Below are 72,089 nucleotides of genomic sequence, written 5' to 3'. Positions count from 1 at the left end.
TGTTCTGGTAAGAGACATCGCCTTGACGGCAACATATGTCTCTCTAAAATCCTAATATACGCCTCAGAGTCAATGATACCTTCACATACATGCAACTCACCCATGCCGTGGGCACTGATGCACCCCCATACCATCATAGATGTTGGCTTTTGCACCTTTCACTGATAACAATCAGGATGGTCGTTTTCATCTTTGGCACGGAGAACTCGACGCTCATTTTTTCCAAAAACTAGCTGAAATGTGGACTCATCTGACCACAGCACACGGTTCCACAGTGTTTCGGTCCATCTGAGATGAGCTCGGGCCCAGAGAACTCACTGGTGTTTCTGCATAGAGTTGATGTATGGCTTCCTCCTTGCATAATACAGTTTCAAGTTGCATTTCTGGATGCAGCGATGGACTTTGTCAAGTGACAATGGTTTTCCGAAGTACTCCCGAGCCCAGGTGGCTGTAATTGTCACAGTAGCATGACGGTTTCTTAGGCAGTGCCGCCTGAGGGCTCGAAGATCACGCGCATTCAACAGTTGTTTCCGACCTTGCCCTTTACGCACTGAGATGTCTCTGAATTCTCTGAATCTTTTCACAATATTACGTACTGTAGATGTTGAAAGACATAAATTCTCTGCAATCTTGCTTTGGGAAATGTTCCTTTTGAACTGACTAACAATTCTCTCTCGAATTTTGGCACAAAGGGGTGAGCCATGACCCATCCTTGCTTGCAAAGACTGAGCCTTTGATGGACGCTACTTTCATACCCAGTCATGATACCTCACCTGCTACCAATTAGCCTGCTTCATGTGGAGTTACTTGAATATTCTGTGTACTTTTCAATCTTATTTTAACTCTGTCCCAACTTTTGTTGAGTGTGTTGCAGCCATCAAATTCTAAATTTGTGTATATTTACAAAATATAATTAAGTTGGTCAGTAAAACTATTGAAAATCTTTTCTTTGTACTTTTGTCAGTTAAATAAAGGTTCACGTGAATGAACATATCACAGATTTTTGTTTTTATTGCATTTTGGAAATGGGGTTTGTATTCACCCGGCTCAGTGACAAGGCTCTTCTGACACTCATAACTTAAACAAGCTCTGTACTGAGATACCTTCAGTATTTGAGAGTCAAGTGAGTGAAACTGTTGGTGACTAGCTGGAACATCCTAGCAATGAACTACACTGCTCTCAAGTGCAGATAAGATTACCTGAGAGAAGATCAGAGTACCAGACTTCCTGGAGCTAGAAGATAAGGCGCTTCATTTCTCAAAGTCCTTCAGTAAAAGCATTACAAATTTACTACCTGAGTTATCAAGCCAAATGTTGGAACCTGAACAAGGAAATAACCTTCATGACCTCAACTGAGTTATAAGGGGAAATTATATAAACAAGGCTGTTATTTCTTGGCATATGGAGGATTGAGAGGTGACAGGCAAGAGATATATAAGGTCATGAGGGTAATAGACAGGGTGAAAGCACTGGGTCTTTTACTCAGGGAGTAATGCTGTAAACAAGAGGACATAAGAACAGTGGCAGGAGATTTAAAAGGGACATCAGGGGCAGTTTCTTCATGCAAAGGGTAAAGTTTATTTGGAATGAGCTGCCAGAAATAGTGGTTGAGGCAGGCACGTTAGCAGTGTTTAAAAGTTACCTTGGTAAGTACATGGATGAAAGAGGTTTAGGGGCTATAGCCCAAACGCAGGCAGATGGGACTAGCTCGCTGGCAAACACGCTCAGCACGGATGATTTGGGTTGGAAGGCCCGTTTTGATGTTTTATAATTCTGTAACCACCAACATGCCTACCATATTCACTCTCAAATAACTGATACATTGGTCTTTTAAGTGAGAGATACAGCCTATAAACAGGCCATTCAGCCCATCGAGTCCATGCTGACCAACAGTGTACAGGTTTAGTAAGATGTGGACATGCCATGTTGCCGACACTTGCAGCTTCCCCCAGTTCATCCTCAGACTGTGTTGGTCATTGATGCAAACGACTAATTTCACTGTATGTACATGTGACAAATAAAGCCAATCTTTTTTTACATATCGGAGTCTCCGTTGACAGCTCTGTCAGTGAGCCAAATGCAGGGAGAGTGGATGTCTGAGCTCACAACAAGCAGTCAATCATACAGGCATCATTGGCAGTCTGCTGAGTAATCTCTTTAAATATAAGAAGCAGCTTGTGAAGGAAACTGTATCAAATGGTATTTTTACTGGAACTGAAGGCTAGTTGCACATAAATTTTAAAGAACTATAGAAACTATTTAACAGACCCCTAGTATAGTCAGATGCACTTGTAATCTACTTCATCATGGCCTTGCACCTTACTGTCTGCCTGCATTAGACTTTGGCTGTAATTATAACACTTTATTGTTCTATTATTTTTTCCCTTGTACTTTCTCAATGTGTTGAGGTAATAAAATAACCTGAATCTACAAAGCTGTGCCAAACACCAGGTACTCATTACAATAAAACTCCAATAATCCGCTGTTCAATTGCTTGAAAATCCTGATTGTTCAGCCTCCAACATCAGCTGCTGTTTCAGTACTCCCTTTAAACACCCCGTGCTCCCCTAAAATTTACTCAGACCTCCTTTCAAACTTGCTCGGCCATATTCCCTGGGCAGGGGCCCTGTTGTCCCCCTGAATCCTTTGTACATCCTGGATTCAATGGAAAATTTGTTATTATGCAACATCTTTTTATAAAATAATTGAAATATGTGTTGGGATGGTGAAAGGAGTAATATCCATTGGTCTGGAAAATCTGCTAGTCCAGTACTACCGAAGTATGCTGAACTATAGAAAAGGCTAATAACAGCACGCTGAGGCTAAGAGTCGGGAACGTTTCCGAATTCAACAGAGGAGCACTAATATCTGAATGACTGAGTCAGCTGGAGGCAGAAGAGAACCACCTTTCTTGTGGGTCGAGGACTTTATGTGTGTGGGTGGCAGGGAGGAACAGAGCTTATTTTGCAGCTGTTTTATTGTGTTCTGCATTATTCTGTCGAGAATTGTGGGCATGCTACATTGGCACCAGAATGTGTGGCAACACATACCAGCTGTCAGCAGTACTCCCTCGCAACGCAGGCTATGTACTTTACTGTGTGTTTCAAACTTGAATCTTGAATCATTGTTTTACAACACTTTAATCTTATGATAATCTCTTTGTGTTTTCCCCACATTCCCATAAAGTGCTCACCAATTCTACTGCTTACCTTCTCACTAGGGGCACCCCACAGTGGACAATTAACTGACCAACCCACGCACCTTTGGGATGTGGGAGAAAACCAGAGCACCTGGTGAAAGCTAGGTGGGCACAGGAAGAAAGTGCAAACTCTACACTAGAGATTAGGATTAAACATGAGCTATTGGACAGTTCAATCTCTGTCACTGAAAAAGTTACTGTTACAGAATACAAGAGCAGGGATGTGATGCTGAGGCTTTATAAGGCACTGGTGAGGCCTCAGTTTTGGGTTTCTCATCTTAGAAAATATGTGCTGGCATTGGAGGGGGTCCAGAGGAGGTTCACAAGGATGATTACAAGAATGAAAGGGGCATCATACAAGGAACGTTTGATGGCTCTGGGTCTGTACTCGCTGAAATTCAGGAGGATGAAGGGAGATTTCATTGAAACCTTTCGAATGTTGAAAGGCCTAGACAGTAGATGTGAAAAGGATGTTTCTCATGGTGGGATAGTTGAGGACAAAGGAGAACAGCCTCAGGATAGAGGGGTGTCCGTTCAAAACAGAGATGCAGATAAGTTTCTGTAGCAAGAGGGTGGTGAATTTGTGGAATTTATTACTACAGGCAACTGTGGAGTCAGGTCGTTGGGTGTATTTAAGGCAGAGATTGATAGGTTCTGATTGGACATGGCATCAAAGGTTACAGGGAGAAGGCCGGGAACTGGGGTTGAGGAGGAGACAGTAAAAAAAAAGGATCAGCCATGATTGAATGGTGGAGCAGACTCAATGGGCCAAATGGCCTAATTCTGATCCTATGTTTTATGGTCTTACTCCTTTGTCGTGCCACAGCATTTCTGATTTTGCATGTGCTGAAAAATCTTGTATAAACAAGAGCAAAATACAATTAGTTAATGTGATTTTTTTTAAATGCAGTTCTCACATTGGGATTCTGTATTTCCTGGCTCTGATTTGCTTTATTTCCTGTGCCTTAGGTCTTGGATCTGAGCCGCTTGTATTCAAATGATATCCACGCTATGGCCAGTACTTATGGCATCGAGGCTGCTCTCAGAGTCATAGAAAAAGAAATCAAAGATGTCTTTGCTGTTTACGGTAAGCTTTTTTTTTGTAACTTGGTTTGGACTTCCTGCTTTTTGCCAAAGCTGTGGCTCTGCAGTTACCAGAGGCCCTGTCTCACCTTGCCCAAATTAATTATGGTCTTATAGAATGGCGTTGAAAGGGAAATAGATCAGCCATGATGAAATGGCTGACAAGGCCCAATGGGCTGAATGGCCTAATTCTGCTCCTATGTCTTATGCCCTAAATTTTAGTTGTATGTGTGGATATTTTTCAGGATTCAGGCAGAACTGACATGGCCAGCAATTTTAGTAACCTATCCCTATGAAATAGCACCAGCAAATAGGTTTCAATTCCTCCTTCTGTCTGTAAGGAGTTTGTACATTCTTCCTGTGACCATATGGGTTCCGTCTGGGAGCTCCAGTTTCCTCCCACAGTCCAAATAGGCATGGGTTGGTACGTTGTGGGCACACTAGGTTGGAGCCAGAATAATGGCGACACTTGAATGCTGCCCGGCACATTCTTTGACTGTGTTGGTTGCTTGACACAAACAATGCATTTCACACTCTTTGTTTCAATGTATGTATAACAAATAAATTGAATCTTTTAATTGCCCTGGTTTGGTAGCTGGCTTCAGAGGAATCATTGCTCACATGGGAGTAATATAATTGCTGGATCACAGAAAGGTTTCCTCCATAAAGGCCATTACTGAACCAGATGGGTTTTTATTACAAATCAATAGACTTCAGTTCTTCATTACTGAGAATTTTTCTTTGCAAATTCTAGACTGTTAGCTGAATTTTTATTTCTCAAACACTATGTGCGATTTCATTAGTCTACTACTGTGCCATTACCAATAAGATAGTTTATCCACTGTGCAGACACCATAATTAATAAATGGCGTAAGGAATCCTTTTATGAGCCCAGATATGTACAGTCTCCATGCGTATACTCTTTATGTCAGGATGCCTGGATGGCAATGGGCAATTAAAATTATTCTCTGTCGCTGGAAAATTTCTTTTGCTGTTTCCAGTCTTCTCTAAGGAGATTATGGAAAGTAACATCAACTTTTCTGTAATCTGGGTTGAGACTCACTAAAGCTGTATCGAGCAGTTCCACGCTGGATGATACGTGCACAAGCTACAGTTGTCAGAGTTAATCACTGCCGCCTTTTGCTTCTGCTCAACTATCTGTTGAAGTGTAGCTTTTAATGTGGTTAATTATTGCACAATAATACTTTAAATTAAATAGATAAAGTTCAAAATACCTTTATTAAAAGGTATACAGACTTGAGATTTGTTTTCCCACAGTCATGAAATATAGAAGCATCATGGAACCCATTTAACAAAAACATCAAACACCAAACATACAAAAAAAAAGAACAAATCTTGTGAATGTGTGTAAAACAAAGAATGTAAAACTTCAAACCATAGACTCATGGAAACAGTCTAGGAGTGTCCAGTTCATTTCAATTTAATGCTGTGTCATCTGTTGAGTAAAGGACGCAGAGCCAGTCCACCCCAATCACAATCGCAAAAATGGCAAGGGAAGAAAAAGGAGAAACCAGAAACACATCATAACATGAGCTACAGAGTCCAGTCCACAAACTGCATCAATTGAACCTTGCCCAAGACACAAGGGTCAGGCACCACCCTCCAGCAGCTTCAACTGAGGGGGGAGAGAGAGTTACACTGGTCAAACACAGACATCTTCCTCCAGCCACAGCGAGCCCATGTTTGTTTGTTGCCGATCTCACCAGGAGACTGGTCAAATGTAAGCAGACAGCGCTCTCGTCCTCGTTGATTTCAGTCTTGCTTGGCACTTTAATGGGCGAGATCGCTGACAGATGGAGTGATTCATGGGCTCATGCCCCGTCCCTCTTGGCCTCCAAGCCGCACACACTGATCCAAACCTCATTGAACACCCTTGGAGTCAGCAAAGCATCAGATCTCTCAGTCGGCCCAAAGACACACCACCAAAATGTAAATCACAGGTTCCAATAGGAGCAGTATCATATTTGAAAGAAGTAGTGGTAAAAGAAGTAGATTCATGAACTCGCCAACACGAGAAAACCTGCAGATGCTGGAAATTCAAACAACACACACAAAATGTTGGTGGAACGCAGTAGGCCAGGGATCATCTATAGGAAGAAGTACAGTCGACATTTTGGGTCGAGACCCATCGTCAGGACTAACGGAAAAAAGAGATAGTAAGAGATTTGAAAGTGGGAGGGGGAGACCTGAAATGATAGGAGAAGACAGGAGGGGGAGGGATGAAGCTATGAGCTGGGAAGTTAATTGGCAAAAGGGATACAAGGCTGGAGAAGGGAGAGTATCATAGGACAGAAAGCCTTGGAAGAAAGGAAGGGGGAGGGGAGAACCAGAGGAAGATGGAGAACAGGCAAGGAGTTATTATGAGAGGGAAAAAGAGAGATTAAAATTAAAAATTAGGGATGGGGTAAGAAAGGGAGGAGGGGCATTAACGGAAGTTAGAGAAATCAATGTTCATGCCATCAGGTTGGAAGCTACCCAGATGGAATATAAGGTGTTCCTCCAACCTGAGTGTGGCTTCATCTCGACTGTTTAGTTGAACACCTACGCTCTGTCCGTCAGAGAAAGCAGAATCTCCCAGTGGCCACACATTTTAATTCCACGTCCCATTCCCATTCTGATGTGTCTATCCGTGGCCTCCTCTCCTGTCAAGATGAAGCCACACTCAGGTTGGAGGAACACCTTATATTCCATCTGGGTAGCCTCCAACCTCATGGCATGAACATTGATTTCTCTAACTTAGGGGAGAGAGAGAGGGAGAGAGAGAGAGAGAGAGAGAAAATTAAAATTGAAATTAAAAGTTAGGGATGGGGTAAGAAGGGGCATTAACAAAAGTTAGTCTCCCCCTCTCTCCCCCTCCCCCCTCCCCACTCTTCCCCCTCTCTCCCTCTCCCCCTCTCTCCCTCTCTCCCTCTCTCCCTCTCTCCCTCTCTCCCTCCCCCTCTCCCCCTCTCCCCCTCTCCCCCTCTCCCCCTCTCCCCCTCTCCCCCTCTGCCCCTCTCCCCCTCTCCCCCTCTCTCCCTCTCCCTCCCTCTCACAATAACTCCTGACCTGTTCTCCATCTTCCTCTGGTGCTTCCCTCCCCCTTTCTTCCAAGGCTTTCTGTCCTATGACACTCCCCCTTCTCCAGCCTTGTATCCCTTTTGCTAATCAACTTCCCAGCTCTTAGCTTCATCCCTCCTCCTCCTGTCTTCTCCTATCTTTTTGGATCTCCCCCTCCCACTTTTAATCTCTTACTATCTCTATTTTCCGTTAGTCCTGACGAAGGGTCTCGACCTGAAACGGCGACTGTAGATGCTCTCTGGCCTGCTGCATTCCACCAGCGTTTTGTGTGTGTTGTTAGATTCATGAACTGTCTGAAGGACATCGCCTTTGGTTGCATGGTTGGCTGGTGCCACCGTCCTGTTGCTATAAGTAGTAGCTACATTCACCGTTTTTCACACGTCATTCACTATGATGTTTATCAGAGTGATCATTGGTGAAAATGAACTTGGAAGACAATTGTATGATTGTTCTCTGACTGCTAAAATTAGATCATTTAACTCACTGCCATTGAAGAAGCTCACTGCTAATCCATAATATATGCATTTCTCAGTCCATTTCCTAACATTAATTTATTTCAGTCATCAAGTCAAATATTCATACAGATTCACACTTCGACACAAGCGGTATTTGCCAATCAAGATTCCTGTCTAAGCTAGTCCCGTTTGCCCATGTTTTTCCCATATCCCTCTAAATCTTTCCTATGCATGTACCTGACCAAGTACCTTTTCAAACGTTTGTCATATGCCTGCCCCAACCATTTCCTCTGGCAACTCATTCCATACAGAAACCTCTCGGGATAAAAAGCTTATCCCTTAACTTTCTGTTAAATCTCTCCCTCCTCACCTTAAACCTAGCTCTTGACTTCCCCAATCCTGGGAAAAGACTGAATGGACCCTATTGAAGTCCCTCATGAATTTCTAAACTTCTCTAAGGTGCTTCTAATTTTCCTACTGTCCAAAGTTCAAAGAAACTTTATTATCAAAGTACTTATATGTTACCATTTACTATCCTGAGATTTCATTTTCTTGAAGGCATTCATAGTAAATGGAAAGATACAAAGTTGAATCCACAAATGGAATCCATGACTCCATAATCCATACGCAACAGATAAAGACAAACATTGCCCTTCTGATTTCCTTTTGAGTAGACTCCAGCATGCCCTATACTCATCCAGGAACTTAATTGACATCAGCTGCCTATACCTAATCCATGCCTACTTTTTCCTGACCAGAACTTCAATATCCCTCGCCATCCTGGGTTCCCTACTCTTACCAGCTTTGCTCTTTGCCCTCTCTTGTTCACTCTTCCGTTGGGCAGAAGACATAAACACCTGAAAGCATATGTCCCCGGAGACAAGGACAGCTTTTATCCTGCCATATTAAGACTATTAAATGGTTCCCTGGCGCAATAAAATGGACTGCTCACCTCACACTCTACCTCTTTATGATCTGGTACCTTATTTTTTTACCTGCTCTGCACTTTCTTGAAACACAAGATATTCTGTAGATGCTGGAAATCCTGAATAATGCACACATAAAATGCAGGAGGAACTCAGCAGGTCAGACAGCATCTATGGAGAGGAATAAACAGCCGACATTTTGGGTGGAGACCCTTTATTAGGACATCTGAATGTTCTCTGTGGATGTTTCACTTTATTCTGCATTATTATTGTTTCATTTGTTCTATCTCAAAGCACTGTGTAATGATCTGATCTGTATAAATAATGTGCAAGACGAGCTTTTCACTATCTTGGTACACGTGACAATAATAGACCAACTCTAACTCCAATCCAGAATACTGTTCGATTTTGGTCATCCTGCTATCAGAAAGGTCTCATTAAGGTGAAAAGAATGTGGAGGAGATTTACTAGGACTTTGCTAGACTAAGGGACTGAGATTTAGAGAGAGGTTGGGTAGGCCAGGAGCATAGGAAAATGAGGTGAGATTTTTATAAAGGTGCATAGATAGGGTGAATGCACGTAGTCTTTTTCCTAGGAAGTTAAGAAGTATAGGGCATAGTTTTAAGATAAGAGGGGAGTGATTTAATAGGAGCAAATTTTCACCTAGAGGCTGGTGAGTGTATGCAATGAGCAACCAGAGGAAGGAGGTTGAGGCAGTTTATAGAAGCAACAATGAAGACAGTTGGACAGGTTTAGAATGAGATGGGTCAAACACAGACAAATGGGACTAGCATTTGGGTCAAAGTGTACATGATATATAACTTGGCCGACTCAATCGATGGTGATGCAACTAAGTCACTCTTGCCAATGGACACTGAAACACCCTCCCCCCACCCAGTGTATGTTCTTGTAGATTTCAGTGTATCTTTAAAGTGTTAAAACATAGCTTTGTTTGTCACACAGACATAGAAACATACAGTGAAAATGTTGTTTGTGACAGTGACCAGCATAGTTCAGTTGTGTTCTGGGGGCAGCCCGCAAGTGTCCCCCAACATATCAGCCCACAATTTAGTAACGCTAACCCGTACATTTTTGGAATGTGGGAGAAATCCAGAGCACCTGGAGGAAACCCACGTAGTCAAAGAGGGAATGTACAAACTTTACAGACTGTATGTACCAGGAATGTAAAGCGTTGACCATCATGACGTGTTTGTTCAACCTGAAGGAGCAGTGATTCATCAGCTACGTGAAAACACTAGTCAGTAGAGCAGGAGGAAGTTTCCATGCCTGTGTATGACCTGTTGTTTTAAGACTTTGTGGGGTCTAGCATTTCTGTTGAGGACTACATTTGTTACCCCCCCCCCCCCCCCCCCCGCAACATCCCGACACACAAGGACAGCCACTGATGAACCAATGACCCAGGAATTGTGACGGGGAGTCGCACGCTCTCTCTGTAGTATAATCAAGTGTGTCTGGACCTTATTGGTAAGTGCGAGAGGGTCCTTCCAATTTAAGCATCAGTCCCCAGAAATTTCCTGTACAGCATTGCTAGTCAACTTTTCAGATTTTACCAAATTCAATTAATTGAAGTTTATGTACTGGAAAGAGTCCATTTAGCCCTTTGTGTATCTGGAAGTCGAAGAAGAACCATTTCAGCAATTCCACTTCCCAGACTGTCAGCAGGGACAGCAGTACCCTTGTGGCTCTGGAACCTAATAAAATTGTGTATTTTTCAGTAAAATTGTGTATTATTCTGTCTTGTCCACTTTCCTGCCTAATTCCCTCAGGTATCCAAAAGCCTATCGAATTCAGTCTTGAGAAACAAAAATTGTTCAAAAACTTAACATTCACAAGCATAGATCCCCAAGACTCATAACTTCCTTAGTAAGGAAATTATGCTGTTTCCAAATCTAAATCATTTAAGGTCTTTGCAACTTGTGTTCTCTGTATTTGCAGTTTGTCTTCTCTTACACATTGGTTAACTGTAAGTCTTTGTGAGTAGTTTTTCATTGTTTTATTTGTTCTATTGTAAACACCTCCAAGAAAATGAATCTCAGGGTAGTATATGGTGACATATACTTATTTTGCCAATAAATCTACTTTGAAATGATGTATGCCTGGACTGAGATTATACCTTTTTTTGGTTCTTAACTGTGCACCCAGAAGCAGCTTCTCAGCAAATCCTATTCAGTAGCTTTGCTGGTTTTGGCACTGTAGCTGCATGTAAGCATACCTGCAGGTGACCGCCCTCCTCGCTCTTCCTCCGCTTGCAAATGCAGAGCTCCTGTGGTGCAGAGATCCAAACTAGGCTATTCACAGAAAATGTTGTTGAAGTGCAATTGAAACAATGACTTGAGTACATTGGAACTCGGGCCAATCTACTGGTCAAATCTAAGTAACTAAAAATAATTCTCTTGTACAATGGTGCAATTCCATACTGCAGTAACATGCTACTGCCATTCCTCAGTGATTTTTTAATATCAAAAGAACCTTAATATCACTGATTGTGTTCTGTTCCCTGGAATGGAATCACATTTCTTGTCTTGATCTTGCACAGGTATCCAAGTGGATCCTCGACACCTTTCCCTTGTGGCGGACTACATGTGTTTTGACGGATCATACAAGCCATTTAACCGCATTGGCATTCAGTCAAGCTCCTCGCCCCTTCAGCAGATGACTTTTGAAACCAGCTACAAGTTCTTGAAACAAGCAACTATGCTAGGTAAGATGGTTGTGAAGCTGAGGCCACGATCTTGAAAGGCTCCATGGACATAAGACGCCATGTAACCTGTTGCTGCTGTTTCTTATGCGCTTGTGTCGTGTTTCGTTGTGAGGTGGTATTTTTTAATTAAGAAAGTGGTTTAAAATAGTTGTACAATGCATTTTGACAATTGTGGCTTTTTCATTTCTGTCTGAGAAATCTGAATGACTCTGTCAAAGTTAAACAAGACTGTTTAAATACTTAAAAGGCAATTCATCCTTCAGTTGATCAAAGGAGAAAGGAACTGGGCAGTTATAGGTGTTAGTTGAAAGTTTTCAATATTGTGAAGAGATGGGGGAAGAGAAGCTTTGCAGGAAATAAGCAAGAAATGGCATGACCACAGTCCACATTTTTAGCTCTTGCAAAGCATTAGTATGTAAGATCTTGTGTCAGTAAAACAGCTGCAGTTACAGCTGCAAGTCAGGCGGCTGAAACCATTTGGAACCATAGCGTGCAATCACATCATCTCGGTCATTGTCCGCATAGACTCAGTACTTAGAATCAGAATCAGGTTTATTAGCACTGATGCATGTGGTGAATTTTATTTTTGTTTTGCAAGGCATAACAAGTTACTAGATGTCACAATAGGAAATATAAAAAAAGTAAGTTGTGCAAAAAGGTGAGGTGGTATTCATGGACCGTTCAGAATTCTGATGACAGAAGCAAAAGGAACTACTCCTAAAGCATTGAGTGTATGTCTTTAGGCTCCTGTGCCACCTCCCTGACGGTAGCAGTGAGAAGAGGGCATGACCTGATGGTGAGGGTCCCGATGGGACTTTTCTGCTACCTTTTAGCTATCTGCCAATATTAAATGGTATTTATCAAACAGTTAGGATTTTAACAAGATCTAATTTATTGATACCTGTTTTGTTTAGAGGCTTTTTAATACTGGATAGAAATTCTCCTGGTACCCCGGTGTATGATTATCATATTTCCAAGTTCTCTCCATCTCATGTTCTCAATGTTTATTGCTTATTTCATTTCCCTTTTGTATGTGCATATTTTGGTGTCTTTTGCTCGTTGGTTGTCCGTCCTGTGGGATATGGTCTTTCATTGATTTATCCTACCAAAGGGTTTTGGCCGGAAACATTGACTGTACTCTTTTCCATAGGTGCTGCCTGGCCTGCTGAGTTCCTCCTGTATTCTGTGTGTTGCTTGGGTTTCTAGCAACTGCAGATTTTCTCTTGTTTTTCATTGATTTTTATTATGTTTCTTGGATTTATTGAATATGCCCACAAGAAAACGAATCTCAGAGTGTATGTGGTGACATACATATACTTTGAAAATAAATTTGCTTTGAACTGTGGAATTGGAACTATTCTCTGGTTTATTATTCCAATTCATTGAATCATTAGTGTTGTAAATTAATCACTGTTCTTTAGACTAATTTTATGAAGTGTGGCCTTGTTGGGAGAGTTTTTTATTTCCCTAAACATTTTATTGAAGGTGAGAGATCTGTATATGACTTGCAACTGAGCACAGCAGCTTGGGTATGGATAATACTAAGCATTTTCCTTATCGTGGGGATTAGAAATGTGGCTCAGTTCCATCAAAGGGTTTAGTGACACAAATCGTTTTTATGACTAGTTTGTTTCCTTTTTAAGATGTGGGCCTTGTTGTCAAGACTGCCATGTTATTGTTAATCATAAAAGCCTTTAGTTGTATAAGCACAAGAGATTATGCAGATAGAAATCCAGAGTAACACATACAAAATGATGTAGGAACTCAGCAGGTTAGACAGCATCTATGGAGAGGAATAAAGAGTCTATGTTTCGGCTTAAAACACTTCATGAGTCAATATGAAGGGTCTTGGCCCAAAACATTGATCTTAATTCCTCTCTATAGATGTTGCCTGAGCTGCTTACTTCTTCCGAGCATTTAGTGTGCTTTAATTGTATACTGATGCCTGCCAAAGTGAGCTATCTGCATCTGGACAAGCTGGTTGTACCTCGAGAAGTAACACTAAGTACAGTGGCATGCAGAAGTTTGGGCACCCATCGTCAAAATTTCTGTTACTGTCAGTAGCTAAGCGAGTAGAAGATGAACTGATCTCCAAAAGTCACAAAGTTAAAGATGAAACCTTCTTTTAAGCAGTTTAAGCAAGATTAGTGTATTATTTTTGTTTTGTACAATTTTAGAGTGAAAAAAAGAAAGGAGCACCATGCAAAAGTTAGGGCACCCCAAGAGATTTGAGCTCTTAGATAACTTTTACCAAAGTCTCAGACCTTAATTAGCTTGTTAGGGCTATGGCTTGTTCACAGTCATTGTTAGGAAAGGCCAGGTGATGCAAATTTCAAAGCTTTATAAATACCCTGACTCCTCAAACCTTGTCCCAACAATCAGCAGCCAGGGGCTCCTCTAAGCAGCTGCATAGCACTCTGAAAATTAAAATAAATGATGCCCACAAAGCAGGAGAAGGCTACAAGAAGATAGCAGTGTTTTCAGGTTTCCTCAGTTTGTAATGTAATTAAGAAATGGCAGTTAACAGGAAAGGTGGAGGTCAAGTTGAGGTCTGGAAGACCAAGAAAATTTTCCAAGAGAACTGCTCATAGGATTGCTAGAAAGGCATATCAAAACCCCCGTTTAACTGCAAAAGACCTTCAGGAATTTTTAGCAGACTCTGGAGTGGTGGTGCACTGTTCTACTGTGCAGTGACACCTGTATAAATATGACCTTCAAGGAAGAGTCATCAGAAGAAAACCTTTCCTGCATCCTCACCACATAATTCAGTGTCAGAAGTTTGCAAAGGAACATCTAAACAAGCCTGATGCATTTTGGAAACATGTCCTGTGGACTGATGAAGTTAAAATAGAACTTTCTCGCCGCAGTGAGCAAAAGTATGTTTAGAGAAAAAAGGGTGCAGAATTTCATGAAAAGAACACCTCTCCAACTGTTAATTATGGGGGTGAATTGATCATGCTTTGGGCTTGTGTTGCAGCCAGTGGCACAAGGAACATTTCACTGGTAGAGGGTAGAATGAATTTAATTAAATACCAGCAAATTCTGGAAGCAAACATCAAACATCTGAGGGGAAAAAAGCTGAAGATACAAAGAGGATGGCTTCTACAATAGGATAAGGATCCTAAACACACCTCAAAATCTACAATGGACTACTTCAAGAGGCGCAAGCTGAAGATTTTGCCATGGCTCTCACATTCCCTTGACCTAAACATCATCGAAAATCTGTGGATAAACCTCAAAAGAGCAGTGCATGCAAGACGGCCCAGGAATCTCACAGAACTAGAAGCCTTTTGCAAGGGTGAAAATCCCCCAAACAAGAATTGAAAGACTCTTAGCTGGCTACAGAAAGTGTTTACAAGCTGTGATACTTGCCAAAGGGGGTGTTACTAAGTACTGAACATGCAGGGTGCCCAAACTTTTGCTTTGGGCCCGTTTCCTTTTTTGTTATTTTGAAATTGTAAAAGATGGAAATTAAAAGTAATCTTGCTTAAAATATTAAAGAAATGTGTCGTCTTTAACTTTATGCCTTTTGGAAATCAGGTCATCTTTTACTTGTTTAGCTATTCACAGTAACAGAAATTTTGACCGGGGTGCCCAAACTTTTGCATGCCACTGTAAGCTGCTGACTTGTCAGAATTCGCCATCCTTATCTATTAAACTCCGTGCATTGAGGTTTAATATATAAGGTTGCTGAATTCTGAGAATAAGCAGAGAAAATCTGCAGATGTTGGAAATCCAAGCGACACACACAAAATGCTGGAGGAATTCAGAAGGCCAGGCAGCATCAATGGAAAAGAGTACGTTCAATGTTTCGGGCCAAAACCCTTCAACAAGACACATTTACTGGTTTTATATTATTTACTTCATTTACTGTTACTTCTTGAAGTACAACCAGCTTGTCCAGATGCAGATAGGTGACATTCTTAGGGATCATCTAGTGAGGCGTATGGGTAGAAACAAGAAGGGGAAAGTCACTCTAGTGGCGCTGTACTATAAATACCCCACTAAACAATTGGGAATTTGGGAAGCAGGTGTGTTAGGAAGCTACTCATAGTTGTAATAATAATAGGGTTTAATTAATGGGAGACTTAATGTCCCCAGTGTCGACTGAGTCACTCAAAGGGTGGAATTTGTGAAATGTGTCCAGGAAGATTTACTGAGTCAATATATAGAGGACCATTTCAAAAGGATGCAATGCTGGACCTTGTCTTGGTGAACAAAGTAGGGCAAGTAACTGAAATGGCGGCCAGGAAGTACTTGAGTTCTACTGACCATATTTCTGCTAGTTTTAAGATGGCAATGCAAAGAGTAGGATAAGTACCCAGGTTTGTGTCCTAAGATTAGCAGGGCTAATTTTGAGGGAGTTAGACAGGATCTAGCAGAGGTTGATTGTGTGAACCTGTTTGAAGGCAAAGGAACAAATAGCAGTGAGAGCCTTTTAAGAGTATGATAGCAAGTGTCCAAGAGCAGCATGTTCCTTAAGGTGAAGGGTAAGCCTCACAGGTTTAGGGAACCCTGACTGATGAGAGACATTGAGTCTGTGATGAAGAAAAAGAAGGAATAAGTTTAGGAGTTTGGGATCGAGTGAACCTCTCGATGAAATTAAAGATTAGCTTTATTTGTTACGTGTACATCGAAATATTACAGTGAAATGGATTGTTTGCGTCAAATCAAATCTGCAAGGATTGTGCTGGGTATCCCACAAATGCCACCGGAGTTCTGGAACTAACATGGCAAACCCACAACTCATTAACCTTAACCATACATCTTTGGGATGTGGGAGGAAACTGGAGCACTTTGAGAAAACTCACACAGTCACAGGGAAAATATACAAAGTCCTTAAAGACAACAGCAGGAGTTGAACACTATTCTTACAGCTGGCACTGTAATAGATTTACACTATGTGTTAAGCTACCGCGCCACTCTAAGATTATGACTATATTTAATAGGCAATCAGGAAGGCAAAGAGGTAGGGGTAAGGAAAATCCAAAGAGGTTCTATAATTAAATTAAGTGCAAAAGCATGGCTAGGAAAGGATTAGATCCCTTTAGAGAACATCAAGATTGCCTATGTCTTGAGCTATGGGTAATGGTTGGATTTTTAATGAATATTTCTCCTTGGTGTTTAATGGCTCTGCAAGAGATGAGGGAAATGTGGAGATGTTTTGGATGACATTTGTATTATCATGGGAGGAGATATTAGAGCACTTTAAGTTGGATAAATCCCTTGTGCCTGACCTTTCGAGTGCATCATCAGACTTGGGAAAGTGTAAAGGTCCATACAAAGATATTTGCTTCATTGTTAGACACTGGTGAAGTTCCCAAAGACTGGAAGATGGTTAATTTTATTCCGTTGTGCAAGAGAGGTACCAAGGACAAGCCAGGGAACTACAGGCTACTCCAATAGCACCTCCCTACCCTGCTGCCTCTGCTACAAGTAGGTTGTGAGCAATGGGTGCATAGCACACTATCATCTCCAATTTCCCTTCCAAGTTGCACACTATCCTGCCTTGGAAATATAACATCATAAGTCCTTCATTGCTGAACCTAAACCCTGGAACTCCCTACTCAACAGCACCAGGAAATTTCCTTCATTGGGTGGTTGCAGTGGTTCAAGGAACTTATTCATCACCGTCTTCTCGGGGGCAATTCGGGATTGACAATAAATGCTGGACCAGATCCAAGAAATTAATAGTTGGAAAAGAGTGACCGTGATCTGCTCAAGCTTCAGGATAAGATATTGACTTGTATTAATCTGAAACCAGGGTTTGAAATCCAAATAAAGCAAATGATGAAGGTTGGCTACAAGCAAAAATCAGAGAAAACTACAGATGTTGAAAATCTAAACTTAAGACAAAACATGCTGGAAGTCCACTGCATGTCAGACTGCATCTATAGGACGAGAAACAGTTAACTTTTCAGATAATCAGAACTCGTGAAGAGTTTTGAATCAGAAGCTTTGTTTCTTTTCCCACAGACCTGTGGAGTACTTTCTGCAGCTTCTGTTTTTATTCGAGATATTCACAATAGATTGGGAAATGACGTTACAAGATTCAGCCTTAAACAATTAGAGGCTCACACTTGGAGTTAATGAATAGTTTACAGCAAATGTAGAAAAAAACTGGGAAAAAGGTCCACCGATTGCTAATAAGGGGAGTCCAAGATAAAATTAGATCAAAGAAAATACTAATAATAGTTCACCAATGCTAGAGAGTGGTGAACCTGTGGAATTCATTGCCACAGACCTCTGCGGAGGCCAAATCATTGGGTATACTTAAAGTGGAGGTTGATAGGCTCTTGATTAGTAAGGATGTCAAAGGTTATAGGGAGAAGGACAGGAGAATGGAGTTGAGAGGGATAATAATCAGCATGGTGGAATGGTGTACAGACTAGATGGGCCAAATGGCCAAATTCTGCTCATATGGCCTGTGTGCCTGAGTCCACTGGAGACTAGAAGCCGAGGAAGATAGCTCTTCTTGGGGATGGAGGATTGTGTATCTGCATGAGTGGGAAGAAGGAATGGGACTTATTTTGTTGTTTGTTGTCTTCTGTGTTGTTCTGCCAAGCATAATTGGCTCAGTGACACTTGTAGGCAGCCCACAGCCCACCCTCGGGCATGTTTGTTGTTAACACAATTGACACATTTCATGGTATGTTTCAATGTACATGTGATGAATAAATCTGAATCTTCAATCAAGACATTGATAAGTAAAGAGACTAATAATCATGTCAGAGATATAAAGACAATAGATAGATAGATACTTTATTCATCCCCAAGGGGAAATTCAACTTGCCCCTGGTGGTTGAATTGTAGAGCCGAATGGCGTTGGGGAGTAATGATCTCTTCATCCTGTCTGAGGAGCATTGCATTGACAGCAACCTGCCGCTGAAGCTGCTTCTCTGTCTCTGGATGGTGCTGTGCAGAGGATGTTCAGGGTTTTCCATGATTGACCGTAGCCTACTCAGCGCCCTCCGCTCTGCCACCGATGTCATACTCACCGGTTCTATGCCCACAACAGAGGATACAAAAGCAGATTCCCTGTGGCAAATGAGGAACAAACTTCCTTTCAGCAAATGGTGCTAAACTGTTCGCCTCGTTCTTCTGCTCTATTGGCAGAATGGTAGGTGAAATTTAATGCTGAGGAGTGAAAAGTAAGATGGTGTTGGTGAAATGAAAGTCTTAAAGTGGTTTGTGGGCTGACATCTCTGAAAGTGGCAAAACACATTAACCATCAAATGGATCCTAGAAGCCACAGGAGCGAGGAAATTGTGATCCGAGCACAGTGTTACCAATCTGCTGCGGGAACCCTGAGCAGTTCCCATTTTGCCCACCCTTAACTCTGACCTTCTTTTGACACTTGCTAAGGTTGTGGAACTGTCAACGAGGAAGGTAAGTTGGATACTGATGAGGTGGCTGGCCATATTATAAGAAAAAAGTAGGTTTCAGACAAAAGAGAGAATTAAAGGAATTTAGAAGAGGTTTATCGGTCTGTATCCATATAAGTATAGGATCAGAATTAGGCCATTCGGCCCAACAAGTCTGCTCTGCAATTGTGACTGATTTTCTCTCTCATCCCCATTTTCCTGCCTTTTGAAAGTTTAGTGCAATGCCTCAGGATTTAGAGAATAGGTGTGCTCAGCACTTCTACTATTGGTTAGCTAATTGTGTTTTTTCCCTGTCTCTCTTTCCTTTAGGCTCTCATGATGAACTGAAGTCTCCATCAGCCTGCCTGGTGGTAGGGAAAGTGGTCCGTGGTGGGACGGGGCTTTTTGATTTGAAGCAGCCTCTTAAGTGACCCCTCATCCGATGAGAGACCTTTTTTCTTGGAAGTGGAAACAAGAAACTTTGTGAATATGTTGATGGTCAGACACAGCATCAAAGGAGACAGATGCTCAAAAGCAGTTGTTTACTGCTTTAAGCAATTTGCTAATGATAGAGGGGAGAGAGAAAATAACCAGCAGCTCCACAGGCAGGAAGTGGGAATGGAGTGCAACAAAGGAGAACTGTCAATGATCAAAGGTGGTAACGGAAAAACAGAGGAGCCTGAAAGGAGATTCAGCTGCTTTTGTTTCATTCCTGCCTGAGGAAGTGGTAACTCTTGTGCCTGGGGTAGCCGCTTGAATGAAGTTCTACTTAGCATCAAGAAAGGCAATAAAAATGAGCTTTGGATTGAAATTATTTCTGCAGTGGACGTGTTATTGCAGAGCCGTCTGCATGTCTATACCACAGGAGGCACACTTATTTGGTAGCCTCTGTTGAATATGTTGGAGAAATTGAACAATCGAGCAGCATGGTGGTGTAGTGGTTATTGTAATGCTATTACGGTGCCAATGACCTGGGTTCGATTCCACCACTCTTTAAGGAGTTTGCATGTTCTCCCGTGACCACGTTTTTCCTCCAGATGCCCCCGTATCCTCCCACAGTCCAAAGACATATGGGTTAGTAGATTAACTGGTCACGTGAGTGTAATTGGGTGGTGTGGGCTCATTGTGCCAGAGGGGCCTCTTACCATACTGTATTTCTGAATAAAAAAATATATTTCTCTTTTAGCAGGATTTTGACAGCACTATACTCAAATCATTGCCGCTGGCTAAATTCTGTCCACTGAGTAGCACCATTCTAGGTCTCCATAACACCACCCAAGTCTTAACATAAGTATGCATAATAATCCATATGTGATAGTGAAAATGAACACAGTGTTTGTGTTAGATGGTGAAAACCATTTCATTATCAGACCAGGCTGAAACTTGGATAGAAACTCCAATCATGTAGGATCAAATTTCCGCCAGAGAAATGTTAAAACGTCTGTGTGAAATTGACATTTTAGTTTCTTACATAGGAAATAGGAAAATATCTAAGTTGCAATAGGACTATGCACTCAGTGGCCACTTTATTAGGTACAGGAGTGGAACTCACTGTGGTCTTCTGCTGCTGTAGCCCATCCACTTTAAGGTTTGACGTGATCTGTGTTCAGAGATGCTCTTCTGAACCCCACTGTTGTAGTACCATGTGATTATTTGAGTTATTGTCGCCTGACAGGTTGAACCAGTCTGGCAATCCTCCTCTGACCTCTCTTATTAACAAGGCATTTTCACCCATAGAACTGCCACTCACTACATGTTCTTTTGTTTGCTTTTCACACCATTTTCTATATACTCTACAGGTTGTTGGGCATGAAAATTCCAGAAAATCAGCAGTTTCAGAGATAGTCAAAGAACCCCATCTGGCAGCAACAATCATTCCATGGTCAAAGTCACTTAGATAACATTTCTTCACTGTTCGATGTTTGGGCTAAACAACAGCTGAACCTCTTGACCATGCCGGCATGCTTTTAAGCATTGAGCTGCTGCTACCTGATTGGCTGATTAGTTATTTGCATTAATGAGCAGATGTACCTAATAGAGTGGCCACTGAGTGTAAATGAGTTGGAGTTTATTGAATAATTGGTATAGTACAAGTGTCTTTTGTATTCCATTTTGGGGATAAAAATGAGCGATTTAGCTTGTCTGACTTTCATGTAGACCATCTCTGAAATGTAAGTCCATATTTGCTACTTTTGATCCATACCCCTCATATGCCAGCCTTATAAAATCCCAACCTTGCCCTCTCCCATGCAGCTATTGGATTTACAACAGCTTCCCCTTACCTGCACTTTTCATAAATTGATTGCGAAAATGAGGCAAGTGCACGCACGTCAATATGCGGAGAACCCTATGCATGGGAAGCTCTCTCTTTTTGTGCAGGCTTTTGATTGTGCATCTTTATATCTCAGCAGGTCCAGTTCGTAAGTCAGCCATGGCATTCCTGTGGGTAACGTCATTCAGTAAAAATGTTTAATCATGCTACTCCATCACTGTTCTTGCTTGCATATTTGTGACAGTTCCCACCATTCAGAAGCACAGGTTCTCCTTCCAGCTGAAGAAGTGAATCATCTATACTTGAGTCTAGTCTGCAGCATCCATGGCTCGCATTGTGGTACATCGAGACTGCTTTGCGTTAAAGAAATCACTGCAGTTTGGGTGACTCCTTTGCTGAACACCACTGTTAATCTGCAAGTCTATTTAGTTACCTGTTATTTTAATTCTTCAGCCGCTGTTACTGTGACCATTTTATCTTTGGTTTCTTACATTGTTTAAACAAAGTTCTCTTAAGAAATAGCACCTCTTCTTTTGATTTGACACTTTACAGCCTTCCAGACAATACTGAATGTAATAATTTAAGATAAATGACCATTCTAGTCTTGTATCTTTTTCTAGTCTTTACATTCCTCTGGTATTTCCAATATAATTTGTCACCTCTTTACTGTTTTCCTAGACATGGTTTTTGTGATTAACTTGCCTTTACCAATTTCTTTCAGCCAGCTGCACGCCCATTTGTGTCATTCAGCCTCTCCTGCCTTTCACCCTTTATTGACTCTCCTTTTCCTTCCCTCTCCTTGCCTTTCTCTACTGCTTAATACCATGTATTTACCTTAATTTTGTCAAAGTTGATGATCTTATCATAAGAGTTGAAAAATAAGCTGTTTCTCTCTCTAGAGACGCTGCCTAACCTGCTGATTATTTCCAAACAACAAGACACACAAAATGTTGGTAGAACACAGCAGGCTAGGCAGCATCTAAAGGGAGAAGCGATGTCGACGTTTCGGGCCAAGACCCTTTGTCAGGACTAATCGAAAGGAAAAAAAACATTATTTCCAATACGTGTTTCAAATGTCTGTAAATAAAATTGCTCATGGTTTTGAAATTTGCAATTGTCTTGGCATCTGCAGCCTCTGGGGAGAAGTTTCAGTTTAAAATTGCCTAATCTTATCTGCAGATTCTGCCACGTTTGAGATTTCAACTTCCCCAATCCTGAACCAGATGATGTCTGGTTCATAGACATGGATAGATTCATAGACTCATAGATTCTGTCTACTCCATCAACAAACACCTTCTGTAACCTTGGATATCTCCTTTTCACAACCTAACCTTGTAAAATCTAAGAATTACAAGACCAGTCAATGTGACTTGCCCTTAATTTACCTCTTAACATATGCTAAATGGCCATGGCATTTTCCCAAACTAGTGTAGTTCATAGGTTGGCGCCTAAAATGATGTGGTTCTCCATGGGATGTCCCACTTGAACTCTATGCACCTAAAACATGATTTTCTCTCTTGGTATCCCTTGAGATTAAGGCAAGCACCTCCATTTTTTTTTCTAGTTTACCTTTTCTACCTGTACCTTGTTATCTTAATCAAATAGTTCCTTTTGAGGACGTTAAAGTCTGCAGATACCAAAATTTGAAGCAATACACATTGTTTGAGAAAATCAGCAGCTGGGATAACATCATAAACCTGCTGAGTACCTCTGACATTTCATGTGTTGTGTAAGTACTTGTTTGTTGAATCGCAAGTGAAAGACATTACCTTTCCCCATAGTGAACTCTCAAATTGTGAAGCTTTGCCCACTGTAGAGGATGGTAGAAAATTAATGATACATACAAAGACTATTTTGACCCATCATGTCCCTGGTAATTGAAAAATGCCACCCCAGCACAATATTAATTTCCAGGGCCTGATTTGAGCTCTGCAAGTTGTAGCTTTTCAAGTACACATCTAAGTCCTGTTTAAAACTAATGAGGGTATCTGCCAGCTTTTTGAAGAAAAAGTCTCACACTTAAAATGAGAAGATTTCTCGCCATCTTCCCTCTACCCTTTAAAACTAAGCCCACTTACTTGTGATCGCTTTTATTTCAATTATGATTCTATCTTGGGCCTCGTATTTTGTATGTCTGGATTAAGTCTCCCCTCAGACTCCTCTGTTGCTGAACTTTAACATACCAAATCTTTCCTTGCAGTAAATGGGTTTTCCAGTCTTGGCAACATTCTTAACTTTCTCTCAGTTCTGATGAAAGATTCTGGGCCTTACACGTTTAACAGTTTCTCCTACCACAGAAGCTGCCCAACCTGCAGAACATTCCCAGTATTTTCTATCTTATTTCAGATTTAGGTGTTTGTAATTTTTTTTAAATTTCCTTATAAATTTCATTGTAGTAAAGGACTAGAATCAGTCATACAGCATGGAAACGGACCCTTTGGCCACTCTCATCCAGGCTGACCAAGTTTCCCAGCTAAACTAGTCCCATTTGCTCATGCTTGGTCTCTTTCCTTCTAAACTTTTCCTATTGATGTACCTGCCCAGGTGACATTTAGGTGTCAGTTACAGTATCTGCCTCAACCACTGCCTCTAGCAGCCCATTCCATATATGCATCACCCTCTCTGTGTGAAGTTGTTTCCCCTCTGGTCCCTTTTAAATCTTTCTTCTATCACCCTAGTTTTTGATTGTCTTTCACGGAGGTGGGGGGGGACGACTGCATTTAGTCTACCTCTTCACTCAGAGGGTGGTGAGAGTGAGTGTTGAATTAGCTGCCGGAACAAGTGGTCCATGCGAGCTTGATTTCAACATTTAAGGGAAGTTTGGTTAGGTATATTAATAGTAGGGATCTGAAGGCTATGGTCCCAGTACAGGTATTGAGAGTAGGCAGTTTACTACTTGGCATGGGCTAGATGGGCCAAAGGGCCTGTTTCTGTGCTGTACTTCTTTATGACACTATGTCCCTCATTATTTTACTGACTGACCCCCCCCCCCACCCAGTTTCCTATGCTCTAATGGTGGTCACAGTCTACTGAACCCCTTTCCCAGCCTGGCTGATACTATGAAAATGAGAGAAGAATGGTTTTAATCTTATTTCTTTTCTGGTATTTCCTTATGTACCTCCCCTCCTGCTGTAGGCATCTGAGAGATTATGTAAACTGTCAGTGTGTAATGGTAAGGAGTGCCACTAATTCTTTGTCACATTGTTTTAGCTTGGCTGCTGCCAATTTGGAGGTGGGGAAGGGGTTGGGACTCGATGAATATCTGGGATTTTCAGCCCTCGTTCAACACTGTTGGTTCTGATCACCCGCCAGTCCACCAACTCCATTTGAATCGCTTTGTCAAGCTCGTGCTTCCATAATTACTGGCTTCTTCTTGATTTCTGTAATAGAAAACTGTTTATGAAAGTGCACATTGCAGCCAATGGAGATCTATCAACAATGAACAAAGAAATAATCACAGAGAATACTGGAATTTAGATCTGTCCTCTGCTGCTGGGTTGTTTTATTTCAGATCAAATGTAAGACTTGTGTTCAGCTGCATGTCTGTAGCAGAAGAAGTTACAATTACTTCTTTTGCCCCATCTGGACGGTTCAGCTCTGTGGTCTGTTTTATGTCAAACCATATTAGAGATTTACATCCAGTACTCATTTCTGGTTTGGAACAATTGTTATGGAGGTGTTCCATATGGTGTTGATCATCTGTCTAAAGTGTTAATTACAAGTTGCCAAGTTGGGCAAAGAGACGACAGCTGTTGGGCTCATTGCCAGCAACAGTGAGATGGCCGACAGAGAAGAAGTGGAAAAGCTCAAGGCCTGCTGCCAATCAAAAATAATCTCTTACTCACTGTCAACAGGACAAAGGAGATGGTTATTGATTTCAGGAGAACTTGCACCACTCTCACCCCCCTTTACATCGGCGGCACAGCAGTGGAAATTGCGAGCAGATTCAAACTGCTGGAAGTGCACATCTCACATAAGCGCTCATGGTCCCAGAGCACATCCGCCACTGTCAAGAAAGCTCGCCTCTACTATGAAGGGGCTGAAGAGAACGGAACGATGCACATCAATACTCACGACCTTCTACCGATGTGCAGTTGAGAGCATCCTTACGTGCTGCACCACTGTGTGGGTACAGAAGCAGTCCTGCGATGGACAGAATGGCTTGACAACGGGCGGTGAAAACTGCCCAATGCATCAGCGGCACTAGCCTCCCACCTTCAAGGTCATATACTACATACAGAAAAGTGCCAGCAATATCTTGAAGGATCACACCCAGCCTGGGTATGTACTGCTTGTCCCATTTCCATCAGGGTAGAAGCTACGCAGCATCTGTGCCAGAACTTCAGCAGAGCCGAACTCCTTTCACTAGCAAACTAAACACTGTCACGAGGAGGAAAAAATTCAACTCGGACAGAAAAAAGATCAGAAACAAACAGTTGAACATTAAATCATTAATCAAATGTGTCTCCTTTAAACCCCGTGGAACTGATTCATCCCCCACTTGAAATCTTCCGGGGAAGTGGGCTGAGTGCTTTTTATAGGCACAGTATACCCTTTGTTTTACAACATTAAATAACAGTAGATTTAATTTGGCTTTTTTGTCACTGATCAACAGGAAAAGGTTCTTTCGTGTCAAAGTGAAAACAGATCTCTACAAAGTGATCAAAATTAATTACAAATATAAAACATAAAATAACTGATTGCATAAATATTCACTGTGACTGAGTCATTATTTAGTAGATGCACCTTTGACAGCAATAGATCTCTCTGGGCTTTGTACATCTGGACAATGCAATTATTTCCCCTTTCTTCTTTACAAAACTGTTCAAGCTGTATAAGATTGCATGGGGATTGTGAGTGAACAGTCCAGACACAAATTCTCAATTGGATTGAGGTCAGGACTCTGACTTAGCACACCAGTACATTAACTTTGTTGTTTTTAAGCCATTCCTGTGCAGCTTTGGCTTTATGCTTGGGGTCATTGTCCTGCTGGAAAGCAAATTTTTCTCCCAAGACACAGTTTTCTGTTTTTCCTCCAGGATCTCCCTGCATTTTGCTGCATTCATTTTTCCCTCTACCTTCACAAGTCTTCCAGGCCCTGCTGCAGTGAAGCATCCCCACAGCATGATGCAGCCACCTCCATGCTTCACATTAGGGATGGTGGGCTTTTTATGATGTGCGGTATTTGGCTTATGCCAAACATGGCATTTAGTCTGATGGCCAAAAAGCTCAATTTTGATTTCACCAGACTATTGAACCTTCTTCCAGTTGAGTTAAGACTCTCCCACATGCCTTCTGGCAAACTCCAGCCGAGATTTCCTGAGAGTTTTTTTCAACAGTGGCTTTCTCTTGAATTAAATTGACTTTTTTACTTACATCCTTCACATATATGAGGAATAAAAATCTTTTCATTGCATCTCCATCTGAATGTGCAATTTATAGTAGTTTATAATAAATATTATGTACCACAGGATAGTCAATATAACATAGAAATACAGTTGCATCAGCATGAATTAAGCAGTCTGATGGCCTGGTGGAAGAAGCCATCTGTTGGTCCTGGCTTTTATGCTGTGGTACCATTTCCCAGATGGTAGCAGCTGGAACAGTTTGTGGTTGGGGTGACTCAGGTCCCCAATGATCCTTCAGGCCCTTTTTACACAGCTGTCTTTGTAAATGTCCTGAACAGTGGGAAGTTCACATCTACAGATGCACTGGGCTGTCCGCACCACTCTCTGCAGGGTCCTGCGATTGAGGGAAGTACAGTTCCCATACCAGGCAGTGATGCTGCCAGGCAGGATCCTCTCAATTGTGCCCCTGTAAAAAGTTCTTAGAATTTGGGGGGCCATACCAAACTTCTTCAACCATCTGAGGTGAAAGAGGTGCTGTTGTGCCTTTTTCACCACACTGCTGGTGTGTACAGACCACATGAGATCCTTGGTGATGTGTATACCGAGGAACTTAAAGATGTTCACCCTCTTAACCCCAGACCCATTAATGTCAATAGGAGTGAGCCTGTCTCCATTCCTCCTGTAATCCACAACCAGATCCTTTGTTTTTGTGACATTGAGGGAGAGGTGGTTTTCTTGACACCACTGTGTCAGGGTGATGACTTCTCTGTAGACTGCCTCGTTATTATTTGAGATTAGGTCAATCAGTGTAGTGTGGTCAGCAAATTTAGTTAGCAGACTGGAGCTGTGGTTGGCGACACAGTCATGGGTATACTGAGAGTAAAGGAGAGGGCTTGGTACACAGTCCTGAGGGGCACCTATGTTGAGGGTCAGAGGTCAGGGAGCCCACTCTTATCACCTGCCGGTAATCTGACAGGAAGTCCAGGGTCTAACTACACAGGACAGGGTGAAGGCCAAGGTCTCTGATCTTCTTGTTGAGCCTGGAAGGAATTATGTTGTTGAATGCTGAACTGTAGTCCAGGAACCGCTTTCTCACATAAGCATCCTTCTTCTCCAGATGTGTAAGGACGGTGCATAGAGCTATGGCTATTGCTGTCGATTGGTTGTGTTGGCATGTGAATTATAGGGGGGCTAGTATAGGCGAAGGTAATGCTGCAAAGGTCGTTCTTGACCAGACTCTCAAAGCATTTGCTTATTGAGGTGAGTGCAACAGGACGCCAGTTGTTCAGACATGTTACCTTGGTCTTTTTAGGTACTGGAATAATGGTGGATGTTTTGAAGCAGGAGGGTACTCTACACTGGGAGAGGGAGAGGTTAAAAATGTCTGTAAACAACCTGCCAATTGTGCTGCGCACATCCTGAGTACCCACCCTGGGATGCCGTTTGGTCCTGCAGCCTTGTGACTGTCCACTCATTGGAAATACCTGCGTACTTCAGTCTCAGAGATGACCAAGGTGCAGGTCACATCAGCTGCAGGTCTCCTCAGGGGCTCAGTGTTGGCCACATCAAATTGAACGTAAAAAAGATTTAGCTCGTTTGCCAGAGAGGCATTAATGTTGGAAACTCCACTGCAGTTAGCTTTGAAGTCTGCAATGGTGTGCAGACCTTGCCATAAGCTGGGTGTGTTGTTGGTGGAAAGTTGTGTCTGGATCTTCGTCATTCTTCAATAAAGCTGTGACTGGTGAAGCACCTGGACAACAGTTGTTGTATGCTCAGACTTTCCCATATCAGCCACTGAAGCTTGTAACTCCTCCAGAGTTGTCATAGGTCTCTTGATGGCTCCTCTTCCAAGTCTCCTTCTTGCATAGTCAGTTTTTTGAGGATGCCTGCTCTAGGCAGATTTACAGCTGTGCCATATCTTTCCATTTCTTGATGATTGAATTAACTGTACTCTAAGGGATATTCAGTGACTTGGAAATTTTCATGTATCCATCTCCTGACTAGTGCTTTTCAAAAACCTTTTTGTAGAGTTGCTTGGAGTGTTCTTTTGTCTTCAAGGTGTAGTTTTTTGCCAGGATACTGACTCACCAGTAATTGGACCTTCTAGATACAGGTGCATTTTTACTACAATCAATTAAAACACCTTGATTGCACAAACATTTTCAATTACAAATTATGTGACTTCTAAAATCAATTGGCTGCACCAGTGATGGTTTGGTGTGTGTGGTTTGGTGGGGGGGGGGGGGGGGGTGAATACTTATGCAATAATTATTTTGTGTTCTATATTTGTAATTTATTTAGATCACTTTGTAGAGATCTGTTCATCTGTTTTCACTTTGACATGGAAGAGTCTTTTTCTGTTGATCAGTGTCAAAAGAGCCAAGTTAAATCCACCATGATTCAATGTTGTTAAACAATAAAACATGTATATGAGCTTTGGCTCCTAAAGCATTGCCCTCCAATATCAGGCAAGCACATGATGCCTTCTGGCTGTTTGTATTGGACATGGTCTTCTGGTACAGCTATCCCACACTGCAGAAGTCATTGCATTAGTGATTCACAATTGGCCCTGTGGCCTTAACCTTTTTCTAAAGGGTAAATTCAAGCCCTGATAATGTCACGGGACATGGTTGGATATTGCAGGTAATCAATGATAACACCACAATCACTTAAACAGTGTCCTGTCTTATCAAGCTAAAGCCTTTGAAAACACTACAATACCTTAGTAAAATTGTGGGGTGAAGGGTATAGCTGAATATATTATTGTATATTCTTTTAGAAAAAGTAAATACTTACTACAGGTCTACAATCCCTTATCTGAAATTCTGAAATCCAAAAAGTTCCGAAAACCAAAGTTTTTTTCGTCAACAGCTGAAGTCACTGAGGTGTGACGTGACAGCACTAGCAGAGGCTGCCAGATGTAAGTTGTGGCTCAGCGCTCGTACAAGTTACATGTGCATTTGCTGTTCGCTGATATTTTGTGTTCACTGTTGACCGTGTTTAATTTCACTGTGAAAATGTCAAAAAGAGCTGCAGATACTGCTATGGGTAACAATGAGAAAAAGAGAAGGAAGCATCTATCATAAATAACACAGGAAGTGGAGTTATTGCAGAAGCTTGATCGTGGTGTGTCTGTGCAGCATCTTACTGAACAACATGGTGTCTGAGCTACCACTGTATATGATGTAAAGAAACAGAAAGACAAGTTACTGAAGTTTTATAGTGACAGTGACGTTCTACATTTATTCCAATAAGTCATTTATCATGTGTTTGATTTGGTTCGTTTGAAGCTGTATATTTTTATGTTTTATTGAATGTTTTTTTTGGAAATAAAATATTTTTCTTGTCATTATTTCCTAAACAATACAGTATAACAAATATTTACATAGCATTTACATTGTATTAGGTATTATAAGTAATCTAGAGATGATTTAAAGTATATGGGAGGATGTGCATAGGTCCGGAGCTTCACCGGGTCCTGAAGTCCACCCGCACTGAGACAGATTAAATAAGGGTCTTGAGCATATGTGTTTTTTGGTATCCACGGGGGGTCCTGGAACCAATAAGGAGGGATTCTGAAATCCGAAAAATTGTGAATTCTGAAATGCAACTGGCCCCAAGGATTTCAGATAAGGGATTGTGGGCCTGTAGAGAGAATTTCCACATTTGCTTTCTCAAATATTGTGTTGTATTACCCAATACAACACCCCTAACTTCCAGTCTTCCTTTCCAGTCCTGATGTAGGGTCTTAGCCCAAAATGTCAACTGTTTATTCCCATCCATAGATGCTGCCTGGCTTGCTGAGCTCCTCCAACACATTGTGTGTATTTGGTGTTCTAAGTTCTTTTATGTTTCATCTCAATTGAAGCTTCAGGACATCATTGGCAAGGTTAGCATTTATTGCCCAACACAAGTGGCAACTAAGACATTTCAGAATGAAAGTAAGAGTCAATCACATAGTGGTGTCTGGAGTCACATAAATGCCAGATGAATTGTCATCAATGTCTTCTGCTGATTATGTATCTCTCTCCCACAGATGCTACCTGATCTGCTGAAGACCTCCAAAGCTTCTGCTTTTATTTTGCCCTCTTTCACCGCCCCCCTCATTTTGACCCATTCACCAATGAGAAGGATTTCCCTCTATCTCTCTGTGTTTGCCCTTCCTTAAAATTAAATACCTCTTATAAACCCTCACAATCTCCTCATTCCCAAGAATAACCCTGGCTTCTTTTGTCTATACAAATAACTGGAGTTAACTAGAATTATTTTAATAAATCTCATATGCAACCTCTCTGAAACCTTGACAGCTTTCTCAAGTGTGGCTCCAAGAACTGGACATATGACTCCAGCTGCGGTCAAACCAATGACGTTCAGTTTCCTGTCTGACTTCCCACAACAACATATGACACATCCCATCTGGACCATGTGATTTATCTGCTTTAAGTGCTTTATTAGATCTCCTCTGCATCACTTTATATTCTGTGCCAATTATCTACCATATTTTCCTTCTCTGAGATTCCAGAAGCATCTTCTTCCTTGGCGAAAATTGTTGGAAAGTAATCATTCATGTTTAGGCAAGCTGTCTGCTTCCAGATGTAGACTTCCTCCTTAGTCTTTCCTGCAATCCTTTTCCTGTTCATATACCAAAACAATACATTTGGATTCCATTTTGTGTCTGCTGCCAGTTTTCCTCATTTGGTTTGTGTTTTAATTCCTTTCTACAGTCAGCCTGGTTCTCATTTGCCTGGCATCTGTCAAATGCTGTTCCATTCTGTTCTATTTTAACTCACTCTGTCATCATCCGAACAGCCCTGCTCTTAACTTCATTACACTTCTCCCTTGTAGGAATCTACCTAGATTCTGAACATTACTAAGGTCGAGCACCAAACACCTACATTCCATCCTAGGAAAAGTGGGATCTCCTGGTGGCCACCCATTTCAATTCTACTTTTTCATTGCCATTCCAACATGTCCGCTCATGGCCTCCTCTACTGCTGCAATGAGGCCAAACTCAGGCCGGAGGAGCAACTCCTTGTATTTTGTCTGGAAAGCCTCCAACCTGATGGCATGAACTTTGATTTCTTGAACTTCTGGTAATTGCACCTTCACCATTTCCCATTACCTCTCTCACCTTATCTTCCTACCTGCCCATCACCTCCCTCTGGTGCTCCTCACCCTTCCCTTTCTTTGAAGGTCTTCTGTGCTCTCCCATGAGATTCACCCTTCTCCAGCCTTTTATCTCCTTCACCAATCAACTTCCCAGCTCTTCACTTCACCCCTCCCCTATTCCGGTTTCACCTATCACATACTGCCTTGTATTTCTTCTTCCACTCCCCCCACCCCAAGTTCTTACTCTGACTTCTCATCTCTTTTTTTCTCTGTTCCTGATGAAGGGTCTCAGCCTGAAATGTACTCTATTCCATAGTTGCTACTTGGCCTGCTGGGCTCCTCCAGCATTTTGTGTGTGTCACTTGGATTTCCAGCATCTGCAGATTTTCTCGTTTAGCATCTTGGTAAGTCTTTTCTGCAACCACTCCAGAGTCTCAACACCCTTCCCGTAATGGGATGACTAGAACTGCATACAATCCTCCAGATGCAGATTAACTAGAGATTTTATAAAGGTACAACATAACTTCCTAACTTTTGAACAATGCCTTGACTAGTAAAGGCAAACATTTCTCAACCACCCTATCATCCTATGCAGTCATTTTCAGGGACCTATGAACTTGGACCCCCAAGATCCTCAACACTGTTAAGGATCTTGCCCTTAACAGTGTACTGTCTCTTTAAATTTGACCTGCCAAGGTGCAACACTTCACATTTGGCTGGTTAAACTCTATCTACCATTTCTCTGTCCATTTCTGCAACTGGTCCCGCTGCATTCTTTGCCAGTCTTCCATGCTATCCACAACACTGCCAATTATCATCTGCAAACTTACTAATCCACCCATCTACATTTTCATCCAGCCCATTTCTATGCATCACAAATATCAAAGATCGCTGCAAACCTCCACTAGTCACAAACCTCTAGCTAGAATACCCTTACCTTTTACGGGCAAGCCAGTTCTGAATCCAGTGGCCAATTTGCCATTGATTTCATACATAATATTCTGGATGATCCACTCATAAGGGATCTTGTCAAATGTCCTACTAAAATCCATGTAGACAACATCCACAGCTTCATCAATCACCCTTGTCACCTCATCAGAAAACAATCAAGACATGACTTGCCCAGACTGGCTCTTGCTAATTAGCTCAAGGTTTTTCAAATGCCTAGGGATAAATCCTTTCCCAAAGAATTCTCTCCAGTAACTTCCCTACCACTAATGTGAAACTCACCAGTCTGTAGTTTCCAGGATTATCCCTGGGTTCCTTCCTGAATAAAGAGACATTAGCTGCTTGCCAGACATTTGGGACAGTGCCTATGGTCAGGGGGCACAAAGATATTTGTCAAATCCCCAGCAATCTTTTCTTTTGCCTCTCTCAATAACCTGGCCCTGTGGACTTATGACCTTAATGCTCTTCAAGAGACCCAGTACCTACTCCCCCTTTACTTTGAAATGCCTTAGCATATTAATATGCCCAACTGATCTCCTTGTCCTCTACGTCCTTCCCCTTGGTAAATACTAATACACTATTATTTACTCATTGAAACCCTCACCCTCTGCATCCAAACAAATGCTCCTCCCTTATCCTCGCATGGTCCTACCCTTTCTCTGGTTATCGTCTTGCTCTTGATGTATGTAATTTGATGTATGATGATGAATTACTAACCCATGCCACATTATCTCCAATTCACTGTTCTTATTTGTTGCTATTGCATTTCTCTGCAGAATGTTATGAAGTATTGCATAATTTTCCATTGGAATTCCCATATCCTCCTGAACTTAAGTGAAATTATCAGCTATTCAGTCACGAATCCCTTTTACTGTAACTCAAATTAGCTGAAAACTGTCTCTACATTTCTTGAATGTATTTTATTTTTAATGGTACATTCCACTGATTTTGAAACCAATGTTATTCCAAAAGCTGTTGACGTACTATTATCAAATTTCTTTCTCATTTGGAAGTGATCTGAAGGCAATGTTTACACTTGAACCAAAGGAAGCTCTTCCATATTTAAACAGGCAAAACCCATATAAGGTTCGATGTATGGATTGTCTAGTATGCTAGTATATCATGGCAAAATATCATAGTTGCTTTATCAGCAAGGCTGTGATATATTAACGTCCTGGAGTTCCTTGCCCAATGGTACTGACATTGATCCACTGGCAAGAGGAACCAAAACAAAAGGATACCAAGGTCTGTTGCAGGAGTATTGATGTTTGAGTGGTGGCTGCATCATGCTGTGGAGATGCTTCATTGCAGCAGGCCCTGGATGGCTTGTGAAGGTAGAAGGTAAAATGTATGCAACAAAATACAGGAAAATCCTGGAGCAGTCTGCAACAGAACTGCAACTTGGGAGAAGATTTCAAAGGTTTCAAAGGACACAGCCGCAGATATTCTGACTCCCCCGACGACACACGGGCCTCCTGTCATGACACCAATCTGTCCATCTCCAGAGCCCCAAGATCCTTGGCTTCCAAATTCGAACCAAATACTTAGGCCGTGCCCTTGGTCTGCCGAACAACAGCCAGTCATGCAACCCAGAGAAGTGATCCCATTCCTGCAAAGACAAGATTTGTTTTCCAGCAAGACAATGACCTCAAAAATAAAGTTAAAAACAACAAAGTTAATGTCCTGGAGTAGCCAAGTCAGAGTCCAGACCTCAATCCAATTGAGAATTTGGGGCTGGACTTGAAAAGGGTTGTTCACAAACAATCCTCACGCAATCTGACGGAGCTTGAGCAGTTTGGTGAAAAATGCAGTGTCCAGATGTGCAAAGCTGACAGAGACCTATCCACACAGACTCAAGGCTGCAATTGCTGTCAAAGGTGCATCTACCGACTTGAAGGGGGTGAATACTTATGCAATTATTTTGTGCTTTATAAATTGTAATTAATTTAGATCAGTTTGTAGAGATCTGTTTTCACTTTGACATAAAAGAGTGTTTTTCTGTTGATCAGTGTCAAACAAGCCAAATAAATCCACTCTGATTCAATGATGTAAAACAATAAAACATGAAAGCTTCTGGGGGGGGGGGGGGGTGAGAATATTTTTAAAAGGCTCTGTATCTATCTTTCTGTAGAAATATTCAAAGATGCTGCTCCTACTCCCTTTTAGAAAGACGGTTCCAAAAACACAGAGACTCCTGAGAGAAAACTACAATTGATACCATGCTTGCTGTCACTACATACATGCTTCTTGTTAATCCATATGATGTGGTCATTGTTACCAGGCTAAACATTTATTACTTATCCTGGACCCGAGAACAGGAGTAGACCATCAGGCTCCACAAGGCTTCAGTGCAGTTTGGGTTTCAATATGATCTCTGCTGGCCTCAACTCCAGTGCCGGTTTCCCACAGCTCTCAATTTTTTGATCTTTCAAACATATATCCAACTCCATATATCTAGTAATCTGGCCTCTACCATCTTTGTGGACAGAGAGTTCTACCTTCTCGGGATGGTGGGACAGCAGAAGGTCATCAATCTTCTACCCCCGACTGTCAGACTTCCAGCTACTATCGTCCCTTCGCAGCCAAAGCCAACTGCACGCTCTCTCTGCTGCTTGAGCCATGGTGTCAACAGCTCTCTCCCTGGTTCTCCCTTGTATCCCTAAAGCTGCCACCATTTTCCACCATAACATGGCAGGAAATCCTCTTGCCCCCACTTCGACAGGGAAGTTCCATGTCTGCCAGACTTGCTGTCTGCAGTCCGCCACCAGGTCTTCATACCTCGCAGGCTTCCTCTCGGGGGGCCTCTTGGCATCGGGTCTCCCATGGTACTGTTAGCTCTGTCACCACCAGCTTCTGTGCACTCTCTGACAATAGTAGAATGTCTGGTCGAAGTGTGGTCTCTACTATTGGTGGGAACACCAGCAGTGGAAAGAAACTAGTTTTTGTAACAGGAACAATACTAAACAAAAATTTGCTTGACAAGTGAAAGCTGCTGAGTACAAGAAGAAAGAATATACTGGATCTGGTATTGGGAAATAAGCCCAGCCAAATGACTCATGCTTCAGATAAAGATAAAGATTGATTTTACATGTCACACATTTAGTGAAATGTATTGATTGCATCATCATTTGCGATGTGCTGGGACAAGCCTGTAAGGATTGACACTTCCAGTGCCAACATACTGGGAATGCAGTGGGGAAAAAAACTTGAGAAATAGTGATCACAGCTCCTTAAGTTTTACAATAGCTATGAATGAGGAAATGTAAGAAAACTGACAGCACAATACAAAGCAGTGCCGAACGTATCCTTACTATAGAAATTACCTAGGGTTACCCACAGACATCTATCTTTCCAAGCTCCATGTACGTACCTATCCAAGAGTCTCTTAAAAGACCCTATTGTATCCGCCTCCAACACCATCGCCAGCAGCCCATTCCACACACTCACCACTCTGTGTAAAAAAAACTTACTCCTGACATCTCCTCTGTACCTACTCCCAAGCACCTTAAAACTGTGCCCTCTCATGCTAGCCATTTCAGCAATGGGAAAGAGCCTCTGACTATCCACATGATCAATGCCTCTCATTATCTTCCATACCTCTATCAAGTTATCTCATCCTTCGTTGCTCCAAGGAGAAAAGGCCGAATTCACTTAACCTATTTTCCTAAGCAATGCTCCCCAATCCAGGCAGTATCCTTCTGAATCTCCTCTGCACCCTTTCTATGGTTTCCACATCCTTCCTGTAGTGGGGCAACCAGAAATTAGCACAGTACTCCAAGTGGGGTCTGACCAGGGTCCTGAAAAGCTGCCACATTACCTCTCGGCTCTAAAATCAATCCCCGATTGATGAAGGCCAATACATTCTATGTCTTCATAACCGCAGAGTCAACCTGCATAACAGCTTTGAGTGTCCTGTGGACTCGGACCTCAAAATCCTTCTGATTCTCCACACTGCCAAGAGTCTTAACATTAATACTATATTCTGCCATCATATTTTTCCTACTAAAATGAACCACCTCACACTTATCTGGGTTAAACTCCATCTGCCACTTCTCAGCCCAGTTTTGCATCCTATCAATGTCCTGCTGTTACCTCTGACAGCCCTCCACACTATCCACAATAACCCCAACCTTTGTGTCATCAGCAAATTTACTACCCCATCCCTCCACTTCCCCATCCAGGTCATTTATAAAAATCACGAAGAGTAGGGGTCCCAGAACAGATCCCTGATCATCGACCTTCATGCAGAATATGACCCGTCTACAACCACTCTTTGCCATCTGTGTGCAAGCCAATCCTGGATCCACAAAGCAATGTCCCCTTGGATCTCATGCCTCCTTATTTTCTTAATAAGCCTTGCATGGGGTACCTTAACAAATGCTTTGCTGAAATCCATTTACATTACATCTACTGCTTTATCTTTAACAATGTGTTTAGTCACATCCTCAAAAAATTCAATCAGGCTCATAAGGCATGACCTACCTTTGACAAAGCCATGCTGACTATTTCTAATCATATTAAGTTCTTAGAATTTGAGGGGCCATACCAAACTTCTTCAACCGTCTGAAGTGAAAGAGACGTTGTTGTGCCTTTTTCACCACACTGCTGGTGTGTACAGACCACGTGAGATGCTCAGTGATGTTTATGCCGGGGAACTTAAAGTTGTTCACCCTCTCAACCCCAGATCCATTGATGTCAATAAGGGTTAGTCTGTCTCCATTCCTCCTGTAGTCCACAACCAACTCCTTTGTTTTTGTGACATTGAGTGAAAAGTTGTTTTGACACCACTGTGTCAGGGTGATGACTTCCTCTCTGCAGGCTGTCTCATTATTATTTGAGATTAGGCCAATCAGTGTAGTATTGTCAGCAAAGTTAATTAGCAGATTGGAGTTGTGGGTGGTGATACAGTCATGGATATACAGAGAGTAAAGGAGGGGGCTTAGGATACAGCCCTGAGGGGCACCTGTATTGAGGGTCAGAGGTGAGGGAGCCCACTCTTACCACCTGCTGGCGATCTGACAGGAAGTCCAGGATCCAGCGACGCAAGGCAGGGTGAAGTCCGAGGTCTCTGGTCTTCTTTTTGAGCCTGGATGGAATTATAGTGTTGAATGCTGAACTGTAGAGCAAGAACAGCACTCTCACATAAGCATCCCTCTTCTCCATGTGTAAGGACGATGTGTAGAGCAGTGGCTATTGTGTCATTTGTCGATCGGTTGTGTCGGTAGGTGAATTGTAGGGAGGCTTGTCGTGGTTTCTCGTGCCCCAGAAATGACCAAGAGACGCAGAAGATTCTTCAAGAAGGGTTAAACTTTAATTTGCAAATCAAAGCTGAGACAGTCATTGAGCTAGTTTTTCTGTTTTTCTGTTTCTTTCACATCCAGGTACGGAGCCGAAGCCAGCTTCTCACCGTACCCTTCTCTCTCTCTCTAACAGGCTGTTTCTCACATCCTCTTGATATGGTATAACTGTTATACCATAGAAATAAACAGACTAGAAAAGAAGGTGACTCATTGGAGGAGCAAGAGTTAAGTGGAGAGAGAGAGGATGTGAGAATTTGTGGGGAAGAGGTAGGAGGCAGAAGCCTAGAAGAGCAGAAGGAGGCGGTAGGGGAGCATAACCGATACTCCTCATATTCCTTTTCCTCTCTTAAGTATTTCATCCGTTCAATCTCTTCTCCCATTTCTCTCTGTACCTGTTCTATCTTTATCCTTTCTGCCTGTATCTCCTTCCATATCGCCGCTTTTTCCTTCTCGTATTGTTTTTTTTTCTTCCTCATTATCCCAAACTTGTACTTCTCCCTGCATGTTTACTGTCCCCGTCAGCAGGGGGCATCGCCTAGGGGTTTCTTCCTCATTATAGGGAGGGGGTTTTTCTGTTTCTTTCGCATCCGGGTACGGAGCTGAAGCCAGCTTCTCACCGTACCCTTCTCTCTCTCTAACAGGCTGTTTCTCCAGCACCTTAGTGTCTTCCTCGCTTGTAATCAATATTCTACCTGTCCTCCTCAGCCTTTCTCCCTCCGTTCTGAAGAGTTTTAGCACTTCCATTTCTCGTTCTTTTTTTTGCCCTCTTTTCTTAGATTTATCTTTTGGTTTGTAATTTTTAATTAGTCCCTCCATTTCTTCACACAAACTTACATCAAACGTTCCTTCTCTTGGCCACTTTGTGACTACTTTGGCCACTTTGGTTCTTTTTTCCCATTTTTCTGAAGTTTTTGTGATCTCATTTTTAATTAATGGGAATTTTTTGCTCAGAATCTCTACTGCCGTTCCTTTACCTGTCACGTTATTCTCTCTTTTTAAGGTATTTCAGAGATTCACAGTTTGTTTACTGGATAATATTATTTACTCTAATCCTAGTCCTAGTCTAACACCGCTTTGTCTTTTTCTTCCGATAACACCACATGGACTTTTTCTTAACTAAACTTACTCTAATTCTATGCCTAGTCTATTTTCCTTTCCCTGCCCCTTCAGCCCTTCGTTTCATACGAAGCGGTACCCACAGAGATTTACCAACACCACGTGGACTTTTTCTTAACTTCTTATTAACTTATTTGTACTTACCCTCACTGCAGTGTTCTTGATCTATCCTCTGAGCCTCCTCTGTTAACCCCCCAATTCTGCCAGATTCTTTGGACCGGAGAGACCCTTCGGCAGTGGTTCCACACTTCTGAGACTCGAAGACCTCCCCAAAACCAACAGAATTCTTAGTCCAAATTGTCGCAAAAGCACTCACCTTTTGTTTGGGTGCACCCTTAATTCTGTTAGCCTTGTGGGGGTCCCTGGAGGACTGGGAAGCGTCCCCAATCTGCCGTTTCCTTTCCGCGGGTCTCTTTCCGGTCCCGCCGCGGTCGCCAATTTTGTCGTGGTTTCTCGTGCCCCAGAAATGACCAAGAGACGCAGAAGATTCTTCAAGAAGGGTTAAATTTTAATTTGCAAATCAAAGCTGAGACAGTCATTGAGCTTGTCGCTGATTGCCCACCGATCCTTGTACATAGCATTTTTTATAGCAATCTCCTAGTCCAGTTTCACCGGTACCACACGTATGTCCCATTGACTTAATCATGTTCTAATCTACATCTCTTAGCTGCCTCTCATTAACACACCATTGTCTTCTACATTCTTAAGATTTCATTCTCCTACTAAATTGGGTACATGCATAGCAAATAGCAAACTCAGAACTGAGCAAAATAATAGCAAACTCAGAACTGACCAATGTTCTAATCTACATCTCTTTAGCTACCTCTCATTAACACACCATTGTCTTCTACATTCCTAGGATTTCATTTTGGTTACATGCATAGCAAGCTGACTACATAGTTTTGGTTACACAGCAAATAATACAACTTTTATACTCCATAATATTTTTATACTCCAATATATCCCCCCTTTGAGACCCAGAGGGTCTCACACAGAGAAGAGACTAAGAATCCGCGCACAAAAGCTCCAATAAACTCAAGCATTTATTCCCAAATCTCGGGTTAAACTATAATTTTCTGCGCCAAGATCTCAAAGTATTTTCTCCCTGTTACCCTGGGCCGCTGAGCCAAAAACCTGTCCCTCTGTACCTGAGACAGGGAAAAAGACTCATAAGCCCTTACAATCTACTCCCACACTGTCATTTTGCTCTTGTTCATCCTGCAGGTGTTGTAGGCTGTAACGATACATTTTCGGTGTTTCTTTCTCCACTAAGCTTGCTTCAGTAATTGCCACGAGCATCGGAAATTGTTTGGTTGCAGCACGCACTACAAGAGATTTGAGACAAGGAAGAAAACAGCACAGCACAAACACACAGCTCAACAATACAATACCGACAGTTATTGCTATTTTAGTCAGCCATGCTCCCCATCCTCCGAGTCTACTTTCTAACCAATCAAAAAACTGATGTCCGAACCCTGCATTCTGTTTGACCTCCGTTCGCAGATTCTTTAATTTATTCATTGCTCTGGTGAAAGACCCTTCTGGGCTAGTATTGTTCGGTATGAAAGTGCAGCATTGTTCTCCAAACATTACACACACACACACACACACACACACACACACACACACACACACACACACACACACACACACACACACACACACACACACACACACACACACACACACACACACTTTCTCTGCCAAAAGCCAATCCAGTACCTGTCTGTTTTGCCATGCCATCCTGCTAGTTGCATCTAGCTGTTGCCCTAAGGCCTCCAGTGCATCATCGGTGTAGTTGATGAATCTCTGTTGATTATAGTATATATAGTTTATCCATTCAACATTTTTGCTTACCCCTATCACAGGTATGATAGCTTCTCAGCCTGCAGCAATCTCATTTCGTTCCTTGAATTTGTTAGGTATACCTCTCGGCTACCCTATACTGTCAATCCGGATTGTCGGGTCCGGGTCATATTTTCTCTTCTGCCGTAGCAGAGTCCGCTGCTCAGGGAATTTAGCATTGGACTGTACTTCAGGGGACGTTATAACTTCCAATTGTTCCAAACTAGATCCCTTATACGGCCCTCTCCACTGGGGCACTGGCATGGGCCTCCCAGTGAGCATCTCATGCAGTGTCAGGCATGTCATTCAATTAGTTTGCATGCGGTAACTCATCAATGCTAACGGTAAAGCATCGACCCAATTAAGTTTAGTGTCTGCACAAATTTTTAGTTTGGCTTTCAGGGTTCCATTAATTCTCTCTACCATGCCCTGCGACTGAGGGTGGTATACACATCCAAATCTTTGCTTTATCCTCAGCGCCTGTAGTACCAGTTTGACCACTTTCTGGATAAAAGCTGGACCATTGTCTGAGCTAACTTCTGTAGGTATTCCAAACCTTGGGATCACTTCATTTGTCAGAAATTTTACCACTGTCTTTGCCCCTTGATCTTTTGAAGGTACTGCCTCCACCCATCTGCTAAATCGATCAATTACTACCAGCATGTATCTTTTCCCTCTCACTGTCTTTATCATGTCTACACTTACCATTATTTTAATGCAATTGTTGTCTTCTGATATCCACACTTCTGGCGTGATTTTCCTCCACACTGTTACGGTTTCAGCACTCTTAGCTAAGGGTCCTAAGTCTTTAGACTGATATCCCATGTTTACCAACAACGTTACGTGGGGCGCAGCCTCCGGTATCCTGTACCATTTTTCTAAAAAGGTGTTCCATTTAACTTGTAAAGCTGCCCCTTGCTTTCCAATTATCCAGCCTCCCCTTTCAGGTGCTACTGGGTACATGCTTCCAGGTGCCATCTCTCCTCTATCTTCCTGTTCTGAGTCTCGTCAAAAATCACTGTACAATGTAGCTCAGATTTGGGCATTACAGCCCTGGGTAATATAGCCTGCACGCCCTTTTTCCATTTTTCCCAGGTTTCCTGAATCTGATCTGCAATGTCTCCTATCCAAAAGACATTAGCCTTCTTGTCTTCTCGCACTATCAATTGAGCCCCTGCTCTTCCCACACTTAGCCCATTTCTGGTGCATTGTAATTTTAATCCCAATTTCAATAAGGCATCTCTGCCTAACAAATTAATTGGAGTTCCTTTAAATACTAGCACCGGCAAAACAATTTCTTTATTTCCCATTCTCAACCGCACTGGAGCCGTGCACTGTGTCAACTGTGTTTTCCCCGAGAACCCTACTGTCTTAATAAACTTTCCTGACATGGGAAGGTGAAGGGCATACTGTGGCTGTACACAAGTGTACGTGGCTCCAGTATCTATCATCATTGGTGTCAGTTGCCCTTCTAACATAACCTGAACAATGGGTTCCTCACCTGCCTCCCTTGTTATCATTGGATAATGTCCCTTCCCACTCAAGTTCTCTGGGCACCCCTAATACCTCACATAGGGGTTCACAGGTCTGCTTGGACCTGTGGGGGCTGGTCCTTGGCTAAACTTTAGTTCCCTTCTTATCGGTTCCTGCTGGTGTGTGACAGGCCACAGTGTAAACGGACAATCTCTTCTCATGTGACCTGGCTGATTACATTCCCAGCACAATCTCCCTACCTCTCTTTCCCCCTGTTTCCTCACTGGTCCCCTTTCCCCTTAGCTTCTCTGTCCCCCTCCTTGGAACTTCCAGTCCTGTCCGGGCTGTTTGAATTTAGTCTGTTCCTGATAGGGCATTTGTGGGAATGCTCCCCCAAAGACGATTATTGGCATGGGGTTTCCAAGCTCTTGTCTTACAGTATGATCAGTCCCACCATATAGCAGTGCTTTGTCCAGTTCGATAGCTGTGCTCGAACCGGTGGTTGCTGGCAGCATCTTTTTGTTTTTCTCTTTTTCCTTCTTTTTGAGTTCTTTGAGCTGCATTTATATTAACTTTCTTTGCACCTTTTCCTGCTGCTCAGCCAACCTTCGTTTGTCTTTCCGGAATTTCTCAACCGCAAGGACTACGTGGTCTCTAAATTCTTGTGGGGTCTTTGACGTCAGCCCAACCACTTCCTCCAGTTTGGATTTTACTTGTGGGGAGGCATTGCATCCAAAATGCTATGTCGGAACAGTGAGGTCATAAATAAGCTATTCTCCACCTCTTGCTCAGTCTCCAGTCTCCACCTTTTCAACTGGTTTTCTGCGTAGGCTGCTGGGTTTTCAGTGTCTCCCAGTGGATCCCCTTTTAAGGCTTTGGGGTCCATTTTGTGTGGATAAAGCTTTCTGAGGGCCTGCCATACCCTCTGCCTCACTCTGTCAAACCCATCTCCATCAGTTCTTGGGTCGTTCGAGTTTACTATGCCAGCCATTTCCATTAGTTCGTTAAATTTGGAGGTTCCCATCAACCTTATCAACAGTGCCTTCAAATCTCCCATAGCCAATAATTGTCCCGCTGTTTCTTCTTCAAAGGCTCTAATCCATTTCCCTGCTCCTTCATGTAGATTGGGCAGAGTGTTTTTCAGCCCTTCTAGGTCCTGGGATCCCCAAGGGATATACTGCACTTGTCCTGATCCTTTTACTAACAACGGCATCATTCTTCCTCCTTCTTCCCACCTGCCCTGGCTCTCCTCCTCATCTGACTCCCCATCGGTCTCAGGGTATGTCTTAACTGTCTCCCACACAAATGTCTCCGGGGTTCTCTTCTTCCCTCGGTCTCCCTGTGGAGTCCTTCCTTTCTGTCTTGATTCAATACTTGGTTGGCCCCTGGAGTATTTTTCACATCTCCTCTGGCAATCCCCTCTCAGTAACTTATCTGGCTCTCTCTACTTCCGCAAGTCGCTCCATTACCACCTCCTTCTGCTCTTCTAGGCTTCTGCCTCCTACCTCTTACCCACAAATTCTCACTTCCTCTTGATATGGTATAACCGTTATACCATAGAAATAAACAGACTAGAAAAGAAGGTGACTCATTGGAGGAGCAAGAGTTAAGTGGAGAGAGAGAGGATGTGAGAATTTGTGGGGAAGAGGTAGGAGGCAGAAGCCTAGAAGAGCAGAAGGAGGCGGTAGAGGAGCATAACTGATACTCCTCATATTCCTTTTCCTCTCTTAAGTATTTCATCCGTTCAATCTCTTCTCCCATTTCTCTCTGTACCTGTTCTATCTTTATCCTTTCTGCCTGTATCTCCTTCCATATCGCCGCTTTTTCCTTCTCGTATTGTTTTTTTTTCTTCCTCATTATCCCAAACTTGTACTTCTCCCTGCATGTTTACTGTCCCCGTCAGCAGGGGGCATCGCCTAGGGGTTTCTTCCTCATTATAGGGAGGGGGTTTTTCTGTTTCTTTCGCATCCGGGTACGGAGCTGAAGCCAGCTTCTCACCGTACCCTTCTCTCTCTCTAACAGGCTGTTTCTCCAGCACCTTAGTGTCTTCCTCGCTTGTAATCAATATTCTACCTGTCCTCCTCAGCCTTTCTCCCTCCGTTCTGAAGAGTTTTAGCACTTCCATTTCTCGTTCTCTTTTTTGCCCTCTTTTCTTAGATTTATCTTTTGGTTTGTAATTGTTAATTAGTCCCTCCATTTCTTCACACAAACTTACATCAAACGTTCCTTCTCTTGGCCACTTTGTGACTACTTTGGCCACTTTGGTTCTTTTTTCCCATTTTTCTGAAGTTTTTGTGATCTCATTTTTAATTAACGGGAATTTTTTGCTCAGAATCTCTACTGCCGTTCCTTTACCTGTCACGTTATTCTTTCTTTTTAAGGTATTTCAGAGATTCACAGTTTGTTTACTGGATAATATTATTTACTCTAATCCTAGTCCTAGTCTAACACCGCTTTGTCTTTTTCTTCCGATAACACCACATGGACTTTTTCTTAACTAAACTTACTCTAATTCTATGCCTAGTCTATTTTCCTTTCCCTGCCCCTTCAGCCCTTCGTTTCATACGAAGCGGTACCCACAGAGATTTACCAACACCACATGGACTTTTTCTTAACTTCTTATTAACTTATTTGTACTTACCCTCACTGCAGTGTTCTTGATCTATCCTCTGAGCCTCCTCTGTTAACCTCCCAATTCTGCCAGATTCTTTGGACCGGAGAGACCCTTCGGCAGTGGTTCCACACTTCTGAGACTCGAAGACCTCCCCAAAACCAACAGAATTCTTAGTCCAAATTGTCGCAAAAGCACTCACCTTTTGTTTGGGTGCACCCTTAATTCTGTTAGCCTTGTGGGGGTCCCTGGAGGACTGGGAAGCGTCCCCAATCTGCCGTTTCCTTTCCGCGGGTCTCTTTCCGGTCCCGCCGCGGTCGCCAATTTTGTCGTGGTTTCTCGTGCCCCAGAAATGACCAAGAGATGCAGAAGATTCTTCAAGAAGGGTTAAATTTTAATTTGCAAATCAAAGCTGAGACAGTCATTGAGCTAGTCGCTGATTGCCCACCGATCCTTGTACATAGCATTTTTTATAGCAATCTCCTGGTCCAGTTTCACCGGTACCACACGTATGTCCCATTGACTTAATCATGTTCTAATCTACATCTCTTAGCTGCCTCTCATTAACACACCATTGTCTTCTACATTCTTAAGATTTCATTCTCCTACTAAATTGGGTACATGCATAGCAAATAGCAAACTCAGAACTGAGCAAAATAATAGCAAACTCAGAACTGACCAATGTTCTAATCTACATCTCTTTAGCTACCTCTCATTAACACACCATTGTCTTCTACATTCCTAGGATTTCATTTTGGTTACATGCATAGCAAGCTGACTACATAGTTTTGGTTACACAGCAAATAATACAACTTTTATACTCCATAATATTTTTATACTCCAATATATCCCCCCTTTGAGACCCAGAGGGTCTCACACAGAGAAGAGACTAAGAATCCGCGCACAAAAGCTCCAATAAACTCAAGCATTTATTCCCAAATCTCGGGTTAAACTATAATTTTCTGCGCCAAGATCTCAAAGTATTTTCTCCCTGTTACCCTGGGCCGCTGAGCCAAAAACCTGTCCCTCTGTACCTGAGACAGGGAAAAAGACTCATAAGCCCTTACAATCTACTCCCACACTGTCATTTTGCTCTTGTTCATCCTGCAGGTGTTGTAGGCTGTAACGATACATTTTCGGTGTTTCTTTCTCCACTAAGCTTGCTTCAGTAATTGCCACGAGCATCGGAAATTGTTTGGTTGCAGCACGCACTACAAGAGATTTGAGACAAGGAAGAAAACAGCACAGCACAAACACACAGCTCAACAATATAATACCGACAGTTATTGCTATTTTAGTCAGCCATGCTCCCCATCCTCCGAGTCTACTTTCTAACCAATCAAAAAACTGATGTCCGAACCCTGCATTCTGTTTGACCTCCGTTCGCAGATTCTTTAATTTATTCATTGCTCTGGTGAAAGACCCTTCTGGGCTAGTATTGTTCGGTATGAAAGTGCAGCATTGTTCTCCAAACATTACACACACACACACACACACACACACACACACACACACACACACACACACACACACACACTTTTTCTGCCAAAAGCCAATCCAGTACCTGTCTGTTTTGCCATGCCATCCTGCTAGTTGCATCTAGCTGTTGCCCTAAGGCCTCCAGTGCATCATCGGTGTAGTTGATGAATCTCTGTTGATTATAGTATATATAGTTTATCCATTCAACATTTTTGCTTACCCCTATCACAGGTATGATAGCTTCTCAGCCTGCAGCAATCTCATTTCGTTCCTTGAATTTGTTAGGTATACCTCTCGGCTACCCTATACTGTCAATCCGGATTGTCGGGTCCGGGTCATATTTTCTCTTCTGCCGTAGCAGAGTCCGCTGCTCAGGGAATTTAGCATTGGACTGTACTTCAGGGGATGTTATAACTTCCAATTGTTACAAATTAGATCCCTTATACGGCCCTCTCCACTGGGGCACTGGCATGGGCCTCCCAGTGAGCATCTCATGCAGTGTCAGGCATGTCATTCGATTAGTTTGCATGCGGTAACTCATCAATGCTAACGGTAAAGCATCGACCCAATTAAGTTTAGTGTCTGCACAAATTTTTAGTTTGGCTTTCAGGGTTCCATTAATTCTCTCTACCATGCCCTGCGACTGAGGGTGGTATACACATCCAAATCTTTGCTTTATCCTCAGCGCCTGTAGTACCAGTTTGACCACTTTCTGGATAAAAGCTGGACCATTGTCTGAGCTAACTTCTGTAGGTATTCCAAACCTTGGGATCACTTCATTTGTCAGAAATTTTACCACTGTCTTTGCCCCTTGATCTTTTGAAGGTACTGCCTCCACCCATCTGCTAAATCGATCAATTACTACCAGCATGTATCTTTTCCCTCTCACTGTCTTTATCTTGTCTACACTTACCATTATTTTAATGCAATTGTTGTCTTCTGATATCCACACTTCTGGCGTGATTTTCCTCCACACTGTTACGGTTTCAGCACTCTTAGCTAAGGGTCCTAAGTCTTTAGACTGATATCCCATGTTTACCAACAACGTTACGTGGGGCGCAGCCTCCGGTATCCTGTACCATTTTTCTAAAAAGGTGTTCCATTTAACTTGTAAAGCTGCCCCTTGCTTTCCAATTATCCAGCCTCCCCTTTCAGGTGCTGCTGGGTACATGCTTCCAGGTGCCATCTCTCCTCTATCTTCCTGTTCTGAGTCTCGTCAAAAATCACTGTACAATGTAGCTCAGATTTGGGCATTACAGCCCTGGGTAATATAGCCTGCACGCCCTTTTTCCATTTTTCCCAGGTTTCCTGAATCTGATCTGCGATGTCTCCTATCCAAAAGACATTAGCCTTCTTGTCTTCTCACACTATCAATTGAGCCCCTGCTCTTCCCACACTCAGCCCATTTCTGGTGCATTGTAATTTTAATCCCAATTTCAATAAGGCATCTCTGCCTAACAAATTAATTGGAGTTCCTTTAAATACTAGCACCGGCAAAACAATTTCTTTATTTCCCATTCTCAACCGCACTGGAGCCGTGCACTGTGTCAACTGTGTTTTCCCCGAGAACCCTACCGTCTTAATAAACTTTCCTGACATGGGAAGGTGAAGGACATACTGTGGCTGTACACAAGTGTACGTGGCTCCAGTATCTATCATCATTGGTGTCAGTTGCCCTTCTAACATAACCTGAACAATGGGTTCCTCACCTGCCTCCCTTGTTATCATTGGATAATGTCCCTTCCCACTCATGTTCTCTGGGCACCCCTAATACCTCACATAGGGGTTCACAGGTCTGCTTGGACCTGTGGGGGCTGGTCCTTGGCTAAACTTTAGTTCCCTTCTTATCGGTTCCTGCTGGTGTGTGACAGGCCACAGTGTAAACGGACAATCTCTTCTCATGTGACCTGGCTGATTACATTCCCAGCACAATCTCCCTACCTCTCTTTCCTCCTGTTTCCTCACTGGTCCCCTTTCCCCTTAGCTTCTCTGTCCCCCTCCTTGGAACTTCCAGTCCTGTCTGGGCTGTTTGAATTTAGTCTGTTCCTGATAGGGCATTTGTGGGAATGCTCCCCCAAAGACGATTATTGGCATGGGGTTTTCCAGCTCTTGTCTTACAGTATGATCAGTCCCACCATATAGCAGTGCTTTGTCCAGTTCGATAGCTGTGCTCGAACCGGTGGTTGCTGGCAGCATCTTTTTGTTTTTCTCTTTTTCCTTCTTTTTGAGTTCTTTGAGCTGCATTTATATTAACTTTCTTTGCACCTCTTCCTGCTGCTCAGCCAACCTTCGTTTGTCTTTCCAGAATTTCTCAACCGCAAGGACTACGTGGTCTCTAAATTCTTGTGGGGTCTTTGACGTCAGTCCAACCACTTCCTCCAGTTTGGATTTTACTTGTGGGGAGGCATTGCATCCAAAATGCTATGTCGGAACAGTGAGGTCATAAATAAGCTGTTCTCCACCTCTTGCTCAGTCTCCAGTCTCCACCTTTTCAACTGGTTTTCTACGTAGGCTGCTGGGTTTTCAGTGTCTCCCAGTGGATCCCCTTTTAAGGCTTTGGGGTCCATTTTGTGTGGATAAAGCTTTCTGAGGGCCTGCCATACCCTCTGCCTCACTCTGTCAAACCCATCTCCATCAGTTCTTGGGTCGTTCGAGTTTACTATGCCAGCCATTTCCATTAGTTCGTTAAATTTGGAGGTTCCCATCAACCTTATCAACAGTGCCTTCAAATCTCCCATAGCCAATAATTGTCCCGCTGTTTCTTCTTCAAAGGCTCTAATCCATTTCCCTGCTCCTTCATGTAGATTGGGCAGAGTGTTTTTCAGCCCTTCGAGGTCCTGGGATCCGCAAGGGATATACTGCACTTGTCCTGATCCTTTAACTAACAACGGTCTCATTCTTCATCCTTCTTCCCACCTGCCCTGGCTCTCCTCCTCACCTGACTCCCCATCGGTCTCAGGGTATGTCTTAACTGTCTCCCACACAAATGTCTCCGGGGTTCTCTTCTTCCCTCGGTCTCCCTGTGGAGTCCTTCCTTTCTGTCTTGATTCAATACTTGGTTGGCCCCTGGAGTATTTTTCACATCTCCTCTGGCAATAACCTCTCAGTAACTTATCTGGCTCTCTCTACTTCCGCAAGTCGCTCCATTACCACCTCCTTCTGCTCTTCTAGGCTTCTGCCTCCTACCTCTTACCCACAAATTCTCACATCCTCTTGATATGGTATAACCGTTATACCATAGAAATAAACAGACTAGAAAAGAAGGTGACTCATTGGAGGAGCAAGAGTTAAGTGGGGAGAGAGAGGATGTGAGAATTTGTGGGGAAGAGGTAGGAGGCAGAAGCCTAGAAGAGCAGAAGGAGGCGGTAGGGGAGCATAACCGATACTCCTCATATTCCTTTTCCTCTCTTAAGTATTTCATCCGTTCAATCTCTTCTCCCATTTCTCTCTGTACCTGTTCTATCTTTATCCTTTCTGCCTGTATCTCCTTCCATATCGCCGCTTTTTCCTTCTCGTATTGTTTTTTTTTCTTCCTCATTATCCCAAACTTGTACTTCTCCCTGCATGTTTACTGTCCCCGTCAGCAGGGGGCATCGCCTAGGGGTTTCTTCCTCATTATAGGGAGGGGGTTTTTCTGTTTCTTTCGCATCCGGGTACGGAGCTGAAGCCAGCTTCTCACCGTACCCTTCTCTCTCTCTAACAGGCTGTTTCTCCAGCACCTTAGTGTCTTCCTCGCTTGTAATCAATATTCTACCTGTCCTCCTCAGCCTTTCTCCCTCCGTTCTGAAGAGTTTTAGCACTTCCATTTCTCGTTCTCTTTTTTGCCCTCTTTTCTTAGATTTATCTTTTGGTTTGTAATTGTTAATTAGTCCCTCCATTTCTTCACACAAACTTACATCAAACGTTCCTTCTCTTGGCCACTTTGTGACTACTTTGGCCACTTTGGTTCTTTTTTCCCATTTTTCTGAAGTTTTTGTGATCTCATTTTTAATTAACGGGAATTTTTTGCTCAGAATCTCTACTGCCGTTCCTTTACCTGTCACGTTATTCTTTCTTTTTAAGGTATTTCAGAGATTCACAGTTTGTTTACTGGATAATATTATTTACTCTAATTCTACACCTAGTCCTAGTCTAACACCACGTGGACTTTTTCTTCCTATAACACCACGTGGACTTTTTCTTAACTAAACTTACTCTAATTCTATGCCTAGTCTATTTTCCTTTCCCTGCCCCTTCAGCCCTTCGTTTCATACGAAGCGGTACCCACAGGGATTTACCAACACCACGTGGACTTTTTCTTAACTTAACTTCTTATTAACTTATTTGTACTTACCTTCACTGCAGTGTTCTTGATCAATCCTCTGAGCCTCCTCTGTTAACCCCCCAATTCTGCCAGATTCTTTGGACCGGAGAGACCCTTCGGCAGTGGTTCCACACTTCTGAGACTCGAAGACCTCCCCAAAACCAACAGAATTCTTAGTCCAAATTGTCGCAAAAGCACTCACCTTTTGTTTGGGTGCACCCTTAATTCTGTTAGCCTTGTGGGAGTCCCTAGAGGACTGGGAGGCGTCCCCAATCTGCCGTTTCCTTTCTGCGGGTCTCTTTCCGGTCCCGCCGCGGTCGCCAATTTTGTCGTGGTTTCTCGTGCCCCAGAAATGACCAAGAGACGCAGAAGATTCTTCAAGAAGGGTTAAACTTTAATTTGCAAATCAAAGCGGAGACAGTCATTGAGCTAGTCCAGGGGTCGGCAACGTTTACCACTAAAAGAGCCAATATGGACCCATTTCCCACAGAAAAGAAAACACTGGGAGCCACAAAATGAAATAACACTGCATACAACGGGTTTTTTTTGCCTTTATGCTATGTATAAACAAACTATAATGTGTTGCATTTTTGAAATTGATGAACTCCTGCAGAGAAAACGAAATTACATTTCTGCATGCAACAAAAACATTTTGAACTCCGAAAAAAAGACGTTGGGTTGAAGGTTACTACATAGGTAGCCTACCTTGGATCGAAGAATTAAAAGAAAGCGCGCACTGGCGGGTGTCAGGCATTGGCAGTGGTGATGTATATTAATAGCGATAAAAAACACGTTGTAGCGGTGTAGCGCTACACGCAGCGCTAAAATAAAGACTGCAGTCAAAGGTAACTTTATTCGAACTAAACAGCCTTGCTTTTAAGCCTCCCTCAACCCAGCCCCCATGGCGCAGATGCTGCAAAAGACGCGTACTCACAAACCCCCGTAGGCTATCTCCCTTAGCCGGAATGCTGGCTAATTGTGAGGAAATGTGTCGCCACACTTGGATTGTACAAGATCACCATAATCTTCAAATTTAGAATTACATTTCAAAAGCTAACAAACTAACATAAAATACATTTTAATTAAATACTGACCAATTATTTCCCAAAGCCACAGGGAGCCACAGCACAGAGGTGAAAGAGCCACAAATGGCTCGGGAGCCGCAGGTTGCCGACCCCCGAGCTAGTCGCTGATTGCCCACCGATCCTTGTACATAGCATTTTTTATAGCAATCTCCTGGTCCAGTTTCACCGGTACCACACGTATGTCCCATTGACTTAATCATGTTCTAATCTACATCTCTTAGCTGCCTCTCATTAACACACCATTGTCTTCTACATTCTTAAGATTTCATTCTCCTACTAAATTGGGTACATGCATAGCAAATAGCAAACTCAGAACTGAGCAAAATAATAGCAAACTCAGAACTGACCAATGTTCTAATCTACATCTCTTTAGCTACCTCTCATTAACACACCATTGTCTTTTACATTCCTAAGATTTCATTCTCTAGCAAATAGCAAGTTTACATTCTTAATACTTCATTCTCCTGCTAAATTGGGTACATGCATAGCAAATAGCAATCTCAGAACTGAGCAATGTTCTAATCTACATCTCTTCAGCTACCTTTAACACACCATTGTCTTCTACATTCCTAGGATTTCATTTTGGTTACATGCATAGCAAGCTGACTACATAGTTTTGGTTACACAGCAAATAATACAACTTTTATACTCCATAATATTTTTATACTCCAATAAGGTCTAGTTTGGTGGTGGCATTCTGCAGATGTAATCCTTGACCAGCATCTCAAAGCATCTGTTTATTATTGAGGTGAGTGTGACAGGACACCAGTCATTCAGACATGTTACTTTTTATGTACAGGGACAACGGTGGATGTTTTGAAGCTGCAGGGCACACACTGGGAGAGAGAGAGACAGAGAAAGAGAGGGGTTAAAAATGTCAGTAAACTCACCTGCCAGTTGTGAAGCCAATGTGATCAATGTCATCTCAATAGAAACTACAATTACTTGACCTCTGAATTTCCTTGGTCTAGAAGGAAATTGGAAAACATGTCAATGACAGGTTTCCTGCACCATTGCATCAAGAGTAAAATATCAATCAAGACAACTGTGGCAGAAAGAAACTGACTACATAAGCATGTATCTAAAATAGTCATAGGTTGATGTATTTCAGGCACTTCAGTTTCTGCACGGTTTAGAGAACTTTGAAATGGCCAAATACATTGCTTATGTTGATTTATCAGAAAAAAAGATGTCATTATTAAAGTGGCAGGTGACATTTTAAGAGGTAGGAATACTTTGCATTTAACTGTAATTATGACAATATAACAGGCTCCTACTTTGTAGTTACGGAGGGAATTTGACTAAACAGGGTAGCAACGCCTGCTGAAAGGGTCGATAAATTTGTCTACAATGTGTATGGGATAATTTGTAGTCCACAAATACAAAAAAAACAAATATAGGTGTTGTGTTCTCGCTCAGGTGTAAGATAACGCTGAACTAAACACCGAGGTAAACCGTAGTCAATGAAAACAGGATCGCAGTAGGATTAACCGTTTACTGTTCACTCTTCCTCATTAACGTATGGTGAAAACTGTTGATAAAACAATACAAGATTTGTATAGCATTTGTTTTCTTCTTGATATCACATGTACATTGTAAATACTTGCAAAAGTAAAACGACAACTACATTACATTAAAGTGCAGCATACAGTCAGAATCTACTTACGCCATTGACTGCTTTAAGTACACTTCAACACAAACTATCCGCAACTCCTTAACTAACAAAAACATAAACCTTATCGACTGTCGTTACTTTTAACAGAATCAGCGTTAACATTTTAATTCAACATATCAATTATCTCATGAACTTACTGCGTTGCTTCACTATGTTTCTAGTGCGTAGAAAGACAACTTTTCTTGCATTGATCTTGCACATGTCAGCCCCCACCTTCCCATTTCTCCAAACTGGTATTTTCCCACAGGACGCGGCGAAACCGGATGTGACGTCATCGCATGCCGCGATATATCACAGACAACAAATTTACTTTAAACATTCCTAACTTTAACTAGAAAATGCTAACAAACAAATTACTAAGCGAAAATATTATAAACTAAACACATGCCATAAAGGCAACAGAATAGGATAAAATTAATTTACTGCCATATTCACCAGGGTGCAATGAATTGCCTTGTTTGCATGAAGCTCAAAGAGTAAAGAGTATAAATAGTAAACATCAATACAGCTATAAATACATAGAACGGACAACATTACAATGCAATACAGGTCCATCAGCCCACAATGCTGTGTCAATCCTTTAACCTGTCCATCTAACCCTTCCTTTCCATATCGCCCTGCACTTTCCCATCATCCATGTGCCTAGCTAAGAATTTTTTGAACATCCCTAATGAGTCTGTGCCTCACCACTATCCCAGGCAGTGCATTCCACACACCCACATGTGTAATATAACCTGCCTCTGGGCTTTATCCCTCTCCCCATACTTTCCTGCAATCATCTTAAAATTATGCCCCCCGTGTATTAGCCATTTTCACCTTGGGAAAATGTCTCTGGCTATCCACTCGCTCTATGAGTCTTATCATTTTGTACACCTCCATCAACACACCTCTCATCCTCCTTCACTCCAAAGAGAAAAGCTCAAGCTTTTCCTAGCTTGCCCTAGAATGTCCTTAGAAGACATGCTCATTAATCCAGGCCGCATCCTAGTAAATCTCCTCTGCACCCTCCAGCAGCTGGGAAGACTTATTCCATAAGATAATATTCTTTAGCCTATCGGCTGATGTGGTATTATTTAAAAATTGTATGATATACTTGGCACAGGAGAGGGGGAAAAGAACTAGGTTTTGTTTGTCAGACCTGGTAGAGGAGTGGCAAAGTGAAACTTAGTCTCAGATCAATAGGAAAACTGCTGCTGATATTGTATGAGAGTGACAGTAAAGCTTCGCTTTTTTCATGAGATAGCTTATCCTCAAAGGCACTTTAGCCAAGCGTGACCTTGGCAGTCACTGGAAGTTGTCATCCAATGGATTGCAAATGCATGATTCCTCCCAGGACAGACATGAGCTTTTACATAAAGGGCTCGTAAAAAGGGGGGAGGTGATATTTCACCACAGAATAAAGAGATCTTTTGTTATTTTGCTAAAAAAAAATCCCTAGCCTGGATTTCTGCACAGTTGGCAGTGATCAGAATCAGAATCAGGTTTATTATCACCTGCATGTGACATGCAATTTGTTAACTTAGCAGCAGCAGTACAATGCAATCTATAATATAGGGGAAAAAATAATAATAAATGAAATTATAAAAAATAATAAATAAGTAAATCAATTACAATATATGTATATTGAATAGATTAAAAGAATGTGCAAGAAACAGAAATATTGTATATTTAAAAAAAGTGTTCAAGGGTTCAATGTCCATTTAGGAATCGAATGGCAGACAGGAAGAAGCTGTTCCTGAATCACTGAGTGTGTGCTTTCAGGCTTCTGTATCTCCTACCTGATGGTAACAGTGAGAAAAAGGCATACCCTGGGTGCTGGAGGTCCTTAATAATGGACGCTGCCTTTCTGAGACACAGCTCCCTAAAGATGTCCAGGGTACTTTGTAGGCTAGAGCCCAAAATGGAGCTGACTACATTTACAACCTTCTACAGCTTCTTTCGTTCCTGTGCAGTAGCCCCTCCATACCAGATGGTGATGCAGCCTGTCAGAATGTTCTCAGAAGTTTTTGAGTGTATTTGTTGACATGCCAAATCTCTTCAAACTCCTAATGAAGTTTAGTCACTGTCTTGCCTTCTTTATAACTACATTGATATGTTGGGACCAAGTTAGATCCTCAGAGATCTTGACACCCAGGAGCATGAAACTACTCACTTTCTCCACTTCTGATCCCTCTCTGAAGATTGGTATGTGTTCCTTCGTTTTGCCCTTCCTGAAGTCCACAATCGGCTCTTTTGTTTTACTGACGTTGAGTGCCAGGTTGTTGCTGTGACACCGCTCCACTAGTTGGTATATCTCACTCCTGTACGCTCTCTTGTCACTACCTGAGACTCTACCAACAATGGTTGTATCATCAGCAAATTTACAGATGGTATTTGAGCTATGCCTAGCCACACAGTCATGTGTATATAGAGAGTAGAGCAGTGGGCTAAGCACACACCCCTGAGATGTGCCAGCATTGATTGTTGATCAAAATACTAGAATGTTGTAAATGTAGGTAGGCAAGAAAGACTGGTCCTACAACAGCAATCTATTGGTTAATGTAACTTTAAAGATTTTCATAGTGGCACAACATACTGACTGCAGATGTGCTTGAAACAGATGATTTGACTGTGACTCTGAGAGTGGTATATTTTTGACATACAGAGAGAAGTGCTTTTTATCTTTTAGACTGTTGATGCAAAATAGATTCCAAGAATTAGTCTGAAACATCGGCAAACTTCTAGTGAAGGCTGACTTGTGGCTGCAAGAAAAACCCAAAGAGATTACATGTTCAGATGCAAATTGTTTCCGTTAGCAAGTAGGTCAAAAACATTGAGTTAATGAGAGAGATGAAAGACCCAGGGGAGTCATGAAGGAAATTTTCGTTCTGGAAAGAGTGATCAATCCTTCAGTATCGTGTGCAATCTTGGTCTCCTTACCTAAGAAAGGATATACTCTTTATGAAGGCTGTGCAACAAAGGTTCACCAGAGTGTTCTTGGAATGATGGAATTGTTGTATGAGAAGAAATTAAGTTAACAAAGCCTGTTCTCACTATGAAATTAGAAGAATGAAAAGCATCTCCTTGAAATGCACCAAATTCTGATGGGGTTAGATGAGCAGGATTCAGCTTTCTTCTGTTTGGGGGATTCTTAAAGCAGAGGCCACAGACTCAGGATAGAAACATAGAAAACCTACAGCACAATTCAGGCCCTTTGGCCCACAAAGCTGTGCTGAATATGTCCTTACCTTAGAAATTACCTAGGGTTACACATAGCCCTCTATTCTTCTGAGCTCCATGTACCTGTCCAGGAGTCTTTTAAAAGTCATTATCGTACCCACCTCCACCACCATTGTCGGCAGCCCATTCCATACACTCACCACTCTCTGTGTAAAAAACTTACCCCTGACATCTCCTCTGTACCTGCTTCCAAGCATCTTAAAATTGTGCCCTCTCATGTTAGCCATTTCAGCCCTGGGAAATGGCCTCTGATTATCCACATGATCAAAGCCTCTCATCATCTTATACACTGATGTTACTTACTTAAGCCGATCACCTCTACTGGGCCAGAGGCTGCTGTCCTTGGCCAGTCTTTCAAGTTGTCCCCAGGTGTAGCCCATCTTCACTGATACCTCATCTCCCAGGGATGAGGTCTCTGGATCTCCTGGCATTTTTGGTGTAGCACTAGGTTTTTACGGAATGGAGTTGTTAGCCCCATGCCAAACACTCCTCCTTTTGTAGTCGGTCTTGGTACCATCCATTGGCAGAACTCAGACTCAGTATATAGAAACATAGATTTAGGATCAGGATATGGAGAAGGAACTCCTGGACTCCTTCCCTTCCCACAGATGCAGCCTGACGTGTTGAGTATTTCTAGTGTTTTCTGTTCTTACTTTTCTTCAATAATAGGGCTGTGAATGCCAAATTGTTGAATATATCTAATAAGTAGATATGCAGAGTTCTAGACACAAAAGGCCATAAGGTGTTTGGGAGAGTGTCGGGGGATTGTTGAGATAGAGGATGAGTCAAGAGGGTATGAATGGTAGAGTAACCTTGAACGACTAAAACGGCAGATGCAATCTCAATGGCTTGCCACACAGCTTTAGACTACCTGGACAACACAAGCACCTACGTCAGGATGCTGTTCATTGAATATAGCTCAACATTTAATACCATCATTCCCACAATCCTGATTGAGAAGTTGCAGAACCTGGGTCTCTGTACCTCCCTCTGTAACTGGATCCTCGACTTCCTAACACAAAGACCACAGTCTATGTGGATTGGTGATAACAGATCCTCCTCGCTGATGATCAACACTGGTGCACCTCAGGGGTGTGTGCTTGGCCTACTGCTCTACTCTCTGTATACACATGACTGTGTGGCTAGGCATAGCTCAAATACCATCTACAAATGTGCTGACGATACAACCATTGTTGGTAGAATCTCAGGTGGTGACAAGAGGGTGTACAGGAGTGAGATATGCCAACTAGTGGAATGGTGCTGCAGCAACAACCTGGCACTCAACGTCAGTAAAATGAAAGAGCTGATTATGGACTTCAGGAAGGGCAAGACGAAGGAACATATACCAATCCTCATAGAGGGATCAGAGGTAGGAGGTACAGAACCCTGAAGGCACACACTCAGTGATTCAGGAACAACTTCTTCCCCTCTGCCGTCCAATTCCTGAATGGACAATGAAGCTTTGGATACAACCTCACTTTTTTTTTAATGTACAGTATTCCTGTTTTTGCACATTTAAAAAAATCTATTCAATACACGTAATTGATTTACTTGTTTATTTATTGTTATTTTTATTTTGTTTATTAATATTTTTTCTCTCTGCTGGATTATGTATTGCATTGAACTGCTGCAGCTAAGTTACCAAATTTCATGTCACATGCCGGTGATAATAAACCTGATTCTCATTCTGATAAGGAAGGAACAAATGTTTTTTATATTGGCAAATGCCTTCATTACATAAACTGGCAGATTACTTCTGTTAAATCCCATAAATTCTCAAGGATTCCCATAAGATGAAGTCATGAGAGTTTGTAGATCCTGGAATCCTGAGCAATACTCAAATCCCTGCAGGAACTCAGTAGGTTAGGTGGCATCTGTGGAAGGAAATGGACAGTTGACATTTTGAATTGAGTCCAGATTGGCGGGGGGGGGGGGGGGTCCCAATCCGAGACATCATATCTCTATTTCTTGCCATGGATTCTGCCTGGCCTGCTGAGTTCCTCCAGCATTTTGTGTGTTGCCTCTAAGAACCATGATCACACTGAATACCTACAAGGGCAATCTGTGGTAATAACAAACATATTCGAGTTGAGAGCAGCACTGAGGTAAAGTCACAGTGGAAAAGGAACAAAGTCAAAGTTTCTTTTTGTGCAGGAAACGGTGGTTTGATGTCTTTTCCTGGAATGATTTCCATGGTTTTTTGGATTTTGTGGCTATCTGGAGAAAATTAATCTCAGAGTTGTCTTCTGTGTGCATACTTTGATAATAAATGAATTTTTGAAAGTGAACCTTTGTCTTAGAACATAGTAGATAGAATAGTACAGCACATTACAGGCCCTTTGGCCCACAATGTTGTGCAGACCCTCAAACCCTGCTCCCATATAACCCCACACCTTAAATTCCTCCATATACCTGTCTAGTAGTCTCTTAAACTTCGCTAGTGTATCTGCCTCCACCACTGACTCAGGCAGTGCATTCCATGCACCAACCACTCTCTGAGTAAAAAACCTTCCTCTAATATCCCCCTTGAACTTCCCTCCCCTTACCTTAAAGCCATGTCCTCTTGTACTAAGCAGTGGTGCCCTGGGGAAGAGGCGCTGGCTATCCACTCTATCTATTCCTCTTAATATCTTGTACACCTCTATCATGTCTCCTCTCATCCTCCTCCTCTTCAAAGAGTAAAGCCCTACCTTAATCTCTGATCATAATCCATACTCTCTAAACCAGGCAGCATCCTGGTAAATCTCCTCTGTACCCTTTCCAATGCTTCCACATCCTTCCTATAGTGAGGCGACCAGAACTGGACACGGTACTCCAAGTGTGGCCTAACCAGAGTTTTATAGAGCTGCATCATTACATTGCGTCTCTTAAACTCTATCCCTCGACTTATGAAAGCTAACACCCCATAAGCTTTCTTAACTACCCTATCTACCTGTGAGGCAACTTTCAGGGATCTGTGGTCATGTACCCCCAGATCCCTCTGCTCTTCCACACTACCAAGTATCCTGCCATTTACTTTGTACTCTGCCTTGGAGTTTGTCCTTCCAAAGTGTACCACCTCACACTTCTCCAGGCTGAACTCCATCTGCCACTTCTCAGCCCACTTCTGCATCCTACCAATGTCTCTCTGCAATCTTTGACAATCCTCTACACTATTTACAACACCACCAACCTTTGTGTCACCTGCAAACTTGCCAACCCAACCTTCTACCCCCACATCCAGGTTGTTAATAAAAATCACGAAAAGTAGAGGTCCCAGAACAGATCCTTGTGGGACATCATTAGTCACAACCCTCCAATCTGAATGTACTCCGTCCACCACAACCCTCTGCCTTCTTCAGGCAAGCCAATTCTGAATCCACCTGGCCAAACTTCCCTGGATCCCATGCCTTCTGACTTTCTGAATAAGCCTACCATGTGGAACCTTGTCAAATGCCTTATTAAAATCCATGTAGATCACATCCACTACACTGCTCTCATCTATATGCCTGGTCACCTCCTCAAAGAACTCTATCAGGCTTGTTAGACACGATCTGCCCTGCACAAAGCCATGCTGACTGTCCCTGATCAGACCATGATTCTCTAAATGCTCATAGATCTTATCTCTAAGAATCTTTTCCAACAGCTTTCCCACCACAGACGCAAGGCTCACTGGTCTATAATTACCTGGACTATCCCTACTACCCTTTTAGAACAAGGAGACAACATTCGCCTCCCTCCAATCTTCCGGTACCATTCCTGTGGACAACGAGGACATAAAGATCCTAGCCAGAGGTTCAGCAATCTCTTCCCTCACCTCGTGGAGCAGCCTGGGGAATATTCCATCAGACCTCGGGGACTTATCCATCCTAATGTATTTTAATAACTCCAACACCTCCTCTCCCTTAATTACAACATGCTCCAGAACATCAACCTCACTCATATTGTCCTCACCATCATCAAGTTCCCTCTCATTGGTGAATATAGAAGAGAGGTATTCATTGAGGACCTCGCTCACTTCCACAGCCTCCAGGCACATCTTCCCACCTTTATCTCAAATCGGTCCTACCTTCACTCTTGTCATCCTTTTGTTCTTCACATAATTGAAGAATGCCTTGGGGTTTTCCTTTACCCTGCTCACCAAGGCCTTCTCATACCCCCTTCTTGCTCTTCTCAGCCCCTTCTTAAGCTCCTTTCTTGCTACCCTATATTCCTCAATAGACCCATCTGATCCTTGCTTCCTAAACCTCATGTATGCTGCCTTCTTTCATCTGACTAGATTTTCCACCTCACTTGTCACCCATGGTTCCTTCACCCTACCATTCTTTATCTTCCTCACTGGGACAAATTTATCCCTAACATTCTGCAAGAGATCCCTAAACATCGACCACATGTCCAGAGTACATTTCCCTACAAAAACATCATCCCAATTCACACCCGCAAGTTCTAGCCTTATAGCCTCATAATTTGCCCTTCCCTAATTAAAAATTTTCCTGTCCTCTCTGATTCTATCCTTTTCCATGACAACGCTAAAGGCCGTCTTACTCCTGCTGCTAGCCAAAATGTGCTTGCCTTGTTAACAAGACCCACAGTCTAGGAAAGCATTTGACAAAATGGAAGTTAGATGGCTAGATTGCACTCCATGAACATACTACAGAACTCCAAATTTTGGCTCCGGGTGCCCAAAGTCATCCGATGACTTTGGGCATCTCCAATGGCATTCACTGTACAAGAATAAATAAATTAATTTACTTAAATACTTCGGAGAGTTTTCTTTTCCTTGGTTAGGCTCCAGTTGGATACTTTGGAGAATTTTCAGCTATAAGTGCTCAAGCACCACAGAAAAGTAAATTGAAGGGATCTGATGGCATTTAGAGGGCACAAGTAATATTTAAAGAACACATTTAAAAATAAAATGTTTTCCCAGGGTTATTTTCTGCAGGTGTTTTCGGTAAGATTAAAGGTAAGAGGGATGAAGAGGGCTTGTTTTGCTGTTATTGCGTTGTTGCTTGGCATGTTCTGTTTTGCTGTGTCCCGTGTTGTGTTGCCAAACATTGTGGGCATGCTATGCTGGCACCAGAAAGTGCAGGAATACTTGTGGGCTGCCAGCAGCACACCTTCAGCTGTATTGTTTAACACAAATGACTCAAGACATTGTTTATTTCATGTGATAAATAAATCCAAATCTAAATCTACAGATAAAGGCTATTTGTTATCTTGTAGATAGATAAGTAGATACTTTATTGATCCCAAATATACAAATAGTATAAGAGAAGTAAGAGAGAAAAAAAAATGAGTTACCTCAAGCATTCTAACAGGAGGCGGGGGGGGTCATCACTTCCCCAGCTATAGGTTGACTCATTATAGACCCTAGTGGCCGAGGGTAAGAATGACCTCATAGAGCACTCCTTGGAGCAGCGCAGCTGTCTTACTCTATTACTGAAAATACTCCTCAGTTCAGCCAAGGTGTCCTGCAGAGGGTGAGAAATACTGTCCAGAATTGCCAGGATTTTCCATAGAGTCCTTTGTTCTACCACAGCCTCCAAATGTCCAATTTGACTCCTGTAATAGAGCCAGCCTTTCTAATCAGTTTATTGAGCCTATTGGCATCATCTGTGTTGATGCCATTGCCCCAGCACACCACCGCATAGAAGACTGTACTGGTGACAACAGACTTGTAGATCATGTGAAGGAGAGGCCTGCATTTTCCTAAGGACCTCAGTATCCTCAGGAAGTAGAGGCAACTCTGGCCTTACTTATACACAGCCTCTGTGTTGGTGCTCCACTTAAGTTTATCATCCAGATGCACCCCCAGGTACTTGTAATTCCTCAGCACATCCATGTTCTCACCATCTTTCGTTTTCTTAAAGTCCATCACCATCTCCTTTGTCTTACTGATGTTGAGCTGCAGATGATTCGGCTTGCATCATTTAACAAACTCCTCCACCAGGGCCCTGTATTCACCCCCACCCCCCGTCTTCTCATTATACATCCAATTATTGCTGGGTTATCAGAGAATTTTTGCAGATCACGTGACTCAGCATTGTATCTAAAGTTGGAAGTATACAGGGTAAACAGGAAAGGAGCCAATACAGTTCCCTGTGGGGCCCCGGTGCTGCTTCTGTAAAACATGAGAAAATAAGTGTATAAAAAGTAAAAGCAGAACTAAGGCATTTGTTCCCTGTTGCTCTTCGCTGTGACCTTCTATGTCAGCACCACTCCCGTATTCTAAGCCCATATCTCTTGACTTCCTTAACATCAAAAAAATCTTTGTACTGAACATAGCAGAGCCATAGCCCACTGATTCTACACCAGTAATCAGACAGACAGACAGACAGACAGACGGACATCAGACATCGAAGACTCATTTGCACTAATCCTGCAACAATTCCCTTATATTCTACCCAGATTCTACCAAATTCTTGAGTGGCATATTATCAAAAGCATTTTTGAAATTCCAAATGCACCACACCTGCTGTTACCCTCTTATTTATTGTGCAAGTTATAATGTTAAAATCTTGTCAAATAAAGTTTTCTTTCTTAATTCCATATTGATTCTACCTAATCCTATTCATATTTTAAGTGCCCTGTTTTTTCTGATTATCTATTCCAGAAGTTTCTGTGCAATTAATTTGGATTTCCCCATTCTTTTTCTCATTCTTCTCTTAAATAGAGTGTTTGACATTTGTGTTAGTGGTGCTACATTGACACAGGAGGCTGTGATAATCTGCATGTTCTGCAGGGACTGGATTCTGAGCAACCACTGTTTGTAATAGCAGCAGAAGTGAGAATGATTCTGCAGAGAGTCAGTCTCCATAAGGCGGCCAGGCCAGACAACATACCAGGCTGTGCACTCAGGGAGTGATGTCTTCACGGACATCTTCAATATTCCACTCATCCAGGCTGCTGTCCCCACCCATGTGCTTCAAATCAGCCACCATCATCCTGTAGCAAAACCACATGCCTTCAGAACTAAATGACTACTGCCCATTGGCACTAACACGAAGTGCTTTGGACAACTAGTAATGGCAAATATCAAAAACTCCATTCCTGCCACACTGGACACTCACCAATATGCTTTCCAACAGAACCACTCCACGACAAATGTCATATCATAGCCATGGCCCTAACGCACCTAGGAAAGAAAGACACTCAAGCCGTTTCTGGATTTCAGTTTGGCATTCAACACTATTGGCCCACAGCCATTGGTGACCAAACTCCTACACCTCAGTCTAAAAACACCACTGTGCAACTGGACATCGGACTTCCTCACCAACAGATCTCAGACAGCCAGGATGCTCCAACCTCAACACCGGTGTCCACAGGGCTGTGAGCTGCGCCCCTTGCTGTACACTCTGCTCACACACGATTGGACATCCAAACACCCGAACTGTCACATTGTCAGGTTCACCGGCAACACAACAAAGGAGTATGGCTCATCACTAACAAGAAGAGATGGCCTACAAAGAAGTGATGGAGGAGATCAAGGCCTGGTGCCATATGAGCACTATATGAGGTCATTTTTACCCTTGGCCATTAGGCTCTATAATGAGTCAACCTATAGCTGGGGAAGTGATGACGCCCCTCCTGTTAGACCGTTTCAGGTAACTTATTTTTTATTCTTTCTTACTTCTCTTTTAAATTTGTATATCTGTGCACTTGTAATGCTACTGTGACACTCTAAACTCCTGGGAGTGCACATCTCACACAACCTCTCATGCTCTCAGAACACATTCTACACAATCAAGGAAGCTCAAGAATGTCTTTCCTTTCTGAGGAGGCTGAAGAGAGCTGGACTATGTTGATCAATGTGCAGTAGAGAACATCTTAACAAGTTGCATCACTGCATGGCATGGGAACTGCATTGCGGCAGACAGCAAGGTTCTACAACAGGTAGTCAAAACTGCCCAACGCATCACCAGCACCAGCCTACCTCCCATCAAGGACGTATATAGTATACACAGAAAGGTTCCAAATAAAGGCCAGCAACATCATGAAGGGTCCCAGCCACCCTGCTCCTGTTTGTCCCACTCTCATCAGTGAGGAGGCTACGCCATCCACGCCAGGGCCACCAGACTCAAAAGCAGTTACTTCCCCCGAGCAGTAAGGCTGATCAACACCCCCACCCACCCCACACCACAACCCCATCACCGCTACTTTATCATCTTCTGTCGGAGTCACCTTATGTACAGACAATCCTGTGCCTAGCGACACATTATGGACATACAATCAATACATTTATATAAGCAATCTTATGTATTTATATTTATTGTGTTTTTATTAACGTGTTCTTTATCTTATTGTGTATTTTTCTGTACTACGTCAGATCTGGAGTAACAATTATTTCATTCTCCTTTACACTTCTGTACTGGAAATGAGATTCAGCAATCATGTACCTTCAATGTTGAATTTTAAGTGGATAACCACTATTGTTACTAAAAAAAAAACAGGATCTACACGACTCTCACTATGGAAATGCCTCAAAAATCAAACACCCTTGGGTGAAGTTCAAAGGTCCCACACCACCAGGTTCAGTGGACTCACTTTTAAGAAATCAGCAACTCATATTCTCAGTTTTATAGATTTTTTAAAATTTGCACAGCGTGTCTTCTTTTGCACATTGGCTGTCAGTCTTTGTGTTGTTTTCCATAGATTCGATTGAATTTCACTGTTCTACTGTGAATGCCTGTGCGTGGCTGGTGGAAGGGTGGGACAGGTATTTTGCTGTTGGTGTCATGTTTTGTTTTTGCTGTTCAGTGACAGAATGTTTGCCACCCACATCTTTGGGTATGCTGGTTGTTAATGCAATTGACTCATTTCTTTTTACCGTATATTTTGATGTACATGTGACAATTCTAAATTTAAGTCACTTGGTGATTCTGAAGTTTGGGTGAACAGATCACTACACTTCAGTAGTTAAAGATGTAGCCGGAGCTAGTTCCGGTGATTTGTGCTGGGGTGGTGAGCTTTTCATGCGCAGGATATGACTCCTTCTGGCATCTTCGGACGATGCACAGCAGGGGATCAGGCCATTCAGCCCACAATGTTATGCTGAACTGATTAAACTAGTAATTAAAAGTAACAAAGCTAATCCCTTCTGCCTACACAATGGCCAATTTCTTCCACTGCCTGGACATTCATCTACCTGTGTATGAGCCTCAGACATTAATTGTTCAGTTCTAATTAGTGCATTCTAATTGGCAGTTAAGAGACTGTATTCGGTTATAAGGAGCAGAGGCAAGGATAGAATATTTCTTTCCCATAAGGACATTAGTAGGTTGCATGACTTGCTCGGCCATTTTAGAAGGCAGCTGGAAGTCTGTGGTCTCCATACCAGAATTAGCCATTCAACCCACTGGGTTTGCTCTGCTATTCGATTATGGCTGATAATTTTTCCCTTTCAACCCAATTCTCCTGTCTTCTCCCCATAACATTTGATGCCCTTATTAATCAAGAAACTATTAACCTCCATTTTTAAATACCCAATGAATTGATGTCAGCGGCAATCAATTCCACAAATTCAACACCTTCTGACTAAAAAAGATCCTTCTCACCTCTGTTCTAAAGGGCCATTTTTTTTATTTTGAAGCAGTGCCCTTTCGTCTTGGACTCACTCACTTTTGGAAATACCCTCTCCATGTCAACTCTAAACTAAGCCTTTCAATATTTGGTTGGTTTCAACGAGATCCTCCAATCATTCTTCTAAACAGGCCTCCATCAAAAGCTCCTCAGATGTTAACCCTTTAATTCCCGGGAACATATCAGATATATCTTTCCTATATCTGCTCCTATCCTGTACTGCAAGGGTGAGATGACTCACATGCACGTAGTGTATTTAATATTTCAGTAGTATTTGAATAATATTTAAATGTATTATCTGATTAAGCATTCTTGTTCATTTAAAGTATTCATTATGGGTTATATGTACAAATAATTAAACTGCATAACATCATGATGCTACCACATTATACATGGCGTGCCTTGCTTAAAGTAACCACAAAGTCAGATTCACATTTCAGACCGTATCTTTCTTATAATTAGTTTAATATTTTGGACTTACAAAGCATACAGAGGCAACGGGGTGTTTTTAAAGGCACAGTGTAATGTTTGAGTTTGAGAAAAAAGCATTGCAGCACATGTTCTTCAGAGGGGAAGGTACAATTGAGTTATAAAAAAAAGCAGAAAAAGGAAGAATTCATGGGTGGAAAATGAGACTGGCGTAGTATTTCCCACAGAATGTAGAAATGGCAAGCTACATTGGAAAAACTGACATGTTTGATTGCACAATGGATAAATGGATTTTATATACTGAACGATTGTATATAAAAATAAATGGAATAGCAAATTTTGCTGAGTGCATTGGATTTTAAGGCATTCAAAAGCAGCTCCTAACTGAAGCACATCATACATTTAAAACAGCAGCTGAAATCACTATATCAATTAAAAAAAACAGCTAGAGACACAACTGAGTTGCAGTCAGGAATGTAAATGAGTATGACGAAATTTAGAATGTCTGAACAGAAAATGGTCTAGTCGAACAAATTGGTTTACCAATGTGGCAGGGACATATGTACACCAGATCAATACAGGTTTAAAGGCAAAACTTGCGGGAAATGCCATAAAGTGGGACACACACACAGAGCCTGCCAGGCAGACAAAAATAAATGGACTGACCATTACATTCCACATAATGTTTGAAAGGTGCTTCCAAAGATACAAACCTGAAGCCTGGAGATATCCAACCAGGAAAAAAAGCAGGAGGACCAGCATTGTGGAGGTGTGATTGGCTGAGGCAGCAACTTGCTTATAGATCCATCCACTATTTGCATGCCACGTCCCCTGTAATAGTCAACTGAAAGCAAATTAAGAAAGGTATGAGATGGTACCACAACTGTCTTCATGCTGTGCACCATGAACTGTTGCCCAACAAAGTGATGACGTCTGTGCCTCTGAACCAAGACTATACTGCTCAGAGGAATTGTAAAAGTGATGAAAGCAGCAGACTGACGACAACAGTTTTTGTAGGCAACATATCTGAGAAAGCCTCTGGTATCTTATTTGACTAGTTTACTTGCAAAATGTGGCTTGGTTTTAAGCTGGAAGAAAGTTCAAGAAACCTCAGGGAAGTTGTTAGCATTTGGCTTTTGTGAGAGAAAGAACCAGAATCTACTCTGGGTGCATTAAGGTTACTGCATTAACTTCAAGTGGGAGACAAAAAGCTGCTCTTAAAAGTAGATGCAAAGCCCAACTGGCCAAAAAGAAAAGAGTTAATGCAGATACAAAAACAGAGGATACTCACAGACTGATCTCCCAAAATGTTATGAACAATCAAAGATCTCCCTTTTTTCGTTTATTTCGGGGCACTTGACAAGGCTGTCCTCTTAGTCCATTATTATTTGATATTGCTTTAGAACCCTTGGCAATTGTTATCAGAGAATCACAGAATATTTTTGGCATTAATCGTGGGACAGATATACATAAGTTATAATTATATGCAGATGATTTATTATTATTTATTTCTGACCCTGAGAAATCCATTCTTGCAGTTTTATCATTGTTGGCTCAATTTAGTGATTTTTCCGGGTATAGATTAAATCTTAATAAGAGTGAATTGTTTCCTTTAAATAGACAGGTTCCAATTTATGGAAATTTGCCTTTTAAATTAGTTAATGACTCTTTTATTTACTTAGGGATTAAAATCACAAAAAACTTTAAAGACTTATTTAAGGATAATTTTTTACCCTTAATTGATCAGATTAAATGTTTGTTTACTAAGTGGTCACCACTATCTTTATCTCTGATAGGTTGGATTCATGCTATTAAGATGGTTATTTTACCCAGGTTTTTGTATATATTTCAAGCGGTACCAATTTTTATTCCGAAATCTTTTTTTGCTAATGTTGATTCAAAAATTTCCTCATATATATGGCATAATAAAAATCTTAGATTAGGTAAAAAATATTTACAGAAGGCAAGGAAGGAAGGTGGACTGGCCTTGCCTAATTTTAGATTTTATTATTGGGCAGTTAATATCTGATATTTGATATGTTGGTTAAAGGATTGGGATATATCTTTTAGCCCTCATTGGGTGAACCTGGAAATTACATCTGTACAAGGATTTGCATTGGGTTCTATTTTAGGGACTTCTCTTCCCTTTGTTCTTTCTAAATTGCCGAAACAAATTGATAACCCGATAGTTAAACATACTTTACGTATATGGTTTCAATTTCGGAAATTTTTTGGGTTGACTCAGTTTGTTTTAAATATTCCTATTGTATCCAATTGCTTTTTTTATCCTTCTATTATAGACCAAGCTTATTCAGCTTGGAAGACTAAAGGATTACTACGATTTTCCAATTTATTTTTGGATAATTGTTTTATGTCTTTTGAGCAATTATCTAATAAATATAATTTGCCTAGATTTCATTTTTTAAGATATTTACAGATTAGGAATTTCTTAAATACTGTACTTCCTACTTTTCCAAATTTTGTGTCTTCAGGTATTTTGGAGAATTTGTTTGAACTAAACCCTTTTCAGAAAGGGCTAATATCAAAACTTTACAATATAATTATGAAGATACGTTCAGAGTCTTTTTTTAAGACTAAAAATGATTGGGAAAGAGAACTTAACCTTACTATCCCTATTGAGAATTGGGATAAAATTCTTCAATTAGTTAATATATCATCTATATGTGTATTCATTAATACAGTTTAAAGTTGCGCACAGGGCTCACATGTCCAAGGATAAATTGGCTCATTTTAATTCCTATATAAATCCTATTTGTGACAGATGTCATTCTGAGATGGTGTCTTTAACTCATATGTTCTGGTTGTGTCTGCTTTTGAAAAAATATTGGAAAGATATTTTTGATATTATTTCTGCGGTATTGAACATTGATTTACAACCTCATCCTATTACTGCAATTTTTGGTTTACCAATGATGGACTCACTCCATTTATCCTCTTCCGCTTGTCGAATAATTGCATTTCTTACACTAATGGCTAGTGTATTTTGTTGAATTGGAAAGAAATTAATCCTCCCACTGTATTTCGTTGGTTTTCTTAAAATATGTTATGTCTAAATTTAGAAAAAACTAGGTGGTGTATTTGATACTTCTATTAAATTCGAAAAGATATGGAGACCATTTATTCAATATTTTCATATGATGTTCCAAGGCCTGTTCCAAGCCTATTTGATTTTCCAGTTTTGATTTTATTTATGTTGAGAGGATCGGAGTTGACGATACTGATGATTTTGTATTTTTGTGAGATATTATAAAAGCCCTTTTTTTTCTTTTTCCAGTTTTTCTTTTTCTCTTTTTTCTTTTTTTGTTTTTTTCCTTATTAGTTACTAGATTATTAGATTAGTTTTTTTTTTGAATAATTTTTTTTCTTTTTCTTTTTTCTGTTTTTTTTAATTATATATTATGATATACCTAGGTTTGCCTTGTTTATTTGTATATTGTATCGTCTATGATTTGGGAATACTCGTTTATACTGTAATCATTGCTTATGTATTCTTTCATGTTCAGTTGAAATGTGTATGTTTGTAATCCCATTATCTATGTATCAATTTTATTTTGTTGATATTAATAACAATAATAAAAAGATTGAAAAAGGATCTCCCAAAATGCTTCCACAGCAATTAAATATTTAGGCCTGAATGGGACAATTTACAACTTGATATGCTGTTGATGTCGGTATAATAGCTGTATTATATAGTACACTGTCTATATAGTTGAGATGCATTACAAATTGAGTTGGAGTTTATAGCTAAGCAGGTAGGAGTGTTGTGTAATTAATATTTCAGTAGTGTCATGTCTCTCGGTGATCCTTTGGTCCAAATACCTGAAGATGATGTGCAGGTTGCCTTTAAGAGAATGAATCCAAGGAAAGCTTCCAGTTTGGATGGAGTACATAGCCAAGTACTGAAGACCTGTGCTGCATTGGCTGGTACGTTCACAGGTATCTTCAACCTCTTGCTCTGGCAATGTGTGGTACCCATCTGCTTCAAGCAGACTTCAATCATAGCAGTGCCCAAGAAGATGATGGTAACCTGCCTCAGTGACAATTGCCCAGTGGTACTTACATCCACAGTGATGAGGGTTTTGAGAGGATGGTGTTGAAGCACATCAGCTTCTGTCTGAGTGATGACTTGGATCTGCTCCGATTTGTCTAACGAAGGTCTGCAGCAGATACCACCTCATTGGCTCTTCACACAACCCTGGAACATGTGGATAGCAAAGATGCATACATCAGGATGTTCTTTATCTATTACAGCTCAGCATTTAATACCATCATCCTATCAAAACTAATACTGTAAACTTCAAGACCTAGGCATCAATACTGCTTGTGCAATTGGATCCTGGATTTCCTCACTTGCAGACCCCAGTCAGTTCAGATTGGCAGCAACATCTCCTCCATAATCTCCATCAGCACAGGAGCACCACAAAGATGAGTGCTTAGCCTCCTGCTCCACTCACCTTACGCCTATGACTGTTCGGCGAAGAACAGCTCCAATGCCATATTCAAGTTTGCTAATGACACCACTGTTGTGGGCTGCATCAAATGTGGAGATTAAAAATTTGGCTCTGTGGTGTAATAAAAACAACCTGTCACTCAGCGTCAATAAGACCAAGGAACTGATTGAAGACTTTAGGAGAGGGTAACTAGAGGTCCATGTGCCAGTACTCATCAGGGACAGAAGCTTTAAAGTCCTGGATATCACTGTATCAGAGGACCTGTCCTGGAGCCAAGACAAATATAAATGCAAATAAAGCACAACTACTTCCTCAGGAGCCTGTGGAGATTTGGCATGTAATCAAAAACCTTAGGAAACTTCCAAAGATGTGTGGTGAGAAGTGTCCTGACTGGCTGTATTCTGGCCTGTTATAGGACCACCAATGCCCTTGAGCAGAAAATCTTACAAAAGGTAGAGGATTCAGCCCAGTACATCACGGGTGAAACCCATCTAACCATTGAGCACATCGATATGAAATGTTGCCGTAGAAAAGCAACAACCATAATCAAAGATCCTCACCGCCGAGGCCATGCACTTTTCTTGCTGTGGCCATCGGGTAGAAGGTACAAATGCCTCAGGAGTTGCACCACCAGGTTCAAGAACAGTTACTACTCCTCAACCATCAGGCTCTTGAACAAAAGGGTATAACGACACTCATTCTATTTCTGGTGTTCCCACAACTAATGGTCGCACATTAAGGACTCTTTATCTTGTAATTTCATGCCCTTTCATTGCATGTTATTTCAGGCTTGTTATTTATTGCTATTTACTTATATTTGCATTTGCAAGTTTGTTGTTCATTGAACAAAACACACAAAATGCTGGTGGAACACAGCAGGCCAGGCAGCATCTATAAGGAGAAGCGCTGTCGGGCCCGAAACGTCGACAGTGCTTCTCCCTATAGATGCTGCCTGGCCTGCTGTGTTCCACCAGCATTTTGTGTGTGTTGTTTGAACTTCCAGCATCTGCAGATTTC

At 42.0% G+C, this 72,089-nt stretch overlaps 1 protein-coding gene and 1 long non-coding RNA gene across 2 annotated transcripts in view; one reads left to right on the top strand and one right to left on the bottom strand.

The window, feature by feature from the left end:
* Nucleotides 1–28,585, top strand: part of polr1a (RNA polymerase I subunit A) — a 231,470-nt gene extending 202,885 nt beyond the window's left edge. The window contains exons 33-35 of the mRNA XM_059965629.1: nucleotides 4,169–4,286; nucleotides 11,302–11,466; nucleotides 19,161–28,585. Of these exons, the coding sequence (XP_059821612.1) occupies nucleotides 4,169–4,286; nucleotides 11,302–11,466; nucleotides 19,161–19,261 (384 nt within the window). The 3' untranslated portion in view covers nucleotides 19,262–28,585. The remainder of the gene's footprint in view (nucleotides 1–4,168; nucleotides 4,287–11,301; nucleotides 11,467–19,160) is intronic.
* Nucleotides 28,586–45,340: 16,755 nt separating this feature from the next.
* LOC132390877 (uncharacterized) lies at nucleotides 45,341–55,661 on the bottom strand. Its single transcript, XR_009511038.1, has 3 exons — nucleotides 55,547–55,661; nucleotides 52,610–52,686; nucleotides 45,341–46,503 (listed from the first exon to the last, which is right to left on the bottom strand). It is a non-coding gene; the product is annotated as an uncharacterized LOC132390877 (long non-coding RNA).
* Nucleotides 55,662–72,089: the final 16,428 nt, after the last annotated feature.

The sequence above is a fragment of the Hypanus sabinus genome, chromosome 3 (assembly GCF_030144855.1).
Source record: "Hypanus sabinus isolate sHypSab1 chromosome 3, sHypSab1.hap1, whole genome shotgun sequence".
NCBI classification, from domain to species: Eukaryota; Metazoa; Chordata; class Chondrichthyes; order Myliobatiformes; family Dasyatidae; genus Hypanus; species Hypanus sabinus.
The sequence above is the reverse complement of the archived record's forward strand: the minus strand, read 5'-3'. Positions and strand labels throughout refer to the sequence as shown.